Here is a 70,730-nt window from a genome sequence, read left to right as displayed (position 1 = left end):
GCAACAAAATAAGTCCAGTGTGTGATTAAGGAGCTTGAATGTTTGCTTAATGGAACAAAAGAGCATGTGGAGAAAAAAGGTCYTCTCTGGCTTTTCTGATCTGGTGATCTCTGTGCAGCAGGGCCTGATTGTTTCACTGGTGATAAATGCTCATTAGAGATGGGGCCTGAGCACCTGTGCACAGCAACTCCTGGCAAATACAAGAAGTGGAAGATGTGTCATTGGGGTGACAGGCTGCAGTGCAGGACAGGAAGCAGCTGCAGTACAGAAGGGGTGGTGTGGCAGGARGACTTCCCCTCCATCCTGTGACCTGCTGGGCACCCTGCATGAGCCCAAAGGCAGAGGGGAAGCTGTGGTTTTGTTTCAGTTTTCTTTTAGAAGTCCACCCCAGATTCCTTATCATATCTCTGGGAAGCTCTTGACTGCATCAGCTGGAGTATTATTTGTACCACAGCCAATGCTGTTTGCAAGAAAAAAGGATTCATGTGTTACCATGAATCAGCAGATGGACTTTTTTTTGTTGAGTACTCTCTTTCTCATGTGTTGTGGGAGGGCAAGAAATGAACAGCTGAACCTCTCAGGGCTGTCTCCTAGAAGCATCAAATGAACAGCCTCAAATGCTGTGAGGGAGGCTATTTGCAGGAACAGGCAAGGCCCTCCAGCAGGTGTGGGACACCAAGGAGCCAAGGGCTGCATTGGGGAACATGAGAGCAGCTCCAAACCCAGCCCCAGAGCTGGGGAATGTGCAGAATGTGGAAGTGCAGAGAGAGCTGGCCTTGTCCTCGGGTAAGAGGAGACTCTGACTGTAACATTAGAGTGYGTTTCAGAGCTTTGCTTAACACCAGATGAATATCTTAATAGTTTTCTCGTAGAGTCAGTCCTGGTTGGAAACACATGCTGAGGTGTCTGAAGAGGAATTGCTGGTGTTTAATGGCTCTGGAATACAGGAACTGAAAGCAAAACTCAAAATACAGTATGTGAGAAACTTGTTCAGAAATATTCATCTGTGGGAGGTGCACAGAAGAAGGCATGCTGGGATGGTTGTAAGGATATGGGAAGGAAGAGAGTTCAGTGGGTACAGCAGAGTTCTGCTGCAGCCTAGCAGGGGGAAAAGTCAAGGTGCAGGAATATCCTGAAAGRGCCCATTTTTCAGAGCACAGACAATTGTTTTTGTTGCACAAACATACTTTGTAGTTGCCCATATCTTTTTAAAGACTGTAAAATATCTGCTAATTTACTGGCTGAAGCACAGAAGCAGAGACCAGCAGCTCAAGCAGCTTATGCAGCATGTGATGCTGCCCTGGGAGCAGAACTCAGCTGTTGTGGGTTTGGCCTCACACCCACTGCTCTGCCCRAGCCCTTTCCAGATGGACAGGGTGAGCCCTGCTGGTCACTCCTGGTCATTAACTGATAGTTGCTCACAGGAAATTCAAAATAAAAGGACTGGCATTGGGTTTCAGGCAACAGTTTAGTTTCTGAATACAGCTACCCTTGCCAAAACAAAATTATGCGAAGAATCTATTTGGCATCTGTAAATTCTTTTTGGTGAYTATTTTAAGCTGCAATGACCCTTCCAATCTGTTTGGAGAGGGTACTCTCTATGTTTGCAAGTCTGTCCCAGTGCCCTGGGAATGCAGAGATGTGAAGCAGGATTTAGCACAGGGGTTCAGTTCATTCCTGATAAATCCACAGGACAGTGGCTCTACAGGTGGGTGCTCCTGGAGCAGGAGCTGCCTGGGAGCTTGCAGAGAAGAAGTTCAGGTCACTGAGGCTAATCCACTTGTGAGCTGCTACCTGACTCAATGTTTCTCTTCTCAGCATCCCCTGTAAAGTTGGGGGAGAAAAAAAGGGGGTTGTGCAGGGGTAGATATCCTTACAAGTGCAGCAAGAATCAAGAAGGAATTCACCCTGGCAAGATTTCTGAGTCAGCAAGCCCAGTCCAGTTATCAAAGAGGGAGGAAATACAATCAGTTAAACTGCTTCCTTTTCAAGTAGTTGCTTGTTTTGCCACATGAGTGCTCTGAACAAATGTCTCTGCTGAGGCATTGTGCAGCTGCAATCCCTGTTCATTCACATCCTCGGCAGTGAAGGGACCCTGGACAGGGTTACTACACTGAGTCACTGAGCTCAGTGGATGAAAAACAGTGCCCTGGATCCTGCCTGGCCATGCCATGGGACTCMCTGTGCTCCTGGGAGCAGTTGCAATGGCTGTGGGAATGATGAGATTTGCCAAGCACAGTCCCAATTGCCTCGCTGAAGCCTGTGTGCTCTGGCGTGGCACTTTACCCCTTGGGTAAACAGATCCCACCTTCCATACCCTGCATGTATCATCAGGAAATTGCTGATCATCAGGTTTCAGCCTAAGTGTGAYCCATGTCAGAGCCTCATGTAAATATCTAAACATCCCACTTCACTAAACACCAAGTGTCTGAAGCCAGACAAAGCTAGGCTTTGACCAAAATGTGCACTTCTTCATTTCCTCACGTTGGCATTTGCATACTTTCACACACATTTTCACCATTCAGTAATATCYGCTTCTCATCAAATACCATCTTTTCTTGTTCTATTGCTGTAAGGACTTATTTCTTCTGCCAGAAATGCTGTAAAGCCTGTGAAGTGTTAAAAGCTCGTGCTGTAACATASCTTAGGGACCCAAGTTTCTGTTGTAATTACATCATTGTTTCAAGTGCAGCTCCTGTGCCTGTATCCTTACRTCAGCAAAATGTGCCACTGCCACTAAAGTCAATATGATCTGGGATTTTAGTGTAAGGCTTCAGATTGGGTCCCACCCCTATCCAAACAGTTCAGCCATRGAACTGTCTGCTCTGTGATGAGCAGTCGTACAAAAGGGTGATGAGAAAGCATGAGAGWTTTCTAGATTAATCAGATGTTGACTGGAAGGGTCAGAATTAAGTCACAATTTACACACACATTTTGCAATTAATGTTGATGGGAAAGGAAGTGAAAACATAGACAGTAATGAAATGTGGCTTTGTTAGATTCTTCTGTTAAATATACCCAGATGTTGTGGGGGCTTCGGTTGATGTTCAGCATTTAAACTGCAAAAAAACACCCAGGAAGACTGAGGTTGTGTTCTAAAATATGTCACCCTTCATGAGCTGTTTGGACACAATCAAGTGGAAAAGGGCTCTAAGGCTCAGTGACACCAGAACTGTTTGATATAAGGGGGAGTGGGGGGTGRGATATGGCAGCAAACTGTCTTAGGTGTCACTATTTCTATCTCCATATTTCTAATGAAAAAATAAGCCATCTCTTCATTTCAGGTTAGAAACCAGCCCTTGTAATTTCTTGAAAAGTTGTGGAATAATCACCAGGAAGTCTGGCTGACTTCAAGGTAGGGCCTGTTAAGCAGAAAATTGAGATTATRTTATTTGGATAAGCAGGAAATCACAGTCAGTCAAGGCCCCATAAAGAGAAAAGTTTTGAGTTACTGAAAAAACCCTCAACCCACAAAGGCAGTCTGTTCTCCCACCTGCCACCCTGGTTATACTCTGCTCTGGCAGATGCTATCAATAGGTTTGTCATTTGGTGATGGATCAGGCCTCTGTTGAAACTTCTCTGTGAGTGTGCCACTTCTTTCAGCCCAGTTGTGACATGGAATGAGGAAAGCCCAAGATCCTGAGCCCGCATGTTAAGGAAGGTGTATTATTTACTGCTTGGTTCTGCTCTTCTGCAGTTGGCTTGTGTTAGAGCTGATACAAAGATCTGCTGACTATCATCACATGTCTGCCAAGGCTTCTAATCAAAACTYGAGGCAACAGATGGTATACCCAGAAACCTACAGAATTGTTGTGAAAATGAAAGGAAGACAGAAATTTCAAAGGAACTGTGTTCCTTTCTGAAGGATGCTGAGAACTAACATTGCAGGGCAGCATAAGGTGCTAAGAAAGGAAAAGTTGTCTAGTTATTAATTAGCTTTGCCTGTGTCCAATTAACTGGAAACCAGGTGAGCAGTAAGAGCTTAAGACTTGCAGTGACAAGCAACCATGTCATAGGCAGTTTATCAATGAGCCACAGAAGCAGTCCATCACTCTTGCAATCCTGGCACCATCTGTGTAAAACACCAAATTCCACAGCACTGGAATGTCCCCCAGGAAAGAACAAGCTGCTTGCTTCAAGCCTCTTCTCCCAGCTAAGGATACTCTTCCTACTTCCACCACTGGTCAAGGCTGAGTAGGGGGAGGCAAACATGAGGAGAAAAAAAACCAGACAGACTTTCATCCCATAAAACAAAAAGCCTCAATATTTACAGTGGGATGGGAGATGGAGACTCCAAGCAGGGGGAAGAGGGAATAATACTGGCAAAGCAGTCAAGCAAGTGATACTTCCCCATTTTTGCCTCACAAGATGAGGACGATTCAATGACATTTCTGGTAAGTCTGACCTATTTGACCTCTGGGTAGAAAGCGTTTGCGTCATCCTTTGTAACAGAACAAATATCTCAGGGGTGACACAGGAGTTTGTTTACACACACAGGTGCTGATTAGCAGCAGCTGAAGCTGGGCTRATTCCAGCATGGCATTCCACCATGAGGGAACACTCCTCCCCACACCTGCTAATGCTCTCCCCATGTCTGGGTAGGGCTGAATACACCTRCAGAGAATTACACAAATAAGGAACTGTAGAATGTGAGCTCTTGATTTTCAGTGCTGGCAGATTTTCCCTAAGCCACCCTGCTTATATGCTCAGAAACAGATTTAAATCCATTTCATTCATATTAACAATTCAAAATTCAATTCCCCCTCCCCCCACCAAAAAAAAAAAAAAAAAAAAAAAAAAAAGTCAAATTGTGGCTGCAGCCTCTGCTGTCCTCTGCCCTCCAACCTGGCTTTTCACAACCTCATCAGCTGCCAGCACAAGTGTCATGACCTGGATTCAAAGATGCTTTTTAAACCCTTCATTACATGGCCTACTTCCTGGCTATGGAAATGAGGCCAGGTGGATTCTATTTTAAAAGCCTGCTAAAGACCATGGCTAAAATAGCTGACAACATTAGCAGAYCATTGGGGCTTAAAGGGTTTCACAGAGCCTCTGTGTCTGAGACACGTGCTGGCTTTATCTCTGTGTTTTATGTTTAATTTACTAATAGGATTTTAGGAATCTCAGTGGTGTTGTGCCCCTCCCCTTCTCATTCTCAGACAGTTCCTCTATCCATGTTTGTGTGGAATTTCTGGCCTTTTTAACAGTCTGGTTTGCTGCTAACACCACACCTGGGCCTTCCTCCACTACCCTATACCAAAGAAGCTACGAGCAATTTCCAAGTACCCCTAAAACCGCAGCAAACTGAGGAGAGATGCTCAAGGAGAACAAGGACAGCAGGACTCCCATGAAACCCTCCCCCTACATCAGTTGCATTTGAAGCATAAGGTCTCCGTTTATTTAGTACCAGTATAGCTCCTTTCATTTTCTGCTTTCCTAAATTGTTTCTCAACCCTGATGTTCCCTTTCAGGACATACTTCTGCTTCCTAGTGCCTACCCACATTGGASCTGAAGCATTAGTGGGGTTTTACCTCCTAAATACCAATAATGCTTCCTATTAAAGGATTTGGTGGACTAGTCCAWGGGACTGCCTCATAGCATTTAATGTGGTGCAGAGCTAAATGCGTCAGCAGCCTCTGAAGTTGGTGAAGAAATAAAGGTGGTAGTTACAAGGTATTGTCCTTTTCTTTATGCATGCATTTTTACAGATGTGTTTATTAAGCTTAGAATAGAAATATTCTAAGTGATAGCAATAATAGAAATATTGATGTGCTTTTTTAAAAACAGGTTTATGGAGTGGAAAAATAAATCAAGTTTTCCACTGCCCAGATTTACGAATAAGCCCTTGCAGAATCACACCTTTCCCTGATTCTGCAGTGAGCCTGGCTGACCTTGTGCTCAGCCTGGATGAAATGGATCAAATTAAATGAGATTTCAAGATTTGTGCTTTTATGCTCTAATAGTTTTAGAGGTAGCAGATTGGTCTGAGTATATAATGTGCACTTTCATTCTGATGATGCATCTTTTAGAAATGTTGGAAGAGAATGTCTAACAAACCCAAATTCTATTAGTCAAATAGTGGGAGGGGCTTCTATCCTGAGGGGGAAAAGAGGTGCAGTAGCTAATTATAGAGAAAGACCATTATGGGTATGGTTGGCAGATCACTGGTTTTACTATGAAGAGTCCTAGTAAATCTGTCTGAATTCAGTTTTCTTATACCAGCCTGAGCTAAGATACAGTGTTTATGCTGGAGCTATAAAAAACTACATTTTCCAGTAGTAGTGGARACTGTCCACAAAGGAGCTAAAGAAAGTAGCTTACCTCCTTGCCAGCTTGGCTGCATCTGCAGCAGCACTTCCGTTGACTAGAAGGGACACGTTAGATATCGCACCAGCCAGGAAACAGTCCACGATGCCTTGGTTTCTCCGAGGACAATAGCCAAAGTCATCTCCAGTTACTATTAGCTTCACCTGGAGCATCCTTAGATGTCATCCCTGGCAAAAAAAAAGTAAAGGAGGTTAAATCGGAACACTCGGCAGTCTGCACATCCCGGGCAAACAGGAAAAGACAGGCTTACCGGGGGCGATCCCCGTCGTGACTCAGCCCCTGACTAACTCCTCCTGCTCCACCTCAGCCGCCGCTGTCTCGCAGCTCGCACAGTGGCCGGATTTGCGAGCGGCCGCCGGGCTCACACCATCTCTGCCCGCTGCTGCCTGAGAGCACCAACCCTGCCCTCCCCTGTGGGGACAAACCCTTGCGTGCATTTTGTGCTTCTGGGGATGAGGGGCGTGCGAAAGGTCAGGGATTTGGTGGGATGATTTAATCGATGGAAGGTGTGCCAGGGGATCAAATTCCTTTCCCGGGCACACCCTCGCCGCGGTGCCCAGTGAAATGGCGCCAGTGCGGATCACCTGAGGCCACCTCGCAGCCGTGACGTCCTTGGGGCCACCGACCCCCGGCCCCATCCGGAGAGGGTGCGGGCCGTGTCCCCGAGGACAACGGGACCGGAGCGGCCTCCGGCGGCCCGGCCCTGCCCTCTCACAGCAGCGGCGGCGAAGGGGGCCCGCCAGCCCTCCTCCCGCTCCCGGCGCGGTGTGTACCTCCGCTCCGGCCCGATCCCGATCCCAGGGCCGCCGCCAGCTGTGGGTGGCCGCGGCCGCCGCTGCCCCGGGAGGGACGCTGGCCCCGGTGGCGGAGCTGTGCCCGCGCTGCCCCGCCGTGCATCCCCCCTGCCCGCGCTGGGAGCGATCCCAGGGGGAGCACCCGCGGTGAGGGGAGCACCGGGCGGCCCCGCCGCAGCGCCGGCGCCTCCGAGCGCGCCGAGCACCGGGGAGGCCCCGCCGGCGGCCCCTGGCGGCTGCGACCAGCAGCGCCGCACGGCCCGGCACGGCCCGGGAACGGTTCCCCCCTTCCCCGGGTTAGTCCGGCACGGCCCGGGAACGGTTCCCCCCTTCCCCGGGTTAGTCCGGCACGGCCCGGGAACGGTTCCCGCACGGCCCGGCCTGGCTGCAGTCGGGCTGCCGCACACAGAATTCCCGGGGTGCTCTGACGCAAGGCCGAGGTTCATGTTCTGTGCTGGCTTCGCGCAAAACTGATCATCCCAAGAATGCCATGGATATACAATCCCATAATCGGTGACCATCACGATAGCCATTTGCTTGTTTTCCCCCACCTTGGTTTGTGGGCAGTTTGCACTCCGTCTGACTTTAAAGCCATAGGGCAGCAAACCCTGGCCAGGAGGTCCCACAACTCCTGGTGCTGGGATGGGGAAGGGCAGGCAGACCAGAAGAGAGTTTCACAAAGAGCAGCTTCTAACATGCTGTCATATAGTGCTGGATGTCAGCCAGCTCTCCATCAAGCTGCATGTAAAATCTTGTTTGTCCTGGCATGGAACTGCTTTTTCTTACTGTAGAAAAACTATTCTGGATATACCAGGATGAAAGTGAAAGTGCCAAATAGTTAGCTTAGAAATGGTGAGTGCAAGATACTGTCAGCCTATGTTTTTCACCTGTGAAAGAGGATGAAGTTTTATCAAAGCAGAACAACCCCCTTCTTGGTCTGTAATGTTATCCCAAAACATTCACCCACTTCTGATATTGCAGGAGAAACAACAAACTCATGTTTGGGGTAGGGAGAGTGGCAACTCATGAAGTGCCAAGGTAACATGTCCATGGATCTGGACAGCTGTCTTGGTGTTTGCTGCTAGACTGCTCCAGGAAGCAGGGATCACACTTGAACTAGGACTTTTGCATGGATGATGGTGATTTGCACCTCTGAACCTGTGCCAACATGGAGGTAAGAGAAGAAACAGCTGTCAAGCCAAGCACAGGCTTCTTGAAAGAGCAGCTGGAGTGAAATGTGTTGGAAAAGGCTATAAGAGTTGTTTCTGTGGGAATGGACTGACCATCATGCTGCTTAATTCATCTATAAAGAAACCAAAGCCTCTGGGTGTCTTCTTTTTCAGCAGAGCTCAATTCCTAAAAGAGAGCCCCAAAATCAAGAACATGATTTGGAGGCACAGCCAGAGACTGACTGTTCTCAGCCAAGGAAGAACTATCAATTTGGAGACAGAAAAGCACACTTCAGCAGAGGAAATTCCACCATTTTCACACCTGGAACTGAAGTTTGAAACATTACGTGGGGGCATGAACACCTGTGTAAGTAGTGGCTTTCCAGGTCTGTCTCCAAACAAGGAATTTGGAATCACTGAATTGRGGTAGGTGGCAGCCCTGTTCATCTTAAGGCTCTCATTAACTCCAGCCCACAYAGCAAACTGCTACAGAACCTTGTTTCCATTAGCCTGAGGGCACTTTGAGAGGCAGCTAAGTTTTGGATGGTTATTTGTAAGCTTCTTTTGATACTTTGTAGGAGAAAAATAAAAGCAGGATGGGTGGTAGCAATATTAATAATGGGAAAATCTGGTTCCTAGGCTGTGGTCTCCCTACAGGGCCTGAAATTGGAATGTGGGAAACTTCTGCTGCATTGAGAGTGGACATCAGCTGCCTGTCACTTTCTTACTCTTTCTTGCTCTTCCCTGTTCATGTAAATGAACACTGACTACTGGAAACGATGGTTAAAACTGGAGACAGCCTTCTGCCTCTTCAGTGACATTTTCTCTCAGTAAAAAATTATATTAAATGAAATTCAAAACAGATCATGACTAAAATGCTGTAGAGAACTTGCTAAATCTTCATTCAGGCAATTCCTGTGAGCTTTTCTGTCATTTGATAGTTGTATGGCTGTTACAGAAAAGTTTTTGATGCTCTGTAGAGGTTTCTAGTGCCCTTGGCATTTCAGGGGGGATATTTGTGCAACTGCTACTTGCTTYCCCTTCTGGGAGATGAACATCACAGCCTGCCCACATTCCCCAAGAGGCTTCACTTACAGATGAGTGCTGTTAATATAACAGCTGAAGTCAGCACAACTCTGAAGTAACATCATGAATCACAAAATAAGTACCTCCTGTCTCTGCCAATGCAAACTCTGGGGTTTTCTGCCTCTTTCTAGAACTGCCAGTGCTCTCTGCCTCTGCACAGGTGAGAGGCACTACATAAGAATCTTAGACAAAGCTTGGCTTCTCAGCCTTCTTAACCTCAGTATGCATTTAATGCTATTAACGGTAAYATCCTTCTTAAATATTTAATGCACTTCCTGAAGGCTTTTCTTTTCTGATTTCATACCTGTTTATCCAGCTTTCCTTCCTGTAACTGGAAACAAACATTCCCCAGCAAACAAATTTTGCCCCAGTGCCACATCTTCTTAGATCCCAGCAATGTTCCCTTTGCAGCCTGCATACACAGCTGGCTGCCAAAACAGCCCTTGCAGCTGACCCCCATAGAAGTCCAAAGGAGAAAAGCCCTTAAAAATTCAACCTGGAGCTGAAAGGCAAGGCAAACTTCCTCTGGATAGCCTTTCCACTGCAATGATGACAGAAACATTGGCCAGCAATTCTGGATGCCAGGATATGCACTAAGAAGGGGATGCATCTTCCAGCTTAACTAAAACAAAATATAGCCCTTCCTCATCTTAGCTGCAAAAGCAAGCACGAGCTCTCACCATCCTCAAGTGCTTCACTGCTGTTGAGCTTGAATTTCTTTTCCTGAATTTTGAGTTATTCAGTAGCAAATTTAGAGGTTTCCTGTTTTTCACAAAAGCGTTTCCCAACAATTACTACTTCCAACAAGGCACCTGTTTACATGTTGACATAAAAATGTGTTTTCTTTTTCTTGTTCCCTTGGCTGCAGCTATTTAGTTCATTTGGGATTACAATGGTAGCACAGTAGGACTTGGTTTGTCTTTTCTTTGCATRAAATTTTGTTGAAAGTGTGAATTGTAAAAGGCATTGAAATGAGACAAAGTAAAATCCATTTTTTAAATGAAAGGATGTAAACATTTTCTTCCCTGCCCCAGCTTCAAAGATTTACTAAATCTTTGAAGTTCAGTGGCTTCTGTAGAAATGCTTAAACTAAAGCTCTTCATCTGTAAAAGAGTTTCCTCCATCTTGCATCAGAAAGGGTTGAAATCTCCAAATTCTGGGGTACATCTGCTAAGAGTRAAAGGCCTCCCTGCTCACCATGTGACACAGCCAGGCAGTACCTGTCACCTTCCCTCACCCATGTCTGAAATACCTGAATTTACACCAACACAAAATAATGCCAGTACCTGGCAAGGTGCATGGTCCTAGCAAAGTGGCTGAAAGTGAAAGGCAACATTTGCCATTGTGACCTTATTATTAACTTGGCACCCAGCATTAAATTATGGAGGGCTGTTAAAATTACCAAACTCAAATCCCTCCCTATGCACATAGCAGGCCTCTGGTCCTCGGTGATGCTGTGGCTTGTGGATGATGAATTTTAATCCACTCTCCCTTTCTTCAGAGGGTTATTTTCTCTCTGCTGCATTTCCTTCAGTGTCTAATGTATGGTAACAAATAATATTTTAATATGAACTAAGCTACAGCATCTGTGACTTCTGACTGGGATTGAGATGATGTCAAGCCTKCACATTTCTTCCCCAGATGCCTCTTTGCCTGATGTTGAGGTCTATTAAGCATACAAAGACACCTGGTCAAAAATGAGTTGAGACAGGGAATATTTCTCCTAGATGATTGAATAATGGGTCCAAAATAGGTACTGTTTAACTTGTGYACATTAATAGCTTAACCTGGACTATCTGATTCCATTAACTGTTCGATTGCATCAGGAATTCAGTTTGACCTCTCTGAAAGTTATCATACTATCTGGAGCTCATTTCTTGGTATTTATGATAAAGKTTCCTAGAGGAAATTATCTCTAGGCAGAATAACACTTTTATTGAGGTCATAAAGGGGCAGATTATATAAAAGATGCATAGATGCTCAGTGGAATTTTCAGAATTACATTAGTATTTACCTAGTACTGAAACACATGTCTAGAGGTTTTTCAAAACCCATGAACAACTAAATTATTTTAAAAGCTGCCTGAACTGATGAAACATACATTGAATTTTTACATTCTTATTCTAAAATAGAAGCCAGTCATTAAAACCACAATTTCAGTCCATGCCTACAAATTCTAAATAACTTACTCAGCTTCAACTTACACTGTCTAAACAAAAGCAKAGTTAAGCCTGATTTTTACAAATGTTGATCAGAAGCCATTAAAATGAATTAAAAATACCAGAGGCAGGTCCTCATGTTAAGGAAAAAAAAAAGAATTAGTGCAAACATTGGGAATGCCTCAGCAATGTTACTACACATGTAGGTTAACCTGGCAGATCACTTACAATGATTGTTGTCATCTCCCAGCATCACTGAAATCACCCRGAAAATCCCACTTGATTGAGTGGAAAGGCACATTAATTCCTTTGGGGCTCTGAGGGGAGATCTCCTTTTCTTGAAGGACCAGCATCAGTCATGGGAGTGGCTGAGAGACGGTGACAGTGATGGACACAGATGGCCAGGACTCTGCAGAACTTTCCAGGAAATCTTCTCTCCCTCAAAGACTGGAAACAGAAGGCAGGAATTTAAAAACATCAACTATTCTCCCCCAGATGAAAATATCTTCAATTTAAATATGTATATATGTATATGTTMATTTTATTTTGTCAAATGTGCTTCTGCTTATTTACTTATTCTTACATTATGTTTACATCTACTGAATGAAAAAATCTGAGCAAATTATTTTGGTTATCTAGTCCTTAAACATCTCAGGCTGAGTGATAAGAATCTGGAATTCTATAAATTTTTGACAAGCCATTTTTTGTCACTTCAATTTCTCCCTGGGTGTCAGCATTTTATCATTATTACTCCCGTTCACTATTTGTATGAGGCTTAGAGGTCACAGTTGGATGAGCTCTGTTGTAAGGCATGCCAGTGGAGACAAATGTTTCATCTGAAGTGAGGTTTATAACCAGCTGTTCCTTAGTGTAGAGTGAAAGGAAACAGAAAAAAAACCCCACAATATCTTTACAGACCTGATTGTCTGTAGTTACTCTCTTGAGTTCAGTAGAGTTCACCCCTATTGTCCCAGAAAAGGGACCAGATGCAGAGAAAAGCCAATGGAAGAGCTCACATGGACTTGTTTCTATATTAGGTACCAGCTTCTTAAGAACTGTCCCTGTCTGTTTTGCCCAAGATTTGTGTTGGTCTGAGAAAGATCCCAGGTGTTGCTGCAGTGTTGTCCATAAATCAAAGGCTGTGTACACCAAAAGATGCATCTCTGGGGTGTATGTCATGCCCAGGAGCTGCCAGCTCTGCTGCCTTAGTTGTCAGTAATAGCTCCAGTCATGCAAAACAAGGAATACTTAAAGCATTTTAACAAAAGCCAACATAAAAACTATATCCTTTTTCTATAATCTGTTGCTTAGTGTCAGCATACACSCTCTGAAATTTTCTTGTGCCACAGATTTTTCATTCCTGAAAGCTAAAAGCACTTGGCATTGCTCAATCATTATTTCAGGGAGGGCCAGRTTATACCTACAGCTGCACCTGAGTGGAAATGGTAGGAATTTCCAAAATTCTTGAAAATCAATTATGCACAAGGACTGGGGGATAAAGTGATTGAAGTCTTTTTAGTTCCATTTTACATTCTCCCCTTTTACGCCACTGTTGAATTATTTTGTTTGTGAGCATAAACAAGATTCTTAATGAGATTCCTGTCCAAAAAGTTGATGCTCCCATGACCAATGTGAAGTCACATAATTTCTGAGGCAATTTTACCTGGAGCTTAGAGCAATCTACCAGAAATACCAGAAACAATAGAGGGTCCTGTTGCAATGAGGTGGCTGTTAATTGCCGTGGGTGTTTGGCATTGAGGGGCTCTTTGTTGGCAACCGTTCTAACCCAATTATGTTTCTAAAGTGGGACTGAAAAGCATTGTAGGAAGCACCATGTAAACGGCACTAAATGCACTGAGACTGAGCGACCTCCCAGAAAGATAGACAGGTGCCAGCTAAAGCCCCATATGATTGATTTTCCAYGGCTAAAATGGCAACCACAGACATCTGGTTTTGCCCCAGTTATAACAACAGAAGCAAATGTGAGCTGTTGTCTTAGTTAGAACAGCAAGGCTTCTTAGAATGACATAAAAATATGGCATTTGACTATCAATGGGGGATGTCTGGCTTTTCTGTAAACCTTTATACTTCCAGCACAAGGAAATGAGTTTTTATTCCTGAGAAAAGCACACAGTSTGTGTGTAGACACATGTGTTATGTGACTGAGTTTAGTACTTAGGCTTGTTTTAAKGCTGGCCTGGCATTTAAGTCAGAGATTTWWTTTTTTTTTTAAATGTAGGTATAGCAATAGAAAATGGGACAAAGGCAGCACAAAAAAAAACCTAATCATTTGATTGAGTGGGCAGGAAAAAGCCTTGCTGCTTCAGGACTGGTGGAAGAGAGTCAGCTGAGCATCTTATGATGTTTGCACTACCCAGCAACACTAATGTGCTTTCTAAATCATCCCATAATAGCAAGTGCAGTGTTTCAGTTCTTTGCTGTTGCAAGGACAAAATACCATTGTTACAAAGACTTAAGTCCCAAGACAGGAGCCCTTCTACCTTTTTTCTTGCCACCAAGAAGATCAAACTCTTTCGCTCTTTTAAATTACGTTTCATTCTTTACAATTTTACAATGTGGGACTCACACAAGACTGTGATGTGGTACATGGGTCAACCCAATGAGCAGTTTCAGAAGCAAAAGCTAATGAACTGTGTAGGAGTCATCCTTCGTCCACGGCTGCTTCTTACTGAGGTTTTTTTGTTGTTGTTGTTATTGTTTTGGGTTTTTTTTTTTTAGGAGGGGGAGATTTTTCTTCAGTTTGAAAAACTATGCAATAAAGGACAGTATATATGTTAATTTAGGCAGGTGTTTTTTCTACAGAATAGAGCTTAATAATCGTTTTGATAGAAGTACTTTGCAAGAGACTGAAGCACAGGTGGTGCTTCAAAGCAAAGATGTTATTGCAACATCTTAATGTTACAGCAAGTTACATCATTTGTTCTTCTTTGGTAGTGTTTATGCCCGATAATTAGAAGCTCTAATATAATCCAGAAATTACTGGAGTTGCGATGCATTATCATCCAAGTAATTTCACAAATATGAATTCACTTTGCTTTTCAACACGGTGTTACTTTTCTCTGCAAATCCCCCWAATGAGTAGATATTTTTCTTTATTCTGAGAGGCAGAACTGCAGGTAGGAGCAGACCCGAATGTGCCGCCTGCCAGCTCAGAGCTCTAAGCGGCCTGAATGGAACAGCAGGGGCCGATTGACCTGGCAGTGCCAACTGCGGCTCCCTGAGGCTGTGTCTAAACACTGCCCGTACCTGGGCTGTSACCTCAGAGCCTGTTTGACGCTGCTCTGCTGTCAGGACATTTGTCCTTCCCTGGCTCTAGTAATAACTGAACAGTCCTACCCACAGCACATTTTCCCCCCAGGGCCCTTTAACAACCCCTCACGGTGACTTGGCTATAATTTATCATACAGCCCAGACCACGTCAGACGAGAGGTCAGCRGTGACAGACCTGGCCTCTCCTCCTACGTTTTCAGCAAGAGCAAACTGCAGAGTCGTGTCGGGGCTGCCCAGGGGTGCCCGGCAGCCGGGGGTGACCCCGCTCCCCGCTCCGGGCCCGACGGCAGCTTGAGGGAGCGCGGGCCGGGCCCGGCTCCGTGAGGGAACACAGCCCGCAGTTCTCCTTCGCGTCCTCCCGGTGGGGCCGCCACGCCGCGGGCTCTGATTGGCCACTTTCCCCCKTGCCGGTTCGCCGCAGCCCAATGAGAGTGCGCGGCGTCGCGGAGAGCGGGCGGGGATTGGCTGAGCGCGGCGGTGGGCGGGGCGATCGGCGGCCCGCGCGGAGGAGCGGAAGCGGCGCGCTGAGGGCGGTGGTGGTGGCCGGGCTGAGGGGGCGGCGGAGCCGGCCGGGTGCGGCGCGATGCGGGGYGGCCGCCGCCTCTTCCCGCTGCTGCTCTTGGCGCTGCTGCCCGGACTGTGCCACGGCAGGGAGTCGGCGCCGGGCGCCGTGACCTGCGGCTCGGTGCTGAAGCTGCTCAACACTCGCCACAGCGTGCGGCTCCACTCGCACGAGGTCAAGTACGGCTCCGGTGAGCAGGGCCCAACCGGGGAGCTGGAAAATGSCGGGGGACGGGCCGTGAGGGGGGCGAGGAAGCGGTAGGGGACAGGTGGCGCCTGGCAGGGGGTTGTCAGGGAAACGGCGGGGATGGGCAGGCAGTGAGGGTGSTGGGGAAGGAGGATGAAGTTGACGCTTCCCGAGGTTCGTGTCCTTGGTGCAGAGGGAAGCAACAGRTCAGGGACGGGGTGTAGGGATGCTCTGGAGACATGGCAAGGACAGGAGGATGCTGAGGTCTGCGGGTCAGCTKTTGGGTGGGTCCTGGAGCCGGGACGTGTCAGGGGTGTTTTGCCCTCATCCCTGAGGTGAGCCCTGTTCAGTGTTAAAGGCCTCAGCAGTACCTTCCCAGTGTCTGTTCTGGCAACGATGTGTTGGTCTGTTTGGGGACACAAAGACCTTGACAGTGTTTTTAATAAAGGTGGGATGGTATGAACAGTACCTGTCATGGACCACATTTTCTTCTTGTGTGTTCACCATGAACTTTGACAGTTTGCATCTGCTAATACACGCTGTGTTTCACTACTTCCATCTGAAAGATCATTTGGTACCTGCATTCCCTTTGCAGTCAGTGAAGGCACTGGGACAATTAAGCACCTCGTAAACATGAAGGCATGAGGACATCAAAGCACATTTCTTTAGTTCTTTCATGTCTTTTGAACTGGGGAAGCGGGATAAGTCTTGTGTCATTTAATTCTATTCAAACAGGAAGTGGGCAGCAGTCAGTGACAGGAGTTGAAGCTTCAGATGATGCCAACAGCTACTGGCGGATCCGTGGCAAGAGTGACAGCATTTGCCAGCGTGGGACACCAGTGAAATGTGGGCAAGCYATACGACTCACCCACGTTAACACGGGGAAAAATCTACACACTCATCACTTCCCATCACCACTCTCCAATAACCAAGTGAGTTGATTTAAATCTCAAGCTTTTGTATAAACAGTGCATGCTATTGACAATARTCTCTCCAGTTACTCGTGTTTTTGGAGAATCAGGCTTGAGTACCTGATTCTCCAAACTGCCAGAAGCAATATGTCTGTGTATATCCAGATATAAGAATATGCTTTTCTGCATCTTGAAATGACGTATTTAAAATGTGCCAGTATTTGGTATTTTGGTATTTCACAGTAGTTTTAACAAATCTTGCTTGCTTTGTTTTTGTTTTTCTTTTTGTTCTGCACCATTGCTAGTGAAGAGAGTGTTCTGAAATGTTTGGTGTTTTCAAGGTCAGGGCACCTCCTTCAGCATTCAGGATTGCTGTAGAGTAAGGCAACTAATCGTGTGTTATAATACTAGCATTCCTATGYCCAAGTTCCTTGGTGGTCCAGTCTATTAGTCTCAATCACCTTCTTACTATCCCTATTTCACTTCACTGTTCTTATTTATCTGTCCTGCTTCCACAGGAAAACAGTCTCCTCTTGCAGTCATACATACTTATTTATAATTTTGTACGTATCTAGAAGAGTGTAATTTCTAACTGTAATTCAGCAGCAGTCTTGTCCTTGAACAAATGCTTCTTCAAGTTTGAAAATCTCTCTTATATAACGCAGTTGTTGGAAGATTTTTATTGTTACATCACATTATTTTTATTGTTACTGTCACATCAATCTTCCATCAGGCTATGTAGATCAGTTGTTAGATTCAAACTTGGAAGATCTGGCTCTGTGGAAAAGGCTTTTCTCTCTCCATGAAGTAAAGTGGCTGAAACACTAAGATTCATCTTTTTGTAGGGTGTCCAGATAACCTGATCATTAAACGAAGGGATGGAAAAACAACATTTCAGAAGAATTATTTAAGGGAAAGATTGACTCTAGAACTTTCCCCCAGGTTTCATTTTTCTGTGTAGACACTTCATATATTGTCATTATTGTAAGAATGTTCAGTTCTCATTGTGCAGTTTTGTTTTGTTTGGAGTTTTTTTAGCATTTTTTGCTCAGATTACGAGTTGGAGTTTGTTGGTACTTTGTGTTCAGATTGTAGTGGTAGAACCTTACTGCTTCTGGGCCTGGTAACTGTTTACAAAGCAAAGTAACAACAATTTTTCTTTCCCCATCCTTGTCTTCAAACTCTGCTGTGTCTTTGGTTGATATTTGTGTGTCCTGGAGGTGTTTGCTTACACTTTCACTTCAGGAAGCTTGTGTCTCTAACAGGAAGTAAGTGCCTTTGGTGATGATGGCGAAGGAGATGACCTGGATTTCTGGATTGTGCAATGCAGTGGGACTTACTGGGAGCGGGAGGATGCAGTGCGCTTCAAGCACGTGGGGACGGAGGTGTTCCTGTCCATCACAGGGGAGCAGTATGGCCACCCCATTAGAGGCCAGAGGGAAGTTCATGGCATGCCTGCTGCCAACCACCACAACTATTGGAAAGCCATGGAGGGAGTCTTCATCAAACCCAGTCTGGACCCTGCAAAACATGATGAGCTCTGAATTGACATAGGATCCAAAATGCTTCATTTGACTCCAATGTTCAGAGATGCTAATCCTTGATCTCTTCTAAATCCTGCCTTGCCCGAGTGACTGACTTTCTGTATTACTGAAGGGCATTAGTTCATTCTAGGAAAGCAGCACTGCTGTGGGGAATGGCTTCTGCCAAGTTCAGCCACTGACATTTATTTGGTGAAATCCTTTGTGAATTTCCAAGCTTTATTGGTGAAACGAGTTCATATATCTGTTAGTTTTTGTTGTCATTTGTTTGCTTGTTACTTTTTCTCGAATTTGAAGGAAATGAAAAAATGAAAGTAATACTTTCCTCTAGTCTCAAGTACAATAAAACCTTGTATTTTGTAGTCTTTTCCCACCTACAATTAAATATTTGGAAACTGATTTCTACTTCCTAGGGAAAGAATGTCATTGATGAAGAGATGGGTTGAATCTAGAAAGGGAGAGTTCTGAAATATAGTGTCTTTTGAGTGACTTGCGGTCAGCTATTCAGTCTTTGAGTCTGAAAAACCAACCATTTGAAAATTGCTTCCAATGTCTTCTGAGATTTTCATTCTGTATTGTGTTGGCAGAGTTGAAAATATTGTGTGTGTTGGAGTAAGGAGACAAAATTTTAATATTTTTCCCTTCATCCAAGAAATTCTGATGTTCTTCTGGTAGTGGTGGTAYGGCTAATTGTCCATTGGTAAGATTKCTCTGCTCTATGAACAGGTGCAGGAAACTGCTKCTTGCTTAATTAATATTATAATTTCATAAAGTTTCTTGTGGTGCAAAGGAACAGTTGAATTTGGCTTACTTCTGTGTCGCTCTGCAAGATCAGTATGACAATTCAGGTGAATAAATAGTGAGACATATACTATGTGGGTTTTTTAATGTGTGAATCCAGAAGAGCAAAAATCACCTGAGACCATGTTTGGTTATGGATTTCTGACAGAGTGGTATCCATGGGAGTGGTAGCAAGGAATCTTCATTGAACAATTTAAAAATTTCTGTGTTCCTCTGTGAAAAGAGAAATTATTTCTTCAGTGTGTTTTTTACACGGTGTTACCGGAAATACTGATAAAAATTCAAAATCCCATATATTTGCGATTTTGTTTCAAATTGAAAAGCTCACCAAACAGGTAAGAAAAGTGAGAACATTCAGGTGTTCCTGTTTCCATGTATAAATCGTTGACTGATTATTGTGCTCATTAGTCAATCAGTTGAAGAAGCAGGGAACTGATTTACTGCTGAGTGGAGCTGCAGTGTTGGTGTTATGTTGAGAGGGTGCAGCAGACAGTTGAGTTCAGCTTTACCAATCCCCTGGCTGCTCTGTGCACSGAATGCAGGAGTGCTGCCCAGGCTAGCTCCAGGTTTTATTTAAGGGTTTCCTRSAAGGGAAGATSCCTCATTCCCTATGGAACAAGGAAYCTCTGTAACAGCACTTCTGTGTGCCTCATTATTTTTTTTCAAAGAAAAGGTAAGAATGTTTTTCTATTAATTTTAGTTGCATGTGTGTATTTAAGGATTGCGGGGATTTTGGAGATTAAGTAGACTGGCTTTTGCTGTTTTGTATTAGAAATAAACTTTCATGTGATCAATATTTCAGGTTCTCTGATACTCCTGACTCATTGGTGTTGAGGTTGTAGCTATGAAGGATAACTATTTAAAAACAAACCAAACCTGCTGTTTCTGTGCCCAGCAAAAGTGTTTTCCAGTCTTATTTATTATGCTTGAGTGGGATCTCACTGGACCTTTGGCTTTCTCTTCTGGATTTGAGCCAAATTGATTTGGTGAGGCTGTGAAAAAAACTGACTTTTAGTCCTCATTGCTTACTTTCTAATATATTCTCARTTTTGAAAAATATTTGTACCTTTTATACCAAGCTGCCACATACAAATATATTCATGAATGCTTTATTTAAAGACATATTGAACAATATTCCTGTGAATTGAGTTTTTTCCACTTCTGATTCTGACCAAAGTGTAAAAGTCACTTGACCTTAATATTTCACTTGGGCGTGTGTCACAATAGTTGCAGGGGTTTTGTTTGGTTGTGGGGTTTTCCCCCAGTTTTTATCACTATGAATGTTATTCTGAAGGACTCTCAAATAAGGCCAGTTGAAATACACTTTGGACAGGTCTAATACGGTACTTAAAGAACTACTGTACTCCTAGCATGTCAGATTCTGGTTACAAAAGTCATGCTACTATAGGAGGTGCAAAAAATTACAGCTGTGAAAAATGGTGGCTTGTGCTTATATGCAAGTACCGAGATTTTGGAGTGTGAGTCAGGTGTTTTTATTTACTTTGGCTGCTCATAATTCAGCTCTTCAGTCCTGCCCTCATGGGTGAGAGACTTAGAGAATCTCAGTTTTTGTACTGCTGGATGGTGGTGTTTGTTTTCCATATGATTTTATCATTTGCCTAAAGATATTGGGCTCTAGRGTAAAACATGAAATACTGAAACATGTAGRTATAAAAGCTGGGAATGYTGTTTTGTTTCTTTGTTTTCCTTTATTTTAAGGTGATAAATTCTCCTGTCAAAATCCTCTATATGCTTCAAGGTTAAGTGAAAACTGTTTATTTTGACTTCTGATGCTAGCAGGAAATAATCSTTTCAAATAACTGGCAGGTACTTTCCCATTTCTTGCTTACTACTACAGGAATTCTCTGAAAAGGTCCACTAATATTGCTTTGTACTCTTCCTTTAATAAACCAAAAAGACTTGGGAAAAGGATTAGAGGGATCTGTATTTATAATTGTTCTCAGTGGGAATAGTTGCTAAAGACTTCTCTGTCAAATAGTGCATTTTACACATATGCATATATCTAGTTCAATGTGAAATGGCAAAGAGTTCCTTAGATATGTTAAATTTGGAGGTATGTGCCTACAGACATTTTTATTTCTGGAAACTCTTTAAAGCTCTGTACAGTTGCTCAGCGTATGAACAAACACTTGCTACAGATTTTGACTTCTCAGTCAGGATGAATGAGACCTGGTTTTCTTCCAGTGCTGCTCATTGATTCTTCATTCTGAAGGTCGAGGCTAAATATAAACTAATGTTTGTATTTAAATGGTATAACTAACCATAATTTAATTTGTTGTGTTTGGGAATACTAATTGGGTATATCTGTTCTTATTAGGTTAAATTAGCATATCTTTTTTAAGATGAAAAAATATAATCAAAACAAGCCTGTAACCGTGGCTCTTACTCAGCAGTATTTTTAAGCCTGTTAGTTTTGCTGAATCTTCTCTCTCTTCTGCCTCACTTCCCCAGCACTGAAGCAGTAGCTGGCACTGTAGATGCACCGTGTTTTACACCTGTCCTAGACAGAGGCTGAACTGTATCAGTACCTCCTTCCAGCAGCAGCATCCTGCTGGTGTYTCACTCCCTGCTCGGCATCCTTGCTGCTCTTTGTTAAATTCCCTGCTGGRAGCTGGCTGAGAGCCTATCAGAAATTTGTATATGTGGGGTGTCTGAAGCTGATGCCCYTCTTTCCTGGTTTTGAGTTTGCATCTGTGCCCTTTTGGTTTTGCAATTTTCTTTTCAAAGACATCTCTTGTAATCCACCCCTGGGCAATCAATCAAATATGTTTTATATTTAATTGCACTTTGCTTGATCTTCATGACGGTTATGTATTTRTTCACCTGAGCTTCATTTTCTGAGAGTACTTATTAGTAGTACAAGTATGTGTTGTACTGAAAATAGAAGTATGTGGGGTGAATGTAAGTGAACACAGCCGAACATAAGATGCATAGGTGCCCGATGTTGGTCTTTTTCTTCTGCTGATGCCTTCACAGCTCCTTCTCTGCCTGCCCAGCCGCCGCAGGCTGGAAGGGTCGGGCTGCCTGGCTTGGCCGGTGCCCGCAGAGAGCCCCTACACGACAGTTTCTCCTCTGTGCGCTTACATGCAAGTGGCTACTCTGTTCTGCCTAGGGAACAGCTCTTTGGATGGGCTGTATAAAAACTTGGGTGGGGTAGGTGCGAGCAGGGCCGTTCTGAGGAGAAAAGCAGAGGCACGCCCGCCCCTTTCTCGGTGCCGGAGCCGGGAGCGGCGGCCGCTAGTCAGCGCTGCTCCTCCGCCATCCGCGCTGCTCCTGCCGGCTGCCTGCACACCGGGTGCCTTTGGCAGCCCGGCAGGGTTTCAGCAGCGCAGCTTTGATCGCCGCAGATTTATACTCTTCGGGGGGAAACAAATAACATCCGCTTCCCCCGCGTTACACTGCTAAGGCGATCAGCTGCTGCAAGACCGCCCGTGCGGCCGTGCCTCCTTAGGTGCGCTCTGCCAAGTCATGTATTGCTCGGTTATTCGAAAGGGAAGTTTAAAACATTAGCGTAAGCTCTGAAGCGGTGCTTCAGGCGCTTCTGTTTACTACTTTTCTTTAGGATAGATGAAGTGCGGCCAAGGATGAAGTCTGTTTGCTTACAGTATACATTTAAGGCAATTACCTGTATTGTAAAATTAAATACCGGTTTCCGCTCGGTGGGGGAAGAGAAGGCACTAAAGGATCGTTAAACGGAGCTTTCCTCGTCCCGTCATGTACAACAAAACGCATTGCATTTCGCAAGATCTCAACAGTAAAAGCTAAAACGAAACGATCTGTTCCTAGCTAGAATRGGTCGCACGTCGGTGGTAGTTACATGAACCCCTCTTCTCCCTAATGTAGCTCACCTGCCTCTCCTCGGCTTTTGCTGGACCGCTTCCCCTGGAGTAGATCCTGTGCCATCCGCCGAGGATTCTCTTCGGCATGAGGATGAAAGCCGAGCTGCCATCTCTTACCGACACGGTATCGGTTTGCGAGCCGCTGGGAGGCTTCTCCCAGCCATCCTGCGGGGATGCAGCTCCCGCTGGCTGCGTGGGTCTCCCACGTCGCGCCTCACCACCCATCCGCAACGGGGGCAGCAAGCTGGCGGGTCCAGCTCCCCTTCCTGCCGGCGCAGTTATTGCCGAGGGCTTTGTTCATGTGCCAGAAGAACGTAGATTTTTTTTTTTTTCCTGCATGTCTGCCCAGCAGCACAATTTGGGTTTCTCAGCATCCGCCGCCTGCCGATATTCTTTCATGTCTAAGGGAAAGATTCTCTCGCACAGGAGATCCCGGGTACCAGTSTTTGCGTGCCAGCCGCTGCTGACGGCGATCCTTGGTTGATGACAGGAGCCCGTCATTCTTGTAGCGAAACTGTTCTCACGGCTCGCTCTGCCCCCACCCCTCTCCTCTCTGCCTGGCACGATCTGCGTCTCTTTATTCAGCCTCGCCCGCCGCAGCGGGGCGTGGAGGGAGYGGGGAGGTCCCACGGCGTGCGCCGGCCCCGCGCCAGCCTGTCCCCGACTCTGCCGGAGCCCCCGGCTGCGGGCAGAGCCCGGCCCCCGGCAGGAGCCCTGGGCGCGGCGCATCTTCCACGGGAGAGCCTCTCGCCGGCTGGGCGTGACGATGCTTGGCCGCAGGGCCGACGCCCAGGGACGGGGCTGAGCCGGGGATGGGCCGGCGGAGAGGGCGATTCCTCCGCTGCCTTCGCCCGACTTCCTCTGGCCAGGCGGCAAGTTTAAAGCCCAGTAGCTCAAAGCCCGAAAGGCTGCAAAACAGAATCGTTGTCCCTCCTTGTGCCGAGAAAACACAGCAGCGACTCAGTCAGTACCTGCCCGRGAGAGGGAGCCGAGAGGCTCACGGGCGCTCTGAGTCCCGCACCAAGGACGCCCGRAGGCCTCCGTGCTTATGGGTGTTCTAACCCTACGGCTTGTGAGAGAGCTTCCAGCCCTGTCCGGCTGCTGACACTGTGGAGGAAACACGCTTTAATACRTCCCCAGCAGTTCCCATTCTACTACAAACCCAACTAGCTCGGTAACTGGCTTCGGTGGGCACACAGAGGGTAATGTGGTAAAATAATCACATAGGCACTTGTTTAATCACCTGTCTACTCTGCTTCCATCCTTGCTTGTTCAAAAAGGAAACAGGACTCATTCCAGCAAAACCTAACACTGGGCTAGCATTGGGTGTGCTTGTGACTCCATCGCCAAAAAAAAAAAAAAAAAAAAAAAAAAAAAAAAGAGCTCTTGTAGCATTAAACCTGTGCGGGTAAAACAGACCTAGAGAAGTGCAGAATGCAAGGCTTCTCCTGAAATTGCACCCAAGGGAGCACCATCTGCTCTGTCTTGCAAATATTATACTTTTGAACGCATTACCTCTGTCTTCGCTAGGTGCGGATGTGMAGATGATTGCTGTCGAGCTGCAGGCAATTTTCTGTAAAACTGCACAGCAAAACACGTTTATGKTGGGCTGCGTTTCCTCAGCAATACAAACCCAATGTGGTGAGAGTGGCTCTCCGCTGAGCTTAGAGACTTCAGTCTCCAGGGCAAAATAGCTTAAAATGTTAAAATATTTGTCTTTCTCTGTGGGCGCTGTTTTCCCTCATGAGATGTGAGGCTGTTTTTTATTGTGAGCAATTAACTGGAATCTTTCTTAAGAAGTCCCAGCAGCCTCGGAACCCCAACCCACCCCCTCGACCCCCCAGGTCTCGGCTCCTGGGGAAAAGGTGCTTCGTGACGCCCCTTAGGAAACCTGCCATTCCCAGGGATAGGAGGGATGCTGCTCGGCAAGGAGCAGGGAGGAGCGATGCGACCGGCCGGAATAGATTTGCTCTTTAAGGGGTGCGTTCTCAGTTGGGAGGGCAAAACTTCCCTCCTCCTTACTCCAAGAGGTAGGGAGGGATACTCGTAATTTTTGAAGCGGTAGCTGGAGTTGAAGCGACACCGTCCTCCGGGAGAGCAGGGGTGGGTAGCAGAGAAAAGCCTGAGAACCCTCCCGAAACTGGAAATTTGACATAGACGCTTTTTCAGCTTCTTCCCCAGCGCCACCCGAAAGCCCAGCCGCGAAGCGAGTGAGCCCCGCAGCTCATGTTCTGACGGGACGGGAAGGTACGGAAGGGAGGTCCCGAATGTGGGGAGCATCAGAACCAAGTGAATACGCGTGTCAGTGACGGAGAACGAGGATCTGCAAACCCGGTGGTCCCCAGCAGGGCAGGGGCGGGGGCTGCGTGGRGCAGGGCGCAGGCGTGGAGCGGAGCGTACAATGGGAGCTGGCCAGGGGAGGGATGTTCAGCATCCTCAGCTCGAACCTGCCGCCGGGGCAGCTCCTGCTCTGCCCACAGCACGCTCCTGGTTGAGACCCCGCGGCAGAGCTCCGGCAGCCGAGGCTGAGCCGGCTCCGTGCCAGGGCATTGGCTCCCCTGGGAGAGGGGATGCTACGCGGGGCGGTGCTGGGAAGCCTGGTGCCGAATGGGATGGTACATTGAAAGAGGCTTTGAAAGGAAAATAATAATAATAATAATAATTAATAATGCCGAATGTCGCTTTTCTTTCTAACCTGCTTTCTGTGCTCTTCTGCATAGGAAAGTTGCTCGGTCTAGATGGCTCGTGAGAAAACCACCTTTGACACTAGATCATATTTTCTTATATCTGGTGCCTTAGGAAACTGAAGGAAAAATTACTGTTCTTCACTCTGAGACACTATGGTACATACTGAAAGAATGCCTTAATACTTAATCTAAACTAAAATTCCGTCCTTATGAAGTGTTAGCTAAAGTCCAGGGATCTTTCGGAATTAGTAGGTAAAGCTATATTTAAGGTACAGGATTGGAACTGATGACCAGCACTCAGTTTGTAGCTGCAGTGATCCCAAAAACATGTCGGCACACCTTTGTCCCTTCTGGAAGGGAAAATTATAGGTTTTCTTTGCCATGTCTGTGAGCGGTGCTCTGGTTTCCGGGACAGGTGTCCAAGAAACCAGCAGGAAGACTGGGTGACATGCCCGGGGCTGCCCAGGTGAATCCCTGCCCTCCCCAATGTCCTTCTCCCGCAGCTCCGCAGAGCGGAGGAAGATCACCCGCTGCCTCTCTGCTGTGGGCCTGTTCGGAGCAGGTTAAAATGGCGATGGCCACCCTGTTCCTCGAAGGCAGGGGCTTCTGCATGTCCCTGTGTGGGAGTCCAGGGGCTGCGGGGTGACGGGGCACGGGTGGGAACCTGGGCACGGCCGCTGCCGCCCGGCTGAGAGGGACGCTGGGTRTCCTGCTGGGATCCCTGTCCTGCGGGAGCCAGCGCCTCTTTGGCCGGGTGTGCTGTGGCCCCTGCTTGAAACTGTGGGGTGACAAGGGTTCCCCACGCCTCGCAGCCCTTCTCCGCCGGTGCTTTCCGCCGCCGGGACTGGCCGGCTGCGGGTGGGAGACTCTCGCTTCTTTGGGGGAAATGCGGCGAAACCGAGTGCGGCGGCGGGGTCACCCCCGAGCCCCSCGGGATGCCCGGGAGGGGCTTTCCCGACGGCACGGTCGGAGTAGCAGCGGGCTCCCTCCAGGCTGGTCTCCAGGGCATTTATGTGCATCAGTGGGTTTAAATTGAATAGAGAAGACCCAGGGWGGGATGTGCTTGCATTTCGGGCAGGGATATTTTGGGCAAAGGTAATCGGAAATGTGAAATAGCCTGAGCAATGCTTACTCCTGCTGTGTGTGTGTCCCCCCATCCCCTCCAAGAGCCATGAGACAGAGACTTTTCGGAACCCCCAAACCATCCGTTYGCGGGAGCTGTTTCACCCGGCAGCAGCTGTCGGGCTCAGCCGGCTGCGATGCACTGGTCTTTGCGGAGCACCGAAAATGAGCCCCCGGCAGTGAAAACCTTTCTTCCCGCCGGCGGCAGCGCCGCTGGGGCTGCCTGTGCCTCTCGCCGCGCCGTCGGGGCAGCGGGCGCGGAGCAGAGCCCGGAGCCTCCCCCGGCCCGGTGAGCCGCTCCGCCGCCGGAGCGGGGGCAGCCGGGATTTTACCCCACCCGCTGTAGTGCTAAGAGCCATTCATTCAAARACCCGTACTCACTGGCTCCCGTAATACAGGGTGCAAGTCGAAAACAGTTCGGCTTCACTTTTCCCGACTTAAATATTATCCCRATTTTCCCGCCCCTAATTAAATTYTCTCCTGGGTTTGTTTCTTTTGGAKGGGGGGTTGTTGGTTGGGAGTTTTTTGGGAGGGTTTGGTGTGTGTGGGAGATTTTTTGGATTGGTGGTTGTTGGTTTGTTAGGTTTTCTTCCTTTAAGCATTTACATTTCAGTAGGGTTGTCTGCGCATGAACACATGAATAGAGAAAAGAGAAGGAAAAATTATCTGATCAGAGAATTCCSACTGAAATTCAACCAGGGAACATGAAAACTACCCTTTCACTTGCTCCAAACACKGCTATAAATGTCCTAAGCAAATCACTTGGTGTTAGAGGATAGGCAGCAAGAAATCCTTAGCTTTGCTCATTYTTGGTGTCTGCAACAGCTTGCACATGAAGGTGACCTCCATACTTCTCTAGAGATCTCCTTTTCCTTCAGAACGGGAARCTTTTAATTTTCTCCTTCTCTCGGAGCACAGCCTTCCTTTTGTTTGAATTTTTCAAAATAATTTAGAGATGTGTTAAAGGTGTATCCACTGTAAAAAAACCAAAAACCAAGTAGCAGAATTTTGTGCTGTAGGGCTGTGTAAACCCAGATGGCCATCACCCCAAACTTGATGTGAAATAGAATGGCGATTCACAGTGGTGGAACAAACCAGTTTGTTTCCAGCACTGTGATGGTGGCTTTTGTACTCAGTGTAAATCCCTATCGATTTTAATTGGGCAAACTGCTCACAAAGATGTAGCGGCTCCTGGCAAAGGTGTTACTTCTTAGCATATCAGTGTTTGAGGAAGGCAGGGCTCTGCTGTTGTAGTAGTTGCAGGGTGACTCTTTAAAATATTTGACTTATTACATTTRTGCAAAATGATACATTCGAGTTTGCACCGTGCCAGCAGCTTATCCCTGACATCTGATTACTTTGTGTGTCTCAAGATGTTTAAAAGACAAGGGCCCACCTCCCTCTCCGGTGAGTGAGTAAGCAGAAGTTTTACAGAGTCAGCGTTTGATGCTGAGCCCAGGYACAGTACCTAGTTTTATACAGTGCCACAATAACTATTTTGGTTTGCACCAAGGAACTTCCATTCTCAATTAGCCACCCACCCACTGTTCTGCTAGTTCCTTATGGCAGAGTTCCCTGCCCATGGAGCTTCTGGTGACAACACACTAAAGAGCACTGTTTTAAAGCTCTGATACTTTGAGACTTTTCTCCCCATCTGTTCACTTCTGAGCAGAGGGATGGGTCCTTTGCAAGAATGCAAGGCTGCTAGATGCAGGCTTTGCCTGGGGAAGCTACCCATTCCCAGGAAGGGTTTAGCTGGAGTCTCAGAAGTTGGGTACAGATTTAGCCAGGCTTCAGCTGAAAAGCTGAATAGATAATGCCATTGTCAAGCCTCCAGTGGAGCAGTTTGGCCACCTGCTACTCCCTTTGGATGGAAACAGAATGTTTACCGGAGGGCTTTTCAGGAAAAGAATGTGCTTGCAGGTACCCCATGTGAACAAGGTTCTCTGGAAGAGTTAAGTGTACACCTTTTTTCCTGATCAATTGCAGCTAGGGCTTACGGTTTTTTTTTATATGCTCATCCTCTTCCTGAGCACTTACTTTGTTGTAATCACCAGAATATGTCCTGTAGTCTGTGCTGAGATGAATTCTGAGGACTCGATGTGGAGCAGTGGCAGGATATAGCCCGAAAACCCAGCAGCTTGCTCTTCCTGCAGGGAAGTGGCTGTCTATGGCAGCCCTTCCAGAGGCAATGTACACTCTTATTGCAGTAGAGTGAGCACAGTGCTGATCAGCAGGTCTAGGGAAAAAAATCTGTTGTGCTTTGGTTTYCAGTAAATATGCTGAGCTACCTAGTGGTATTAGGTCTAATCATAGCCTCAAAGCTGTGGCTGGATTTATGTTGATCACTTTAAAACAAATCTCACAGATATATTTAGTAGAAGAATGTGTAAAACCCCAACCCCCAAATGGTATTATGTAACCAATACAGTATTTAAGTGCCCCCTGTGTAAACTAAGTGAAAAGCCTGCTGTTTGCTTTCTTTGCCTCTGTTGTGTATTGGTCAACCGAAGCCGGGTGCTCTGTTTGCTGTTCTGATTACTATTTTAAAAGGAAAGATCCATAGGATCATGTTATCCAGAAATTGAAAAAGACTTAAACCCCCCTCACTGGGCTTARGAGAGGGATCTGGGGCTGAGTGAGAGCCCTCTCGTGGGCTGCCCAGAGGTGTCTATTGCCAGGGGAGCTCGTGCTATTTGAAAGCACACACATCAAGGATACAGCCCCGCACAATGTACTTTGTCTCTTTATTTTGGCATGTGTGRTGCAGCCGTTCTCAGCAGCCTCTGCAATCTCAGCCATAGGGTTCAGCTGAGCTCAGCAAAGATGAAGATATGTTAGTGTAGGGTCAAGGAGATGGTGGGARCTAGTGGGTCAACTGGGAATGTTGCTGCTGCTATATCTAGAACTGTTATCTGGTGGAGAGGTGGATTTCCTCTTGCTTTGAACCAAGAGGAGTTTGTAGGCTTTCCCCCTAATTTACTGTTATTGATCTGCCATCAGCTCCTTGCCCAGTTAAATCCTTTATTCTAGGTGCTGGATCTTAGGAGCACAGTGGTTTCCCATTATTGTTATAATCTTTTGCCAAAGAGAGATTCCCCTTTCTCAGTAATGCACCAAAGTGGAAGTAATCGCTCTTTTTTCTTCTTGCATTTGTCCTTTCCTGTTTCATTCACCGATTGAAAAATGGCTAAAGAGCAGCCCCCATTTCACCTCCCCTTTTCCCTGATTGACTCAGCAGCTCCTGGGACAGAGAGAGGAAAGGGGCCTCGAGGTCACAACCTTCACAATCTTCAAAGCCCCTGCCGCTTCCAGCAGCTGTCACAGCTCTCACTGACCATATCCCCAGAAGGTCAGCAAAAAAATAAACACTGGGGCCCGACAGGTCCCCTTCTCATGCAAACTGGCCATTTCCCTCCCCAGCTCCCATTCCATGCATAGATTACACATTGGAGACCCCCTTGGATTTGCACAGAGCTATGCAAGAGCAAAATGCCACAGAAAATAAAAGCAGAAGGGCTTCCTGGGCAGGCAGGGTGGGAAAAAGAAAAGCAGCTTCCTGAGCTCTCCATGCCCACCCACAGGCTGCTGCAGCCATTTTGTGTGCGCAAAGCCTGAAGGTGAAGCTGGGGAGGGGGCTGACTTTTCCCTGGGAGAAAGACTGCAGGAAAGGATTCAGCTTTTTTATCTGCTTGTGCATGTGAAGGATAGAAGAGAGAACCCAAAAGAAATAGGAAATGAAGCATAGACTGTAAAAGCCTTTTCATCAGGATTAGATTGCATCCCMCTCCGACAGCCAGCCTGCTTTCTGCACTCACCTTCCTCTGCAAAAAGTCATGATGAAGCAGAAATAGTGCCAGGGAGAAGCACAGGTTCAAAAGGCCAGAGCGGAAAGGTCCTTTGCTAAAGGAAATACCCCTCCCTAGCCCTCTTTTATAGAAGTATCCATTTCACCATGGCCACTAATAATCAAAGGGCTATTTCCTGGCCTTCCCAGCACAGCTCCCAGATGCAAAGCCCTGTTCTCATCTCCATTATTGCAAACTCTTCCCCTCCCGCCTCACACACACTTCCCTACCCGTGCTCCCCCATGGCTGAACACAGCACTAGGGCACGACTCGAGTTTTTCAGGCTCCACAGTGAAGGAAGACGCTCGTTTCCTATTCGGCCTCTCCCCACAAGACCAAACGGGTGAGCAGCACACCGGATCTCCGGGCAAAAACTCGTTGAGGGGATTTTTATCTGCGAGGGGGCTGCCAGGGAGGCAGGAGGGGCTCCTGACCTGCAAGAAATCCCCCCAGGAAGAAAAAGCAGGGACAGGGGACTTGGGGGCCACTTTATTTATTTGGTGTTGGCCGGGTACAGCAGAGGGGTTGCCCCAGGCTCTGCGGTCGCGGGGAGCGGCGGCGGGCCCGGGGCAAATGGTGCGCGGAGCCGCTCACCTTGCCCTGCCCCTGCGCGCACGCTCTCCGCCGCTGCGTGTTTAAACAAAGAAAGTTGCACAACCAAAGTMCGTCCGTCAGTGTCGTGTGTATCCCCCCCCGCCCCGTTAAGGTGGCTCTCGGGGGGCGGCGGGACGTCCTGTCCCCGCACGCTGTCACCGGCTCGTCCCCGGCTCTCGCCGCTCCCCGGCGCACTGACGCCCTTTCATTATTGCACTGCTCGCTGCGACCGTGACAGTAGTGCAACAGGGAAAGAGGGGCAGCCCGGCCGGTGGTCCCAGCGCTGGCATAGCAGCTGCGGCAGTCCCCGGCCTGCAGCCCGGCTGCCGGGCTGGGGGCACGGAGGGAGAGCCCGAGTGGGGTGGGGAGATCCTGGCTTTGTCCCCGAGCTGGCCGCCTCCCATTGGAATGATGCTGGGGGGCAGCTCAGGGGGGGGGGGAGTTAAACCGAGGGCAGCGGCAGCCCTACAACGGGGAGGCAGCGGGCACGGCCCCGTGGTGTGGCTCCGGGCCCTGCCCCGCACGCCGCCGGGCCGGCGAGGAGAGCCCRGCCGCCCCGGGGAGACGCGCGGCAGCGGCGCCCGGGGACCGGCACAGAAAGCCCCGCGGCAGCGGCTGCTCCGCCGCGCCCTGATCCGGCCCTCAGTCCCCTCCCACCACCCCTTTCCCTGGGCCCCTGAGGTCCCGAAAGGGACCGCGGGGACCACCTGAAATGGAAGGCAAGGCCACCCACTCGGCCATCCCGGCTGCTGTCAGCCCCCAGCTGATCCTCACAAAGCGGAGAGGAGATTTAACACCCCCATCCCTGCTCCGTTCCCACGTACCTCAGAGAGCAGCTTTCGGGAAAGGGCCGGAGGCTGCTCCCGGCCCCGCTGCGCCGCCCGACCCTGGAACAGCCTCGGGTGCGGGGCACAGCCGCGGAGCCCGGCGGGCCGCACTCGCCGGGCAGAGGCATGAGCTTTGTTTCGCGGAGGTTATTGGGATTAGAGCCTCGGCCTCTTTGTGCTGTGCTCTGCTTCGCATCACAGTGATTTTCGGGCTGGGATCAGGCACAGAAACAGCAAGTATAGCTATGTATCTCCTCCCATCCCTTGGTGGGTGTTTACATCAGTATGTAATATAGACACCCTTCAAACGTTTCAGAACTCATACTGTTTTAAAAAGGAGCCATGATGGGTTTCTCTGGTTTCAATCACTGCTTGTGTTTTAAACACGAGGCCGTTTTGAATCCTSTGTGATAGCATCAGAAATATGCCCATTACTCACAACCTGAGTCACCAGAATAGCACGATTATTTGTCACAAATAACATCTCTGTACAATTACTCGCCTATCTAACAACGCTCAGCATTTCACAACTTTTCCCTTAACTCGGTGGGCACATAGGATTATTTTTTCCTGCTGTGGCTTTCTTCTCTCCATGAAGAATAWCCCTCAAAAGAAAAGACCCTATAAGCAATATTGCACTACTACCCTGATCACAAAAGCAGAGGCAATATTGATAGGGTCTCATCCTTAAGGTTAGGAAGCTGGATAATGTGTCTTGCRGCAGGTGACTGGAGGGAGCTTCATTCCATGCCTGCAAATGGGGAAGGGGTAAAAAGTTAGAAAGCAGTGTACTGCCCCTATGGATCACAGCACCATGTGCTCCTGGGAGAGGGGGGATGCAGGAATGGAGTAAATCTCTGACCCGCAGAATCCGTGCACGGGCACTACCCCTTTCTCCCAGGACGTATTTAACTCCAGTATGTATTTTATCCAGGTTTCTATACCTCAAWCCCCAGTTCTCACCTTGTTCTGTGTAAATTTCTTCCCTTTATTAATAGCCTCAGTCAATTAGCTGCCTAGCTGTCAGAGGCTGGGAAGTGCTATTTATTTGATTAACTGATAGTTGTATTTTGAACCTCTTAGTAACAGGCATCAAGCCCTCAGAGAACTTCCTTTCTAGGGCTGTCCTACTTGGAGAGCCCAGTGTTTTAAATATCCCTCCCTTCATTGGAAATCATGGGATTAAATACACACCAAAAATTAGAAAGCAAAACAGGATCTCCAGGGCTGGCTCTCCAGCACTGATTTCACATTGATGCACACAGGTTAAACAGTGTTTGGARACGCACGCGTGTTTTGCCCTAGTTTGTTTTGTTTGGCTTTTTCTTCTCTTCTCCCTCCCCAGCACCTTTTCTGTCCAAGGCTGCAAGGCACAATCTTCAGCTGGGGCTGGCTCAGTGTTGAACACACTAACAGCCACAGAAATTATTCCCAGGGAAGGGCAGACACCTCCAGCTTCAGAGCTGCTTTGCCAACTAGACTCTTCCTCTCCACTCTGGCTCCCAATTAACCTGCCCCAGCGCATTTGTCACGTAGGAACACTTGAGAGTCCAGAGGAAGGGGAAGGAAATTTCATTCCCAGGCCATCCCAAACCAGCTCATGATTTTGACACATTAAGCTTCTCTTTCCTCAGCCTGCTTTCCAGTGGATTAAATAGGAGTGTAATGAAGGGACAATCCYCTAATTCATGGATTCCTGGCTAATTTATCCATGCCACATTGATCTGGTCTTTGCCATTAGAGGTCCCTGGCTTTTGGCATGCTGGTGTGAGGCAGCCCTGCATCCTCTTTGATGCTGCTTGACTTGCCAAAGAAAAAGGAACTGGACAAGCTCCATTCAATGTTTGGTATTTTCTAATGCTCAAATAAAATCACCAATCTGCCCCAACCCCTCCTTCTCCCATCCTTCGTGATGCTTGTGGAATAAAACAGGGATCTTTTTTCCACATTATTTATTTATATTAAGTCTTTGCTCACGTTAATTAAAAGGCCACATTCACAGAGATTGCTGAAAGCAGTTCAGAATTGAGTTTTATCAAACTACTTGTATTCTCGTTACCTTGGCAAAACCTCAGGTTTAATCCTGCCACTGCTTCTCAACAATCCCTGCAACCTAGACATCCAGTTGGACTGAGAACATAAAAAAAGATGCAACTAGGCTCAGCCTTACCTTTCCATCTATTCCCGTCCAGTCTATTTTGTTTATTGTTTACCATGCCTTTTCCACTCTTCAGCCTCGATGTTATCTCAAACAAGACTTAGACATAATACACACATTTTACCTTCTCCAGTGGCCAAAAGACAAACCCACTGGCAAGTTTWCAGTGGAAACACACAATCTGCACATGAAGTGATGTTGCTGATGCATGGATAGTGTGGGGGGGAAAGCATGATTTGACGACTTCCTCACAACTTAAATACTTCAGTAGTTGCACAAACTACAACTGGGAGCAGAGGGTAAGGGATGTAATTAGAAACGTCAGCCACAAGTTAAGTTCCAAGCAAAGGCAATTAAGTTACTTTACGTTTCTGGATCTGTGCTGAGAGCCTAGATGCGTCTCAAAAATGTCCTTATCTCTAAGTGGTGTATTGGCACAGGCCTCCCCACAGGTTGCTTTTTTCTTTTTTTTTTTTTAGCAAAACAGGAAAAATAAAGATTGAATCAGCCTTCAATAGTATTCCAATAGTATTCCACCGAGTTTGCAAACGATATGCAAAGCCTRGTTTGCACTATGTCCTATAGCAAGGAGACTCTTTGGAATGTATATGGGGGTTATTTTAAAATAAACGTTTAAACACGAGATTATGAAATGCATGCTATTTATACACTGTGAGGCTCAGCATCTCTAGATATGTTTAGAAACCTCTCTTGCCTTTAATCACAGTTATAGAAACTAAATGGAAATGTCACCCAGACTACTATGGAAATAACACTTTATATGTTGCTCAATAATGGAAGCTCTTTTTTTGGCAGTGCATGTGGGGGAATCTCACTGTATTGGAGCCTTTGCTATGTGTTTAAGTCSCCTTTTTCTGATGTTAGGAGACAAATAGACTGAAGTGTCCTTATGATGAAGCCTTGGGATAAATAAAGTAGTGAGCTGAGCCTCTGGAACCAAGAGGCCTCTGCTCTTTGTGAGATCAGACCTTGCCTTCCCTGGTCTAGCTTAGGGAGCCATTTCCCCTTCCCTTTGTTGCTGTTTTGTTTGTTTGTTTCTCTTGTGGTTAAAGATGCCACTCAGGGCAAGCGGGATTTTTAAATTTTCATCTCAGATGCAAACTCACAAAACATAGAAGGGCACAGTCCAGCCTTGTTTCCCTGGTCACAGCCAGTTCTCTAGCCTGAGGAAAGGAGACCATTTAAAAGCCATCTTGCAATTAAATACATTATATAGTCTACAATATATTTTCTGCAGTGGAATTGACACTATTACCAAAGGTCAGAGCAAACACTTTGGAAACAGCTGTAGGCTGAAAGTTGATTTAGAGTTTTCCATCCAATTTAATAATTTTATCATTGTTTTAAAACTGGGAAGTGTTGCCTTTTTAATTCTNTTTCAAGAGAGAGAAAATTCTTAGCATTCCAGTCCTGGCTCCTTAAGTCTATCTAGCAAGTTTGTACAAATCTGTCCAGAGAAAAAGGGGATTCTTGCTTCCATGCAAGAGTCAACTTGTCCAGGTGTGAGACTCCAGAGAGTAAAGGTTGATAATCCTCTCTGAAAACATCACCTTCCYAAGTGTGTTTCACCCACCAAGCTCAGGGATTCTGTCACCCACAGTCACTTACCAATATGTTCCCCTTCTCCTGAAATCAGGAGGGATTACACTCCAGAATGTCCTGCCATTTGATTCTTGCTTATAATATTTAGTTTGTGGGTTTCAATAACCCTTTTCTCAGCAGCAATATTTCCTCGGCTGGCAGAACCCAGATCTGCGTCAGTGAGCTCCATTAAAAGGAATGACAGAGCTCCTTAAACAGCCCAGACTTTGTAACCCCACAATACGGCTTTTCTGCATGGTGTTTACCAGCGCTCTGCTGTCTGATGGAAAAAAAAAAAAAAAAAAAAAAAAAGACGACTTATGGTACTAAATGCAGGAGGAAAATAGGGCTAAATACTATCCCCCTGGAAGTGCCGATCCCACTGTTGGCCCTCATGTACAGGGCAAGTGAAAGGCCTTGTAGTTGCCTTGGCTGGGGAAGGGCACATGCAGCGCTGATCCTGAGGTCCCCCAAATAACTCTTTCCCCCTCGGCAAGGGCCAGACTCCCCTGATCACACACCCAGAGCGCCCATGGCTGCAGGGGCAGGGTGTGGTTTCTCCTCGGGGCCCCCAGCCCGAGTCTCCAGAGCCGGGGCCGGTGGCACGGCACGAGGGGAAGCGGCACCTCCTGCCCCCGCCCGGCCGCCTCCCTTCCCCAAACCACCCAAGAGCGGCCAGAGCAGGAGCGACCTTAACACAGATCTAGCACTCAATGCAATGACTCAAAAAGTCCCCCTGAAAAAAAAAAAAAAAAAAAAAAAAAAAAAAAAAAAAAAAAAAAAAAAAAAAAACCAAAAAAAAAAAAAAAAAAAAAAAAAAAAAATCCCTCTGAAAACTTAAACCATCTGATTTCACTTTCCGCTCCAATTGGTTGTGTAGCGAGGGCGCAGGTCTGGCCTCCTCCACCACACTAATACCCTATGTGTGCTGCCTCCACAGAGGAGGGGTTCTTTTAACAAGTTTATGCAACAACAGGATGGAGGCTCTGCCGGAGCCCTTCCCCCCGCAGCCCGACCTGATTCCCCGCATTCCTCCCGCGCCCTCCCCCTCCGACCCAACTGGAGACAAACTCTGGCATCTCCACACACATGCAAATGGTTTCCCTTGCACAAATACAGACTCCTGAAGGGGCCTTTGCTTCCGAATCCCCCCTCTCTTTTTTTTTTCTTTCCTCCAGTGCTTTTTTTTTTTTTTTTTTCGCTGTTACATTCCTCAGCCAGGCAGGGTTAAAAAAAAAAAAAAAAGTGGGGAAGGGAGGGTTTGGAATGTGTAACCTCCATCCCAGGCCCAAATCTGCAGGGAACCCCGTCCTCTCCCCTCACACCCCTGGGGCCTGCCTTGCAGAGATCTGGCACTCAGCAAAGGGCGTTTATGGGCTCCACTGACCCAGGCAGAGCCAGGAGCCCTCAGAAGGTTGTCCCTCTCCCTCTGCAAACGGGATTTGGTCCTTGTCATCAYACAGGCCTTTCCCTGTATCACACGCCTCAAATTCCCCCCACGCCCAGGGGAGGTTTAGAAGTGTAGTGACCATATTATTTTTAAAGACATAACTTCATACAGGAAAACAACTATGCATCTATTMCCCCTGTGATTTCTCCACCTCCAAACAAGGCAGGCTCACATGTCTGAGAGGCCATCTTACAGCCCAGCATCAGCCCCACCAAGGCTTTCACTAGCACTAATTTCCACTCGCTGATGGGCTCCACGAGCACACACAGAGAACAAAGCATTGCCCTGCTCCAGGGTGGCTTCCAGCTTCTCGCTGGTCCACCCTCCTTCACTGGTCCACCCTCCTTCGCATCCTCCCTGGCCAGGGGCAGCAAAGGGCCCTYCATGCTCCCACTCTGGTCACTCTTGTGCTCCTACTGATGGCGAGGGGGGAAGATAAGCCCCTAGCAAAGCCCTTAGAAATTTCACCTTCTCCTACCTCTTTATTAATCAAGAATTAGAAGGAAGAAGACAGGAAAGCGCCAAAGCTAAATGGGTCTCCCTGTTCCTCAACACACACAAAAATGGCAACCGTGCTACAATGCAGAGATGGATGAAAAGAAAAGCTCTAGAGAAAGGGAGCCATTCCGGCTCGGGTCACCTCCACTGAGGCTTGGGAGTGCACCACATGGGCCACCAGCACCGTGCCTCTGGTTCACGCACAGAGGCTTAGTCTTCTCCTCTGGGTGTGAAAGGGACACAGCCTTCAGCTTCCCCCCAGAAACAGAGGGGCTGTGAAGGTGCCTTTTGTCTGCTCCCTCGTTCTTTGGAGAACTGGAGTGCATTACTGAGGATTCGGCTTCTCCTCAACCCTCTAAAATGGGACATGCTCCCCCCCTCAGGATGTGGTCCTCCATTTTCTGCCTCCCCATGGCTCGCTCACCAGCAGATCCCAGCCTGGCTTGGGATGTGCTGTGCAATCTGAAAGCACTCGTTTACCTAGATTTGATTTCCAATATGACGGCTCTCCCCACCCCCACCCTTTGCTCCCAAGGTAACAGCTCAAGGCTTCAGGAAAAAAGAGAGAGAGAGAGAGAGAGAGAGAGAGAGAGAGGAAGGTCCCATCCCCCAGCCCTCCAAACCCCTTTCTTAGCAGCTGCAAGCGAAAATACCACATCTGCCTCCAACTACACCGCGAGTGACAGTCACCAACATATTATTATTTAAAGATCAATTCTGAATGCAGTGTTCCTGTTCCTAGGCCTACATCATCCCCGTGTCTCTCAGCCTCGCTCCACATTGCTATTGGGAAGCGCAGGGACAGATTGTCTTTCAAATCCTATTGATTATTATTTAGGTATCTTGTACTATTTTTTTTTTAAATGAAAATGAAGGTATCAATATTCCTTTAATCTTAACAGTAATTTCTCTAAAAGTGAAATACGATGGAACTTGAAAAATTCATCAATAGGAAGCAAAAATTAAATTGTCTGTGAATACATGTGTGTATATTAAAGTCACTTAATTCTACACACAACAGTAACATCCTTAGGTTCACAAACCCCTAATTTTTGGAGCAGAAGYAAGAAAATATTCAAAGCTGGTCAGTATATTTTTAAAGGTGGTGATTGCTCTGAAGGAGGACAAGAGGGCTTTAAAATGTGAATAGGCCAGCTTTTTATTTTACAACTTGGACACACAAACCCAAGCTAGTGGCAGAAAGGGCAATCCATTTTGTACACTGAAGCAGTCAAAATGAGGAACAAAATCCAAGGAATTTCCATATAGACCACTCAACACAAACACAAAATAAACAAACAAACACAGGGCTACACAGGGGTAGGGATTTTTTAAAGCAATTTCTACACGATCTTGGCATTTTAATGCTCATTTGAGTCTTTGTGGTGGAGGGAGGAAATCAGAGTAGGGGGCTGGTTCCCTACTAAAATGCATTAAATAACTACAGAATGCCATAATGTCAGGGGCTGGGTGTGCAACAGTAACTGATCATAAAGGATGTATTAGGACTGGAACCAAATGCTTTGACAATATTATTGCACTGCTTTATTTGTGCAGACAGTAGTGCAACATTGTCAGAGCCAGCGATACCAGCAGCCACTGTCACGTTCTGCACAGCTGTCCCTGCATCCTTTTGTAAGGGACTGTTACATTACAGTGTTAACCACAATAACGTTTTTATGTTTAGCYCCAATAAAACTCTGCATGACAAAGTTTATTTGCAATCGTAATTAGACAAGGTAAAATAATAATAAAAAAAAAACCAACAGCAACAAAAAGTTAGTTTAAAAATGACAGAAAGAGAGGAAAAAAGGGAGAAGGATAGAAAAAGACCACTGTTGGTATGGCTTGTTAAACCATTCAAATCTTCTGCTATATGCCCAGTATATCTAGGCACGGTACGTTATAAAGGTTTTATACAATAAAATATTTTTTTTACAGTACTGGAGAATAAAACAATTCAGCATCCCCAATCATATATGTTTCCATAAACCAAAAATTGATCAGTCAATGAATCTGAACTTGACAATTTAAATAAATCACAGAAAGTGCCAACCCTTTCCTTTGCCTTCAGAAGTTTTCTTAATTGTGCTGTGATTTTATCACGGTTGACCAGTACAGATGAAAAAGGCTGGGGGGTGTGGTGTATATATAGAATGGTATAAATACACAGTGCTTTGATTTGCTATGGAAAATGTTACAGAAATGATGAGACTTGTGTACAAAAATACCTAGTACTTGTGCTTTAATCTCAYGCATATCAGCGTGTGACCACTCAAAAATCACAGCACAAACACCCCAGATTTTAGAAATAAATCAACAGCATTAAATCCCTGTAAACATTGATAGGGACCACCTTAAACATATATAGGGGAAAGTTTCTCTAAGGGGAAAAACTATAATGAAATCACCAAAAATTTCAGTGTAGATATTGAATGGAAGACTGTAGAAATTAGYAATGAATTACTCACAAACTATTGGTAAACAAAGCAGGTAATGGGATGCCTTGAAAGCTCCCAGGAATGTTTGGAGCTTATGTCTGAAATAGGATGTGTTTAAATTATTCCAGCCCATTTCTATAGACAGACACATTAAAATGTATAACCCAGACTCTCTCTCCTTATTTAAAACCACTCCCACATGTATAAAACCTTATTTCACACACGTGCATAAATACACTGGAGGAGGCATCTATTTTAGGGTTGTTTGCCCACTCTGAAGAGGGTGGGCTGCTAAAGGGGGTCATGTTTCTGCCAGCCAATGCCCTTTTAATATTGCACTGCTCATCATAATTGCCAGTAGTACAACAGAAAAAGGGCTCTGGACAACAGCATACTTCAGAGACTTTCCAAAATAAATGATAAATCAGTTAGAAACTTCTCCAAGTGATGGCTTCTGTGCATGTTTTACTCTAAAACAGATTTGTTACATTCAAAAAAAAAGGAGTTTCTTCAACAACCATATTGAATCAATGTCRTTCTGTAAAATTAGATTTTAATATTTCACAACTGCTTCTTCAATTAACTTCAGTAAGAATTTAGATAAGCTTGCTTTAGGCACTTTTTTCCCCCTTATCAATAGTAAATGTACTGCATTAGAGCATGTGAAAACAAATACCAGAACTGGGATTGTCCTGCTTGCATTTCAGCACCCCAGTATTTTACAAAACTAGGTGTAATGAACTAAATATTAAAGACACAATAGAGGATAAGTTAATATCCTTTCTCTTGCTTTCATCTGAACCAGCTGTTAAAATAATTGGTATTTATTACATACATGCTTCTAGCACCTTAAATTATTCACTTCTAATTGCTAAGGAAGTGTTGCTATTTTACAGAGGCATCTAAACAAGCTTTCAAAACAACTACCATCCAGCAGTGAGAGACCTTCAAAAATCACCTACTTGCATCATGAAAACATTACTATTGTAATTTTTCCTTTTTCCAAAAGAATATATGGGTRGTAAGGAGAAAACATCAGTTAATCATTACAAATCAGACATTCCAAATAATTTTAGCAATAAGTAACATTTAAAAGTCAACTTATTAGTCTTTAGGCTCAAAGTGTTTAYCATTTGTTTCTCTAGACAATTTCAAACTTATAGCTGGAAAATGTAACTWCTTGTTAAATAAGAATCACTTGAAAAATTATAAAATTATTTTATTTCAAACAATGCAAAGAAATTCTATGCAAAGAAATCCAAACTTGAAAACAACTTTCCATGAACTGTATAGACAAGTAAGAATCATACCAAATGCTAAAATGAATTAAACTGATTCAGTTCTGGGGGAGTTTGGGCTGAGTGAGTAAATGCACTACATGAATTCTAGTTGTCAMTTTATCATAGTAGTATTAACAAAAAGCCAATTGATTTGGAAATGTCCCAACCCAATTAGACTCTTAAATTGTATCGTTCTTGTTTTCTGACTTCATTTTAATTTTTCCTCCTTTTTTTTTTTTTTTTAAACAATAATTTATTCCTAATCCAGAAACCTAGGCTGTTTTGGAGCTGGGTTTTTTTTGGTTTATTTTTAAAAGGAAAAAAGAGAGAGAAAGAAGGAAAGAAAAAGAAAAGAAAAAGAAAACTAAAAGAATATGCATTAAACCTTAGGAARTTTTTTTAATTCCGGAGCCCCAGGTCTGTGTTCGAGGGTACGAGCTTTCCTTACAGAACTCAAAGACCACACACTGGAGGGAAACGGAGCGGAATTGGGGCAAAGTGCAAGAATGCCAAAGAAACACTTCGGGCTGCGCACCCTGGTTTATTGCAAAAACTCTGGACTATTTAAGCAAAGCATTACTTTTACGAGATTTAAATATTAAGCCAATATAAATACTGGCTGGAGATAGCATGTGACTTATTGCCTCGCTCTTTGGGGGTTTTAGGAAGAAAAAAAAAAAAAAAAAAAAANAAAAAAAAAAAAAAAAAAAAGGACATTCTAAAACAGGATCTTATAGCAAAGCAATTCAAGTGGTATCTAAAGAGATAGGAGCTCTGCTACGTTTAAAAATGGGAATAGTGTTTTGCAGGAGGAGCGCTGTGGCACAATGAGAGCGGGCAGCAGCCGCGAACCCTCCCGTGAAACAGCCCTCGGCGCGGRCTGGGGGTGGGGAGGGAGCGCTCGGCTCCGACGACAAGAATTTCATTCGTGGGATCCCACTCAGTTTCTCAGGAGTGTTTGCATAGGTGAAGTGTTTGAGAGGAGGAAGGGGGGAAAAAAAGCTCACCACTATCTAGAGATTTCCAGCCCAGCCCGCCGGCACTCGTCTCTCTCCCGGCGCTGCTCGGCGCACGGGCGATGCGCTCCGTGCCGTCCCCGCTCCGCTCCCGGCGGGCACACACGGGCACCCATTCCCCACTCCTGCSGCTCCCAAGTTTTATCCCCGGCCCCGCTGCCGCCCTCGGCGGCTRCGGCCGCCCGCTGCTTTCAACACCTCGTATCGATCGCACGCCAGAACGCAAACCGACCAGCCAAACTTCACTCGGAGAATCGCCACACTTACAACGCGGGAGCAAAACGCTCCCGCACTGCCCGCTCTACGGGAAAGCCTCTTCGGGAAGCGCACGGCCCCGCCGGGGAGTCCCCGCACGGGAGGCGGGCGAGGGGCGCCGCCGTCCAGCGACTCCCCCTCCCCCGCCTCGCCCCGCGCTCCCCGCCGGGTCCCCCTGCTCCGCAGCCTCGCTGCCCGGGGCGGGGGGCGCCGCTCGGCCCCTGTCCCGCCGCCGCTCGCCCCGCGGGCCATTGTCAGCGCCGCGCCCCCCRGCACCCCGCGCCCCCCCGGGCCGCGCTCCCGCCATTTCCGCCCGAGCGGGCGGATGCGGCCGCGGTTGGCGGCAGGGCCCCGGGCCCCGCGCGGTACCTGGCGGCGGGAGGGACGAGGGACGGGTCCCCGCGCCGCGGGGGGGAAAGTTGCCAAAAGAGGCGCAAAAGAGGCGGCGAGAGCGGCGCGGCTCCGCAACCCCCCGCCCGCCTCCCGCCGCCGCCGCCCCGGGCGCGCCTCTGCGCGGGTCCCTGATCGATCCGAACGTGGGCAAATCCTCCGGTACCAACCTCATGGCCTCCCCGCTCCAGCCTCCATCTTTGACTAGTTGACATTCAGCTCCTGCCTGACCAACTCCTCATTAGCATACCTCCCCCGCCATTGGCTCGGCCCTGCGCTAGTCTTTGCCACCGCCTCCGCCATTGGCTCCCGGGGAGGATGTTTAAAAATATTACCCCGCCGCCCATTGGCGCCCGGCTGCCTACGTMACGGCACGCTCTTTATTTTAACAATGAATGCACAAACACATTCTTCCATTCACAAATTTTTTTTTTTTCCAGTAGTTTGCCCGCCTTTTCTCCAACTACATTTTCATTGATTTTTTGTTTCAACTGAGGGGGTCTCGGTTGTAAACAGATAAATCAAAGGCGAACAGAAGGGGGACCTGAGCAAATATTATTTTCTCTCTCTTTCTCTCTTTTGTTCGGCAGTGCTGGTGTTGGGGGAACAAAACTGATCCCCAGCCGTCCCCGATCGGAGAGGTGTGGTCGGGGGGGGGCTGCTCTGCCCAAGAGGTTGCAACTATTTTGCGTCTATTTCGGTTTCAAAGCTGGACCTCTTTCCCGCAATTAGAAAAGCAACCTCTGCCCGGGCAAAACAAACCGCTAAATTAGTCAAATTTAGAATAGTAATTATTGCTGTGGGTGTGGAGCGGTTGCGGGGCGGGGGGGCTCGGTGGGTGCGTGCCCACGGGGAGGCTGCTCCTCTCTCCTCTCCTCTCCCGGAGCTGCGGGCAGCGCCCTGCACGGCCACGCTCCTCTCCCGCTCCTCCCGCAGCCGCGGACTGAGCCAGGCAGGGGATTTAATTGTGACCRACTGAAACACACCAGGTCACTTCAGTACACTTTCATGACAAGACCTTTTCCTTTTGTACGCGCGGTTGAGCTGAAATCAGGCGATATCAAAGTTTAAGGGCTAGGGAGGGAAGGTTTCTAACATTTCTTTTGCCCTGCAAATTGTAAAAGACAGGAATCGTTGAAACATTAATTAAAAAAGACTGAGAGAGTCATTGAGAGAGTCCCTCTCACAGGGAAAGGTCTTGGTGAGTCCCTTTTTGGAAAGGTTTCTGCCATATTGTTAACTCACAAACTCACCACTGTGCAGTTGCTTCCCCTTCCAAAGACATAGTTCCTCACTTCTTCAACAATTGATTTCAACAGATGTTTGTAMAATAGAAATGTTTCCATACACCAGTGAGAAAAATTTATCAGCAAACAAACTGGGTAAGATCTGAGAAAGCAATAAACTTTCATGCACTTTAGTGGGCATAAGATTTTTGTTTCTTCCACTGTATTTACTGGCATTTTATTAAGTTACCTCTCCTTTTAAAATAAAGTGTATTTCTGTCTAAATTTTTGTGTTATTTTAATTTTTAAATATCCTTTCATTTGTTCACTACCCTCATACCAAATCCAACCCTAAAATATAACTTGTGTCTGTGTGAACTAAAATTTTACATTATACAAAAAGAAGGATATTAGCTATTTTTAAAAATAAACTAAACTTCCTTTTGTATCTATTCTTGGGCTTGGGAGTTGGTCCTGACTTGGATATTTTCTCCATATATGTATGCATATATGTGTGTAGCCCCCCACRCACAAACATTGAACCCGAGTTGTAAATGCTGGGTCTGGGTACTAATGGGTGGGGACTTGGAGCAGTGGATCTCTGGCAGTGTTTTTGGAGATGGGAGAGAAGGGCAGTGGGCTGTGAAATCACACATTCCTGTCCAATGGAGCTGAAATAATGGTATTGTTCTCTGGAAAAGAGGTTGCTTTTCTCTTCTCCATTCTTCCCCTGATCTGCAGGGACCTGATTGTGCAGTTAATCAGCAAAAAAGCGTTTGATGTAAGGCAGGGCGTGAATTCAAAAGGGCCAGGGGGGATTCAAGAGGGATTCTTCTGTCTGTTAGAAAATGTTTTTCTGATTTCAAAATGGTAGACATTTGAAAAGCTGTATTGGTCTCTCTTCACAGATCCGAGTTTGTAGTAGGTACCAGCACTAATTATATCGCTTCCTTTGTGGGTTTGACACTTTACTGCTTGGGAAAAAAAAAAAAAAAGAAAAAAAAAAAAAAGCAAAGAAAAAAAAACTAGATATCTTACAGCAAAAAGAAAGATGTCCTTCCTGGAGCAAAGGTGAGCCCCTCTATATCTGCAGTTAATTCCTTCAGCTCGCTATCAGTCGCCAGAGAGTCTCCTTATGCCTTGCCACACGTTTAGCATTGCACGATTCAGAGTAAAATAAAGCCCATGGGGAGCAGGTAAGAACTAAGTTGGTTTTGTAGCTCTTTTTGGTGACCTGTGTCCTGAGCATGACATCCACCTCCCCGAGTCTTTAAACACTGAGCCTTTCCTGTCCCACACACTTCTCTGTAAATCTTTCCTTGCCAGCCTTGTCTTGAATGCCAAGAATATTTGAAGCCTGTTTCTTATTTCAGTGTGGTCATTTCCCAAACCTTTTAACAAAATGCTTTCTGCCGATTTCTGCTGTTGTATCCACACAACATTCTGCTATCTTTCCAACGTACAGCGTCTATACATATGTAAGTATGTAAATTCGTTGCTATCCCTTTATTTAATATATTATTATAGCTACACAGGAAATGACACATCCTAGAGAAAGGCAACTGCCTTGGATGTTTACGTGTAAAAACGTGTAACTTTACAGCAAACTCCGAACGGGTTTGTCAGTTTAACTTTGAACAAACTGCAAATAAAGTTAATGAAAGGTCCCCAGTGCCCACCCTCGGTCTCCAGCCCCAAGTCTGTCACTGTGCAGCCCTTTCCACGGGTTCCTTCCTCCTCTGTGAAAGGAGGATTGCTCTGTTGTAATGCTGGATTGATTGATTTAATTTCTGTGTTTCAGGGCTGGGGGACACTGGGGAATTCTTTGGATTTTTTTATTTTTTTTTTTTTGGTGGCGTTTCGCTGCAAATGTGCAGTTGTGCTTTCCTCTTCCTTTGGGAAGGAAGGCTGCTGTTAGTTTGCTTTCAAGAAGGACTCCTTGCAACCGTCCAATGCTGGAGAAGAATGGCGTTTTTATCATTTTTAAACATCAAGGAGGGGAGGGAGAAAAGCTGATTTTTTTTTCTCCAGATCTTGGGGTGTTTTTGCAGTGTAACTCAATCTGATGTCACTGGGGGTGGAGTCTCGTTGCGTTTGCTTAAACTGGAGCTGCCTCAGTTCAAGGCCTTGTGGCTGAAAGTTCTTAAATCTGTGGCAGACAGGSACGTCTATTCCTTAATGAGACTCCTGCTGCAATAACGCATTTTTTATTTTAATCAGCTTCTTAATGCTATTAATTACGATTTCTTTCATAATACTCTCCCCATCTGCAAGGTTAATGCAGTCCCACACGAGCAGCACAGTAACACTCTCCACCGTTACCGTCTGTGTGAAAACACATGTACAAACTCATATAAACCCTGCTTAATTAGGTCTTGAACATGCATATGCTTTGTGGGCGTGGGTGACATGCAGAAACAAAGAGAAGAGAGGGTGGCAAGAAAAATTTCACAGAAGTTTCCAAAGATATTTACAGAGGCAGTTATAAATTAACTTTAAACTTCACCCTTGTAGAGGACTGCTACWTATAGGAAGGATAGATTTGGGGTTTGTGTTTTGTCTTTTATTCCYAGCTCCCTAGCTGCATGCATTTGCTTCTGTGGATGAAACTTCAAGGTTGGCTTCAAAACTAATTGATAAAACTCCATGGGAGACAGGAACAAATAGATACATAAACTGTTCACGGGGCAGCATTGRCTATTCATGTTTAAACTTAAACAGACTGGACTTTTGGTTTGCTTCAACTTCAAAAAATCAGTACCACTCCTTCAGAGGGACTGGAAATCAAAGTTTCCCTCTGAGCTCAGTTAAAATTGTAGTTCTCTTCTCATTTAGACAGTTACCTTCACTATTTTCTTTTAACACACTAACATGAAAAATTAAGTGGACCCTTTATTTAAACACTGATTTGAATGATCCTAAAACTTGCCCCTAAAATATGAGAGATTTCTCCATTCCCATATTTTTAACCAAGTAGTTTACAAAAAAAAAAAAGTTTTCTTTGAATGGACTTTCACTCAGACACATGAGAATTAAACAGTTTGAAATTATTATATGTTTGCATATCTCTCTCCAGATATGTGTCTACATATCACTGAAATTCAAATTGTTTCTTTATTTTTCCCCAGATTCTTATAGTTTTTTAACAAATGCAGCTTGTTAGAGGATTTTTAAGTGAAAAAAGAATCCAAAGAAAAACAAAAATACTATTCACAACAAAAATGCATCCCCCAAAACATTTCAGTAATTTAAAAGCTGTCAGAAACGATTTCTAAAAGTTTAAAATTCACCCAAACTCACCCCCGCCAACCACATTTTTATTTAGACGGAACAATCGTTTTAATGTGATAAAAATGCAGTATTTTCTTCAGGATATTTTGCTATCTGCAGGATTGAAAACAAGAAAGGCAGAGAAATCTCGTTCCTTTCACTAAAAATAAATAATCTTCATCATTTCCTAGCTAGCAGATGGCCAAAAATACCTTACATGTTTCCATAAACATATCCAATCGATAGCTTCAAAAGTGATTGAATGTAACCGAAATGCAGCCAGCCCAAAGAGCTCAGCTCTCTCCTGATCAAACCTCTACAAAGCAGGCTCTTGTGCTCGACTTGACAGTGTCCGAGAGGGAGGGGAGCGGCAATGAGAAAACCAGTCACTATATGCGAGTTATGAATGAGGGATTGGATGGGAGGGAAAAAAAAAAAAAAAATAGAGACGCAGCTAATGCAAAAATCAGTTTAATTCCGTCGGTTTTACATTGATGTGCCTTTGCCCTCGGATCCCAGCGCGGCCGCGGACCCGTAGCTAAACCCATCTCTAGCCCAAAGCCCGACACACATCCCCGCTACAGGAAAGAGGGGCATTGTGCTCCTCGGCTCACATTTTCTTCTCCCCCCTCTTTACTCGTCCCCCATCTCTCCCCCCTCCCTCTTTTGTAAATCAGAATGAGGAGGTTTTATAGTGAGTCTAATTCTCACTCCCTCCATTTCCTTCCTTTCTGCATTTTTTATCCCCCTTCCACCCCGCCCCTCCTCTGCCTGCAGCCCTGGTATTGATTAACCACTTCGCTGCTACCCCTGGGCGCTGCCTCTCCTCTCCGTTCCGAGCCGGGCCGGGCTGTGCTCTGTGCCGGGGGAGCTGAGCCGGGGCTGTGTTCTGTGCCGGGGGAGCTGAGCCGGGGCTGTGCTCTGTGCCGGGGGAGCTGAGCCCGGGCTGTGCCGGGGGAGCTGAGCCCGGGCTGTGCCGGGGGAGCTGAGCTCGGGCTGTGCCGGGGGAGCTGAGCCGGGGCTCTGTTCTGTGCCGGGGGAGCCGAGCCCGGGCTGTGCTCTGTGCCGGGGGAGCCGAGCCCGGGCTATGTCGGGGGAGCTGAGCCGGGGCTGTGCCGGGGGAGCCGTGCCGGGGCTGTGTTCTGTGCCGGGGCTGTGCCGGGGGAGCCGAGCCCGGGCTGTGTCGGGGGAGCTGAGCCCGGGCTGTGCCGGGGGAGCCGTGCCGGGGCTGTGTTCTGTGCCGGGGCTGTGCCGGGGGAACCGAGCCCGGGCTGTGTTCCGTGCCGGGGCTGCCCCGGGAGCGCTGCCTCAGCGCCCGCAGCCGGCCCCGCGCTCCCGCCGCTCCTGACCAGCCCTTTGAAGTCAGTGCCACTTAATGGTATTTAATGAGGCTGCTGCAGCGCCGGCAGTGCCCGGCCGGCTCCGGGCGAGGGGAAAAGTGGTCAAATCATCCGCCGGAGAGCCAAAAGTGGGGGGGTTCGGCACAGGGGTGCGGCCCCCGGGACTACGGAGCCGTGGAAGGAGGAGTGTGAGGGAGCGAGGGGGGAAAACCCCGAGCAACGAAATGGTTAATGGCCTCTGGATGCATTGATTAGTATTGATGGCTTTGGTAGTTTTAATGGATTTGTTGTTTGTGGGAGGTGGGGAGCTTTTGCCTTGCTTTGAATTCTAACCCCCTGGCTGGGAGCTTGCTCCTAATTGCATGCACAGCATTCCTTCGGAGTGGGTGGTATCACCTTTTACTGCTGCTCCCTTCCACAGGGAAGGCCTGTAAAAAATCCCTTTCATGTGCCCGAAAATCAATACCCAGGGCTCTGGATGGCTGCTGTAAAAACAAAACAAAATCCTGTCCCTCTTTCACACAAAAAATAATTATATATATATATATACACATATACCTATATTAGGAGAGAGACGGGGCGGGGGGAAAGAGCCCCAGAAGARCAACCCCTCCCTGCAGACAAATGCAGGGGGTATTTGGCTCCTTCTGCCGACCCAGGGCAGAGGCACTTTCAGGCTGGTGTGGAAAGAACCCCTGTTTTTACAGCTGTTGGGGACACTTTYGGTGGGGGCTGCAGTTGGGAGCTGAAGGTTTCAATGTGGCTCTGGTCAATAAAAATGGATGTGGCTTGAAAACGCCTGCTCCAGTGGCAGGGAGGATGGAGGGTCAGGAGCAGTGCTTAAAAGGTTAAAAAGGACTGGGTGAGTGGGAAGTTGTAGGGTTATGGGTGGAGTTACCCACACTTTTTAAAAAAGCACAACAGAGTAAATAAATTCATCTTTCAGTTAATGTCAGGATGAAGGTAAGAGTGCAAGGGTGTTGTGCCTTGCTGTGACCAGCACCGGGCTTTTAGAAATAAAAAGTTGAGGCATTTTATTAGAAAACTATTAAACTGAATTTATTTTTCATTCTGTCCCCAAACTGCAAACATTGCAAAAATGATACCAGTCTAAGTTACAAGTGAACTTCGTGTTCACTTCTCTCTCTGCTGGATCTTAATTTCTTTAGCACTGAGGGGAGAGGGAACGATTGTTAAGCATTTAAAAATCCATGCAAAATAAATCAATGTGTTTCTGCCATCTACATTTCAATTCAATAACATCGTTTTCATAGAGCTATTTCATTAGGATGGAATAACTCACCTGTAAGTAATTACAGCTGACTTGCTTTCTAGCACAGACCAATACAAGTCCAGAAAGGGGATAAAGGTTAGCTCAAAGAAATACTGCAGAGGTTTGGCATGGGTATAAAAGCAAAGAGCTATGTTCTCTCCTTAGAAAGCAAGTAATTTTGAGTCAACATTTAAAAGGAAAATCCTATTTGTTCCTTGAAGCATCATTTTAATCTAAAATTTAAAAACAAAACACAGCTTGCAAGTGTTCCATCAGTAAAAATTCTGCATCAAACAGAAAAAAAGCTCCAAACCAACAAACAACCCAAAATTCCTACAATAATTGTTTGAGAAATCCACCTTTCTCAGATTTCACACAGGCTCAAGTAGTCAAATAGTTTGTTTGGTATTTGTTGTTGTAATTCTTCTTCTTGTTGAAATTGTGTGTTGGCACTGAGTAACATTTGTTTGAAATTAGTTTATCAGTGCAACACTAACTTAAGAATGAATTTAGTGGTTCAAAGGTGCACTACTTTGAATGAGATAATTYAAGTGGAGCTGTACATGGGAAAAAAAACATGAAGAGTATTTAAAATTATTTTTATATCTAATACTTACTATCAGATTTAAAGAGCATGTTGTCTTATATAGCTTAGTGTAAAAAATCCTAGTTCAAAGTTCCTATTTAAATCCTAGTTCAAATGCTTACTAATTTTATTTAATGATTTTTATTACAGCAAACTGCCCAAACATTTTCTATTAATTCATATTCATGTGTGACACTTACTTTTATCTTGTCCAGAATATGCAATAGGAAGTTTTCCAGGACAATTTCTTTTTAGGAAACCCCCTGTTTCTTAGTTACAAACAAAATTTAAATAGAAATAATCTTTTTCATTATCAGATAATTTTAGGAGCTTCATCTTTTCAACATTCTAAAAGCTTTTGTAGATACATTTGAAAACAAAATATTTACAAAATAAAATACCTTCTAAAATCCCTGGGATGTGTTCACCTCTGAAGTTCTGATGGTTTGTATTTTAAACTCTTTCTGGAACAAAATTTAAAGGGTTATTTTGTTTTACCAAACAATTAAAATGTGCTTTCAGACAGGCAGGGAGAGGAGGGAGYTGGGCTGTGACGGATTTGAAGCGTTGTTTTAGGAAAGCACTACAGCTACAAAACCCACACTCTCAGTGTTTCGGGAGTTCACTCTTTGTTTTAGTGTCAAGAAGAATATTCAAATTATTTTATAGTGTTTATTTTTTTAAATTAAGACAGTCCACAAAACCTAATCTGAAGCAGAGCATAGGATTCAGTTCCTTCTTTTTTCCCAGATCTGTTTCTTAGTTGGTTTTTTTTTCCCCAAATAATTAAAAAACCCCTCAACAACAACAACCAAAATAAAATAAAATGAACGACTTGCAGTTCAGAGAGCATGAAAAAAAGGGTGGTTATTTTCTTCATTCACTGAATTCACCTTAACAAACTATTTTGGAATTTCATTTGTTTGAAAACTGCAGCAWATTTATCTCCCAGGCAGTTTAGGGCACTAATCTGTTTGACATTGAAGAAAAGTAACTGAAGAAAAACCCACCTCTTTCCCACCCCCAAGCAGAATTGCCAATTAATATGATTCTGTTAGTCCTGACCAAACGGGAGGAATCACTGAGGTATTATGGGAGATGCATCTAAGGGTCACATCTCACTTCAGAGTTAAGAATTTAATATAAAGAAAAATAATTATAAAGGTTTTCTCTTCCYTTTGGTATCTGCAAAATAGGTGCTAAACATGAAGATACTTCTGTGTTTGTTGAGGTGTCAGAGCAGTCTCTGGGCAGAGTTAGCAGAGCTCTTTGTTTTCTCTGCTAAATCTTGAAATCAGCCTCCCCTTTTTTAGCTCTAAAACCCCACCAGTAAACACTTGTGCAGATGGAGTTGGCAGATTTGAAAGGAGCCGAGATATAGAAATGGAATTAGGAAATTAGAGTTTGCTTATCAAACAGTTTCGTTGAAAGGGCTCACAAAGCTTCAGGTTAAACTTGGGTGTTTTAGAGGGGTGAACATGTGGCTGTGATCTTAGTTTGACCATGTTATAAACTGTCCTTTCAAAAAGAAGTAGAAAACTGCAGATAGAAATGTTCACAGCTTTGCTTGGTTTGCTACTGAATTGCAGTCTAGAACTGATTTGAAAACTCATTTCCATCGCTTTTAGCTGTTAACCAATATAACTTTGTTTTAAGCTTGCAGACTTAGTGAATGCTTCCAAAATTAAATTTAATCTTTGTATTCCTCATTAGCACCAGTGAAGCTTAATTTTAAACTATGTTTATAAAAAACTTTGTTTCAAGATTAATTTCCCCTTCCCTTACAACTTGTGTGGTTTGCTCTTCTCACAAATCCAAAACAATAATTATTGGCATTTTCCTAAATTATTTTCTCTCGAGTTGTGTGCCAATTATTCAAATACATCAAGGATTAATGGTTCAATTATATTTAAAATATCACTTATAAGTTCACACCCAGTTTCCAGGCACCTCTGGTTAACCAAGAAGAGCACGTACCTTTCGTTATAATTTAGTGTTCCTCATCACTTGTAATGAAAGATACTGAATTAGTTCAACATGACTTTATTGGCACAAGAGGAAAAATGAAAATAAATGAATTAACAAGCCCTGGGAAATGATCTTTACAATTACAGAATTTCTTTGCTTCATATCTCACACACATTGTGCATTTAACCACAGGAAAGTGGAGRGTGCTTAAGGTGTAAAAGACCCTTTAGAAATATTTCAGTCAACACTGCTAGCTCTTGAGCATGTTTAKGTTTGCCTTTCATGTCAATGGGGGRAAAATAGCAATGAAATTTTGGTGTTTATACACCTAGGAGCTGGGAAGTCCTGGTTAAATATACCAATAAGGAGCTGGGAACATTTATGTGAGAATGAGAGCTTCTTCCTGCTAATTGAAATCTGTACCTGGAAAATGGTAACCCACAAGAAGAACTAATTTTTCAATCAGAGCTCAAACTGGTCAAGAGCCTGTGACCAAACCCAGGACTAATTCAGATATGGTTTTCTATAAACACTCTCTTACAGAATAGGAGCTTTTTCTGTTGTGGAGATGGAATTCAGATTGTAGAAGTCATCTGTTAAGATCAAACAGATAACAGTGTCTTTTCAAAACATTTTAAAATATTCCTTATCCACGCTGTTATCTTTGTGACTAAATGATTTTAGCAAATGCTGCAGGGAGTGTGACATTARCTAACAGAGTGCAAAGGGTCCCTGTTTGTCTCAATCCTCTGAGTRTTCCTTGTAGTGGGCTAAGTCCACATTTAAAACATTCAAATGCTTTTCCCCAAATGACATCAAAGACTGTTTAAATCAATATTTGGATGATCAGGGAGCAAATGTTTGAATTTGGGAAGGAAGGGGCAAATGCAGCCTGTGCGTGGTTGCTGTAGCACATCACACAYGATTTGAGGTGGGCAAAGGTTGTCACAGGGCAGAGCTGCTGCAGGAAAGGAGGAAAGGAAAGGACAGCAGCTCCTCAAACGGTCAGAGGAGGTTTGAAGGATTTCATGACTGGGCAATTCCAYCAGGCAGATTGAAAATGGGAGGAATTTGCACTACCTTCAAGGAAGCTTTGATTTTTGTGCAGACAATATTAACAGGGAATTAGAGGTTCCCAGGGCAGCATCAGTTCTGCAATTCTTCCAAATACTTGATTCAGTATCATCAGTGAAGAGGTTCCTTTGTGGCAGAAASCAGACAGCACCTTTTTGTGACCTAAGCTTGGAAGGAAACTACTTTGGTGCGGTGAACACCACCAAAACCCTTTTAAAGGTCTGGAATTTARGAGAAAATTTTCTCTGTTAAGACCTGACAGCAGAAACTTCAGTGATCATAATGTCTCTGTTCAGGCAGTTTTTCTCTTTGCCATGTAAACTTTAAAGAGAGTAAAGGTGTAGATCAGCTGTGATTTAAAACAAAACAAAATAAAACAAAACCAAAACAATAAAACCACCACACAGTAAGAACACCTCAATAACATTTTGAACAAACTATTAAGGTTTGTTCCAAGCACACACATAAACTTTGTTCTAACAGGGGAAGGCTCAAATACAGTATCACATTTGTTTACTACATTTACCTGTCTCTTGGCAGAGCTACCTTGGCTTCAGCACAACCTTCAGAATTTGCTGGCTAAAATTGCTATTCATTAGCTGCTGGAAAAAAAAGTAAACCAGCTTTTCTCTGCTGCTCATGTAGAGAATGTGTCCTCTCTATCTCACTATTCCTCATCCAAATTAAACATTTCATTAAAAGGTATCAAAAGAAATCCCTAAAAAATTTAGGGTCATTATGTGACAGGATATTTGTTTTTATTAAGGGTATGTTAAACTATCCTGATCCAAATAACAATTAAGATAACATCTCYTTAAGCTACATTAATTCAGACTCTAAAGTCCAACATGTATATGGCAAAGTGTGCAAATTAATAGYTAAAGGATGTTGTGCACTTAAACCACACTTTGAAACAACAGACCGTTCCAAAGAGATTGTACACTCTCATCTCATTTTATTGAAATTAATCAAAATTAAACAAATTCTCAAGATGTCAGAAGTGATTGTAAAAAAACAATGTGCATTGCAAACCCCACCACCTAAACAGCCATTATGTTTAAAGGAAATCTGTGATCTGCAACTAATTAGGAGCAAAATGGTTGTAAAATATTTAATTTGTGAGTAACATTTTAAATTCAGTAACAGCTATAACAAAATGGGTAAGTAAATGACATTAATCACTCCTGATACTAAATTATCCCTCTTTTGCTTCTAGGACTGGAATCACACTGGCCAATGTTTTCTATTAGTTAAACACATCCATAACCCAATGAAAGCCTAGAAGGCAATTTAGCTAAGGGGGATTCCAGCATCCCTGTTATTCCTTTATTTTGGAGACTTTTTAGGAATCATGTAACTGTTTCAAAGAGTCACATCTTGAGTTTTCAGCAGAGGTAGTGAGTATGATTTTCCTGACAAGAGCTATTTCAGACAGGTAGAGCAATATTTCCTGCAGTGAATACTAAACACCAAGAAATTACTTCAACAACTAAAGAAAAACACTGCTCTCCAGCCTGCAATTCTTCCTTTTTGGTTTTGTTTCAAAGAAAAATAATTTTTGGAGGTTGYACTAAATAATGCAACAATATGTAAGAGGTTATTTTCCACAGTGAAGCTGTTGTTTCCCTCCAAATGTGGTATCTTGTTTGGTTTTATTAAATTACTGACAAGTGCAGCAAGTGGGTGCAAGTGCTCAGCTCCTCCATCCCAAACACTCCTGTGTGGTGTCTCCTGTGTGATGTAACTGCCAGAGACATAAGGTCTCACTCTCACCTGTTTTCCAGTTTTTTACATTCCCTCTGGCTGTCCATGCCCATTTCTCATTTCATGAAAAGCAAAATTGTATTTTAATATATTTTTTTAAAAGAAAATAGACTCATTTTTAAAGCCYATTTTAATACATGAACATCCCAGATTAGATTCAGCTTCCCAAGATGAATTATTTCCTGCTTTTCTTTCTTGTAAATATCTTCCACCACCAACCACCTTCTGCAGATAAAACTTTACCAATTAGTCATTTACAGACATAAACTCACAAGGCAAAAAACAGCCTTTGCAGCTCTAGGCCTCTTTGATGATGATGATGTTTACAAATGCTTTCACTGCTGGGCTAGTAATGTGCACTTTGCCATTAGCTCTCTGAAACTGTTCCGCACACAAAATGTGCCTTTCAGCAAGGCAGATGGTAAGAAAGATTGTTCCTTTCATTATATGCAGGACACTTATAAAATAAATAGTGGCTGGGGTGAATGTACCGATTTCTTCAGACTGAAAAAAGCTGTCTTGTTGTTCAAAATGATTTCACTGGCAGAACAGGTCACTCGCATAAATATCTGTCCTGGGGAGATTTCCACCGTTCTTGCATTGCCACTGTGCCCCCCAGCAGCTGACGGGGTGAGGGCTTCTGGTGCCAAGTGCTTTACACACTTATTGTGAGGCAGCCCTTGTGTATGAGAAGTGACTGAAATCCTTCTTTTCTCCACCGTGGTTTTTTTTCAGTTCCTATGAAAATTTGCAGTTCCCTCCTTTGGATGTCAAGTGCATCAGGACATGCTAGTTCCCAACAACACTGTCATACACAGCAGAACAAAAGTTCTGCGTTTGATGGGGATACAGGAGCTGAAAAGGGACAAGAGAGACATGAATAATCTGCACTGCCTGAACAGAAGCAGGAGTGGGTTCCTGAACTGTGTCTTGCAGGAAGGGTAAGTGAGAGAAATGGCAGAGCCCAAGCAGCCTGCACTCATTTAGGAGAGGAATAGCTGTTTCCATAAAGGAGAGAGTGGGTAAAGTTTATCCTGTACAAGCACCCCAGGGGTTAGAGCCCTTTTATTGCTGCAGGCAGCCTTGGCTGAACAGCTGAGTGTCCATTTGGAGTCAGGCAGAAGAGAGCACGRAGTACATCAGCTCAGCTCCTCTGTGCCAGGGTGTTCTCTCTGTGCTCTGSTTTCCCTTCAGTCGCTGGCTGGGACTGACCATTCCCACTCCTGTGACAGCTTTAAAGRAGCTGATCCCAACACCACCAGTTTTTGCTTTGCAGGCGACCAGAACAGCACATTGAGAGCAGGCAGCATGTTTAGGTACTAAACTCAGATCCTGTCTGAGTAGCAGACACTGACAGAAATGTGGTTAGAAAGATCAATCAGCTGCTCTCTCCATTCCCTTCCTCACCATGCTCTGCTGTGGYATTTCACAGGAACACCTAAGCACCAGCTGAGTATTGAGTTTGCTTGGATATYTATTAAAATAATTTAATAGCTAACTTTGCTATTTCAAGAAAGAGAAAGTAGCTAGAATGAATGAAATTGAATCTTTGACCCTGTGATGCAAAACTTGTTAGTCTCTGTTAGACTTCTAATCGCTAAACTAAAATGCAAGTCAAAGATACAGGAATCAATTGTAARAAAAGAACTAAAACTTGGGGAGGTAAGAGAAGAGAACAAATGATCAGAAAAGAGGGATGAAAGCATTTTTCAGACCAACCTAAAAATTTTCACAAAATGACATAGAAAATAAAGACTTCAGATATCTCCAGATAGAGAAGGAGCAGTTTCTAAAATTGTTCTGCTAAGAAAGGGAAAGAACTTGGGTACTTCTTGGGGAGAAGCTCCATTTGCCTTTTCCTGCACTGGGCAGCCATCACTGGCACCTTGGCCCTGGCTCAGCTGGGTAGAAAGGTTCTGAGGGGAATGTTTCCATATTTGTCCTGCTCCTCCATCCATCTCCCTGGGGGGAGTATCCCTGTTGAGAGATGACAATTTGGTCATGCACCATTGTGTACATTTAAATGCAAGAACAGAAAATGCTCAGAGTGACTCTGGGTTCCTGYGAGTCTGCCACTGGGACATTTGCTTCCTTCWCTGAGGGTAAAACCACGGACACATCTTACCCTGTTCTGTACTTACATGTTGCTGGGAAAAGCAAACATCTTGGTCTGTACTTGTTATATTTGTACCGTCTGGTTAGCTGTGTGAGGGGCATARAGTTCTCTGCTCTGGAGAGAAAATRGGAGAGGGAGCTGAAGTTTTGATCATGAATCTTGTAAACTGTGTCTTGGTCAACAGAAAAATGAATGAGAGGATCCTCAGTACAGGGATCTGCTTAAATACACGTTCTTAGCACTTGACACTGAGATTGCCAATGATCACAGCACCCTGATGCTTTCATAATCTGGCGTGTCCACAGTCCAGGCTTCTTGGATTTCAGTTATATCCTTTTGTCTCATGTTTGCAGCTAATGCAGGACAGGAGTCCCGTGGCTGMATTCCCAGAGAAGCGTGTCTCTAGAATTTGTCTGAGACACCATCTCCTGTAGGGAAAGTGACTGTGGGACTCTGGGTTCAGCCCGAAGCTGGACAAAAACATGGTCCAGCCCATTGACAGGTTTTCACCTGCCTTTCCTTCCCTGACATTGTTTCCCAAAATTCTGTAGGAATTAAAYAATAAAATGTTTCATTTTGATGAAGAGTTTGATACTGTTTCCATTGATGCACATCTGTGTGGTAGGACTCTGCATCAGCTGCTGAATTTTCTGAGTACTACTGATAGGAATGACAGGTATTTGCTAYTCCTTGGGGGGATCCTTGGAAACTGCATGATTTCTGTGATATCTTATCATCAGAGGAGCATAGGCATGGCCACACTTCACCAAAACAGTAATCTACCTAAGGTTGTCCCAAGACAAGATACTGATCTGATTTCATGTACTCATAGAAGCTAAGGATGGGAAAATCTCTCTCAGTCCCTGCAGTCTAATTTCAGCTGTTACTGGGACATCCTCTACACTGAGAGATGGAGTTCACCTCTCAGAAATCTCTCAGCAACAGGTGAGCAWTATGAATGGAAGGTGAGGACTGAAGAAGCCGAGTTTGATTTCCCAACTCTGCACAGGCTGTCAGTAAGGTCAGAGCTGGGATCTGACCACATTAAGCAGTACTGTCCAATGCAGAGTAGTTTTTATTTTACTGCCTGGGTACCAGCTCAATGCTTTCCTGTACAGGTTTGTTTTATACACTGTGTTTAGAAACGGCTCATTTGTCGTGCTTTAAGAAGACACGGAGTATCACTGTTTCCAACTCTTTGAACGTGGAAGGCTGATTAATTTCTAATTTGGACACTTAATTAAGATTAAGAGCTTGGAACRGTTTCCATCTGAAAGCAGTGAGACTTTAGCTGCTGATTTTGAATGCAGGTAGAATTACACTGTCAGGCTGTGTCAGTGCAGTACAAAAAGTGCACCAGAGTGCTAAAGAAACAGACTTTCRGCTAAAGTCCTGAACAGAAGTCTGGAGAGCTTCCAGCTCCTASCCAGCCAACAGTATCTCCTGTTGAAATCATTGATGTGGATCRTTGTGAGGATTGAAACTGCACTTCTGGATGAAAAAGTTTTCGTTGAGGAGGCTGCCTGTGTGTCTCAATGGAGAATATCTGTTCAAAGCCACAGGACACCATCCTCAGTGCTTGCTTTGGAATGATTCTTTTTTTTTGTGGCAAGACAAGAGACCAAGGCATTGGTACCCTATTCCTGGTGGCCAGGGAAGGGCACCCCAGGAAGAAAAAAAATGGATAGAGAGACTTAGATCATGCCTTGCCAGCACAAAGATGGCCCTCACTGGCTGCAGAATCTCCCCACATTTTAGAGCAGTGCTTTGCTGTTCCTTATGTGCTCAAGCAGAGCAGACACACCCACCTCCAATCCTCCTGCAGAGATTGAGGTCTACTCTTGCTCTCTGCCACAGTTACCCCSCTTCAGGCCAGGAGTTATTTCAGTTGAGGACAGACAACCGTCTGCATGCCCATCACATGCTCAGCTCACAGAATTCAGGGAGGGAGCAGCAGAGGAGCACCCAGGGCTGTGCTGCTGCCCCAAGCAGGGCTGTGCTTGGGGAGGGGACAATCTGAAGTGGCCCCTTGGCCCTGCCCCTGCAGAGAGCTGCACTGACAGGCAGGAGCTTCCTGTGCCAGAGACCCTCCATTCACACAAGCCAGCCCAGCAGCAAGTAGGTGAAGATCAAAAAAACTGATTGGTCAAGGATTCCTCATATTCCCTTTTCACTTTCCAGTAAGTTGTGCCTTATCTTGCCTACACTTTAGGATCGCCTGGTGTTTGTGAGCTATTCATTAAAGCAGGCAAAGCCCCTTAGCACTTAGCCAGCTGCACTGAGCCTCCCATTATAGGAACTCCTTCCCAGAAAGCCCCACTGCACTGSGGGTTAGGATTTAAGTTTGGCAGGCCCAGGCCACTTCACTTTATTCTGACTGTTCTTTGCTGCAGGTTCCTCTCTGCTTGCTGGTGAGTGAGTACCTTTAGCCTGTGTTATTTCTCCGTGTTTCCTTTTTCTCTTTGTTAAAGGCAACGTTTATCACTTCAGGAGCTGCTGTTATCCAAGGTTCTCAAAACACGTGGACTCTACAACAATAGACACAGACACAATGTTGCTCAGRRTAGCAGCTTGCAATTGYAAATTTGGAGGCATTTTGTGAAAGTGATTGTTGTATCTCCTTTACAAGTGCTGTTTCTGTAGCAGAGAAGTGACGCTGCCTGCCCTCACATCTCATCTGGGACAGAACACGGATCATGGAGCGCTGATCTCAAYTGCTCTTGCTCTGTTTGTTTCCTTGGCCTTGTTGTGCTTATGCTGCAGAGCACACAAACAGGGTCCTTGGAGTGGGGTAGGATTGCAAACACCCCCACACCCACAGGTGGAACTTGAGTACATTTTCTTTTCAGAGTGGCCACTGGCACAAAGTTCAGGTATCCTTGCAAGGAAAGCCCTGCATTTAATTTGTGACAAGCAGTTCTGTTGTGTTCTCTGCTTTCCTCAAGYGCTCATTCTCTCAACTCTGAACATCACCCTAGACCTTGCTGCTGTAATTACTCTGCTTCTTCCTTGTGTTGCTCTAAATTTAGTTTTCGGATGGTGAAGTGTATTGGATAAATGAGGAATTGTACATGTCCAGGGTTTTGTTTTAAAATATCAGATGGAATAATGGTACCCAGCTGAAAACTAACAGGACTTTATTGCAATTATGTGATCATTTTCCTTTGAAGGAAAGGTTTTTTCCAAGCCCATCAGCACTGGTGAGCAGAAAGAGAAAATGATCAAATGACAACGTTTGCTTAGTAAAACAGCTGCTCTTGCTATAGCCATGAGTCAAAATCTGTTTTACTGTAAAATTTCATTGGCGTCAACTGGAATTTTGCCTGAGTAAGGTGCTTGAGATTTTTCTTCAAGTAACTTTACAGTTACTCGACATGGAGAATGGGTAATCACGTGACATTCCTGACACAATATTATGTTTCCATTCTTGCTGCATGAACATACTTATCTGAAGATTAAGTAGATTTTGCACTTACAAAAGTGCATGCTCATGCTGAAGGCAGACAAAGACCTCAGAGCTGTTGTGCCATTGGAACTTCAGTTATTTATCCAACTGTCCACCATGGCAGGAGTTTTTCTGTTAAATATGTAATTCCCCCTTTTTTTTTTTCCTTAAACAAGAGAACCAGAGGGTGAAAGGGTTGAAGATTAAAATGTAAACAGCAAAATTTATTATAATTACAAGAGTGTTTCAAATTATTTCCTTAAACTGCAACATAATTTACCTCTAGTCAAGGTCTCTATTGGTGGTGAAAGAGGAAACTGCTTGACCTTGGGGTGACCTCTGGCCCCCGGGGGTCAGCGCCCGAGGAATGTGCAGATGTCACGGTTCATAAGCAAGGACAGAAACTCTCAGGTTTCCCAGGCAGAGAGGCGCCAGTTCGGGGATGGGGCCAACATGTGCACCTCCCTTTGAACCAGCCACTCGTACCTGCAGCCACATTGCCAGCCTGGAGATGGGAAAGGTCCAGGGCTGCCCAGGATGGGGGGTTGTGACAGCAATGGGCAGAGGCAGCAGAATAGAATGGAGGGAAAYGTGAAATTTCCCTAAAGAGGATCAGCATCTGCACCACTTTGTAGCTGCACTCGAGGAATGCTGCAGGAAAATGTGACCTGCAGYGCTGATCCATGAGCAGTGCCTGGCAGGAAACATTTCCAGGAGCTTTGGCTGCAACCAATGGATGCAGCTTGTCGCTTGCAAGTGTCCTAAACTCTTAAAAATGCAAAGAAAGAGAAATAGAAGGATTTACTGCCCATACTATATTAACAAAAATTKCATGGGCTGAATTGGTGCAGTGCAAACTGCTGCTGGGACTTTGCAAAGCCAGCAGAGATCCTCTCAGTAACCCTGTCTGAAGTTAGAGTGCTGCTGGCTCTATGCTTCCATTTGTGCTGCTAACCCGTGTTTTCTGAGCAACAATACAAAAAAAAAAATCACAGCTAAAAAAACACCAAAACAAAARACCCAAAACAAAACCACAACACCTTTCTAAAATTGTTCTTAATAATACAAATGAACAAAGCAAATAGGCTTAAGCTTAAACAAATTGCATGGTAARTAYTAAGCTCAGGGAGAGAAAATTAAAACAGCAATAATATCCAAAGAAGAAATGGGATGAGGGGAAATACAGGCTTAATTTTAATATTTGAATCATACCTTATATATCAAAATAAAATTTATATTCAAGGAAATTGTGAACCCAAGAGTTCCTTTCAAGTATTTGCAGCCTACAAACCACAAGTTGTGCAAGGCATGATCAAAGTACCTCACAATTAGTTGGGGTTTAAATCACTATAATTGTCAGCCTAGGTTGTAATCAGTGAAACATTGTTTTGAAGCAGCAGCAAACTGGCCCTGGTTGTAATCTGGGGAAAATTCGAGAAAAACCTTGGGATGTGGATGGTTAACAGTAGCGCAGTGGTGGGGACAGAGCTGTGTTAAACATGTGGGACATCAGAGGGGCTGTCCCAGGATTGTGAGAGCTCACAAAGCCCTCTGCTGCTGCTGCTCTGCTCAGCTCCCCAGGGAGGAGCGGGCAGCACATCAGAGAATCTTTGTAAAAACACAATTGGTGAGGTGCTGTAAAAATCCCATGCTCCAGGTGATCCTGGAAGGTGCTCGGTACGTTCCTTGTGGGGAGGGGAGGAAGAGGCAGCCAGTGGAATGAGCGGTGCAGAATTCTTGGATGGAGGAGGCTGCAGGAGTGCCAAGAATGACTGCAATGCGAGTGTGAGCCTGCTCCAGCATTGCTCTTTTAATAAAGCTGGCAGCATGTTATCTGGAAGCTGTGATGGGTTTCCTAATAGATTCCTTGGAAGTTTCAGGTTGGAGAACTCTTCCAGAGGCTTTGCCAACACAACAGAATAGAGGATGAGCTCAAATGCTTTTATAATTAGGAAGAGAGTCTTTCTTGCAATTAAAAAGATTTTCCAGGAGTACAGGAAATAAAGCCTGTCTTTGAAGGAATCGTGCTTTCTAGACCTTAAAAGGGTAAAGGTAGCTTTAATCTGGACTCTGCTAGGAGAAACTGGAGGAAATTTCCCCACTGGAAGCCTTGAAAAGAGAATTTGCTCAGCAGTACAAATGAATAAAACAACAAGGCTTTGTGCTTGAGGATCTCAAAGCGTTTTCTGCTCTGCACCAGGAAATGTAATACCTCCTGGGAGCTGTGCTAAATTGGAAACAGGGACCTTCTCAAAGTTCACTCAACTCCGCTCCGGCTGAGCACAGCCATGCTTCCACCAGCGTTGGTGGAAAAGACAAGTGATGTTTTGACAACTTGAGTCTTCAGTCGTGACTTTTCTACAGGGATGCARGAGATTAGCAGGCAGCATAGATTTAGTGAAGAAGCAGTTAAGAGAAGAGAATTAAATTTGCCACCTTGCATGCAGCCAAGGCAGAGACTTTCCTTGGTGTCAGAACGACAGAAAAATCACCAGCTTCTTAACAGTGGCTCTTATGGCTTCCAGAAAAATGGAGGTAATGTTGGGGTGGCAGTGAGGGAATGAACTGGTTGAGGAGGCTCTGCTGGCTGCTTCCCCTGCTCTGTTTCAGGAGAAAATGCAGAACTGARCACAGTTCAGCCCCCAATTTAGTTTGTATGAATCATCTCCTCTGCTTCTCTTGTAGTCATCAAAGAGGTATTAGGGAAGAGATGACTAAAAAGGAGTAACGGGCAGGCAATGGGACTGCRAAAGTGAGGGGGATAATTAGTGGAAGAGATGAGGTTTGTAGGAAGCAGCCAATACCTCAGGTCTTCATCTGGGGAAGGGAAACCATTGCCCAAGAACCCATTTGGATTCAGGATGTGCTRGACTGAGAGAGCCTGGGACAGCTGGGAAGGAAGGGATTGTAAYAAAGCAGAGGAGCTTGTGGAGGAAGGTGTGCTGTATTTCCCTCATTGAGTGTAAATGGATTGTAGTGTCTTTTTGGACTACTTTCACAAAATAACTTATTGAATTATTTATTTGAAGAAGTCACAATTAGAGTAAGTGAAGGACAATAACTCAGGCGTCATCAGCCCCTGCCAGACTGTGGGCATGGCCACACGGTTGTGGTCCCACTGAATTCCCCAGAGCTGCTGGCAGAGGCTTTGCTGCTCACCTGGCACAGCACCAGGGAAAAGGCACAGAAGGGTGACACCTGATCTGGTGTAAAACATCTCAACCTGAGCRCTGCCCTAGCAAACTGTTATCTATTAAGAATTCAGAGATTGGATTTATATCCAAGCAGTGATTTTTRTCAGGTTGTGGCTTTTCTGAATCAATGATTAAAATCTCCCAACCAGTTTCCCTTCTTTATTACTGACTTATCTAAGGACTGAGTAGACCTTTTGGCTTTGCTTTAAGTGTCCGGAAGTGTAGCACATCATCTCAGTTCTCTGCCACAGAGAGGGTACCAGCTAAGGTGGGATATCACGACTCATTACCACACAACTTTTGTTTATTTTAATGTGGAGAAAGAGCCAGTTATGCTTTTGCACTATTTTTTACTATTCCCATTAACCAATGCAATTGTGAATAAGTCCCAATAAGGCATCAGCAATGCACAAGTTTGTCTCCAGTCTCTGATCATGCACCTTTTGTGACACAGGGTGTGTCTGATGCACCCCTGCAAATTTGTCCTCACATCACTCAGTCCAGAGYAGTCAATAAATGATAGTCCATAAAACTGATGGGTGGGAGTAACAGAGTAATAAAGAAGAGGCAAACCAAGACTCTGGGTTTTCTATTTTTTGTTTCCCTTTTTCATGAGTGGGTGAGCATCAGATGGAAAGAAGGACAGTCTTTGGGAAGTGGTGATGGAAAGATTCTCTTAATGACTGGCTTGACTCAACAAAAAAATCAATGTGGATCCATGGAAAGGAGAGGACACAGAGGGACAGAAGTGATAGTAAAAGCAGCAGCAAAAGCCAGATGTGGAAATTGTTCCCTGAGCAGACAGGACCCRGAGTTGTTTCTTTAGCTTTCCTTTGGCTCTTGTAAGATTTTCTTGCTGTCGGGAGGAACTGGGTGAAAAGGGTGGGGAGAGGGGGGAGTTTGTGCCATTCTTCCACTTGAGTGTAGAGAACAGAGAGCAGAAGGTGCGGTGAGAAGCCTTTTAAAGTGGTCGTAGATGTGTGAGGTCTGATTCTGTTTTCAAAAACGTATCTGTTAGATGTAAGTGCATGGGAGGTCATTAGAGCTCTGCTGCCTTTCGGGGGGTGAGGAGGGAGCCGGGCTGGGAATGGGCAGGCRGGAGCATCGCTGCCGGGAGCGGGAGCCACCGTGCGATCAGCAGCTCCGGCAGCACGAGAAACGGGAAAAAGCTGCATTTCCCTCTGTCAGCTGAAGGCTGGGCACAGCCAGGTGCTTGTGTTTAAAATCACACCAGCTTGTGATTGTGCCAGGAGTTACTGTGGCAGAGTTTTAAACAGAGCAATGCCTATCTGTAGTGATCACCTAGTATCTTGTTGTTTACTGAATCTAAAAATAAAATGTATTCCCAGAGCAGAGAATCCAGCTTGTAGGAAAAGGCAGGTATTTCCATAGTGCTTTCCATGTGGTTGGTACCTCTGGTTTATCCAATAGCCCTTGCTGCTTCTTTAACCTTTCTGAAGTCCCAGCTTACCTTCCATGAATGGGGACTGGGGGCTTGTAATGTAGTTTTYTTATTCAATATGGAAAAGAAATATTAGTTTTTGTGTGTAAAGTTATTTCTGAGAGAGAGACAGTAACAGACTGTGTGATCATTTTCTGAGGATGGGGGAATAGCTGTCCTCTCAGAAAAAAAAGGAGTGCTCTGATATCCATCCTGCACAGACAGTGTGTTTCCAATGGTGGTTCTACTCACCAATATTACAATTCTTGTTGCATCTGAACCAATCCATGCTGTCTCTGTGATGGGCCACAAGTGAAGACATAAAGGGACAGATATGAGAGGAGAGATGTGATAGGGTCTCAATTTCAGGTTGGCCATGGGCTGCATGTGACATTCTTGTAAGTAAACTGACAGTGTCCAGGTTTATAATAGCTAAACTCCTCAGTTTCCTTTATGTAAACATTTCACTCTAATGGAACATTATACCCAGGACCATGCCTCAGCAGACATGCATGTRTATGAATTGCATAAAGATAGACCAATAGATAAATAGATATCTGGATTTAATAAACACTCACATTCTAACACTAATAGGCTGGTGAAATCTTACAGAGAGGGAGAGAGAGGCTGAAGGGAAAATACAAAATACTGCTGAGAGTTTACAGACTGGCACAACTGGAAGCACTCAGCATCAAAAGAATGAGGGGAGGGAAAGGCCAAGATGGATTAGGCATATTCTATGCTTATTAATGTTCTCCCATCCTGTAGGAAGCCATGGTGAACAAGCCAGTGGGGTGGGTGACTGCTGTTTCTTCAGAGGTGAAATCATCCTCATCCAAATCAAAGAGTTTCACTTATGAACCMTGGAAAATTCAGATACATTTTTCCAAAGTCAGAAGACCTCTAGGAGTTTGTGCTCCTTGAAAGTCAGGTAAGTGCCTTTGAAAATTTTACTTTGACTTCTCTTGGAGGCAAAAATGTTTTTCCATTAGGGGCAGATTTTGTCAGATTGGTCGATTTTCTGTATGTACTTCTTGACATTTTCCCTGTTGTCTTTCACCAAAAAAGAAAAAGGAAAAAAATTACAAACAAATCCTCCACTCTCTATTCCTTCCCAAACAAATCTCCCTTCCAATTCTTGGTCTGAGAACCGAAATCCTTTAACAACAGCAGCTCTCTACTGAACTTGTTGAAACTGTGCCACTTGACAGGATATGGTCCTGATGGCCAGCATGGAAACAGGAGGATTCTGCATCYGAGAGCCTGTGTGGGAAGGCTCAAATAATCCCCTTCAGTCATTTCCCATGGCTTCAGAATTCAAGGTAACTAGGTGAGAAGAAGGAAGAACTTTATGACAGTAAATGAGCAACAGATCAAGCAAAAAAAAAGATTTACTTAAAATGGGGAAAAAAWTTCTGAGTTCCAGCTTGCCCACTCRGGTCTGTCTTTTAAATGAGTGTTGTCTATTACCCAAGTAAGGTCAATGCAGCTATTGCCCCAGCCCAGGCACCCTTTTCCCCTCGTTTTTACAGTGCCTGGGTTTATTTTACTCCCCTTGGTTTGGCTCCATGCCATTTTGTTGGCTAGTGTTCACCTTGGCTGGATATCCCAGGGAAGGGCTGCCCGCTGTTTTCTCCATGGTGTGCCCAGTGAAGCCCACTCTTCCCAAATGGCTCGAGCCACTTTCTCCTGCCACTGCATTTTCGGGACTCCAGAAACAGCCCTGTTTTTTAGCTGGCTTTAACTCCTGTTCTGAGCTAGACCAAAGCATCTATTTGTCTCCTTTGCAGAGCGGAAGCAGTAAAATGAGGGGGCTGCCCAGYGCAGGGCAGAGCAGAGCCCCCACAYGAGCACGGGCAGSGCKCACTCTCCCACCGGGGATCTGGCAATCTCACATTCATGAACTGCCTGTCATCCTGTCAGGCCCATTTACAAATCGCATAACAGGTTTAATTTTGAAATCTCTCTCTTCTCCCCACTCCCCTCCTTGTTTTTTTTTTTTGCTGAAATGGATTTGCAATGGAAGTATTTGAAAAGGAATAATTATCTGTATGAGCAACAGCAGCGCAACGTCTGCAGCCTGCAGCAGAGTGGTGGGCTACGATCAGAGGAAATGAGCCCTAAGTCTGAAATCTGCTTTTGTACATGTGTACATACTTACAAAGAGCTAGGTATTTGAAAATACCTGTAAAATGTTTGATGGATGGGGATATGGCGTGATTTTTAAATTCTGTGGGTACAGATCACACATGCRAAGTCTGACTTCTGGTTTTGCTTTTGTTGTGTTAAACGCCACATTATTTTAAAATAAGTCCCCAACAATACCGCYGTGTGCATTTTCTATCTGAAGTGATATTCATCAAGAAATTGGTTCCCAAAACCTTAGAAATGCTTTCCAAAGCATTCCAGCCCAATTTATATTTTTAAAAGGGCAGYCAGCTCGCTCTCTGAAAGTGCGGGAGAGCCCGTTTTATGCAGTAGTGGACATGAAGCTGAAGCTTTTTCTATAGTCTCTGTCCATTTCTCTCAGTGAATTGAATCCAGTCAAAGGTCAAACTGGCCAGAGGCACTTTTATTGTCATGGTAACCATGACTTAATCAAACAATCCTGAGATTCCAGGTTTGTGGGAACAGGCAAAGATCTGAAGAGACTGGAATGAATCAATCAAAGGGGGCAGGGAAGAAAATCCTAAGATATATGACTTATCCTTCCAAATCTATTACTCTGTCCTTAAACACACAAGAATTATGCATTGGACAAAGCCTCTTTTCAGACCAAATACCTCTGATTTTTGTTTTCTTGTCCTTTGCATCAAATTTCCTAACATACCTCTGTCCTACAGCAATCAAACCCCAGCCCAGATTTAACCAACAAGAGGAAAAGAGGGGAAACAACAATTAGGAAAGATGAAGACTATTTTGTGAAAAGCTACTTAAAAAAAAAAAAAAAAAAAAAAAAAAAAAAAAAAAAAAAAAAAAAAAAAAAAAAAAAAAAAAAAAAATAAGAGGAAAACCAAGGCAAAATGAGATCAACCACCTTTAATTTGAAAACCGATTTAGGCTTGTAAGTAGTGATCTAATGCAGATCTGCAGGCAGTTAATGCATTTTTAAGGCTTTTCTGCTTTSTGGGCAGCTGCTGTGTCTTCTTGGGATGCCAAGAAGGGGGGGATTGCTCATTTCTCAAGCACCAGAGCATCAGAGTTGAGGCAGCCTCTGCTCTTTGCTGAGAGCCTGGCAACTCCACGGCTGTGTTGAGGCATCTGGAGAGTGCTGGAAGTTGGTTAATGTGGGACTTGGCCAGGGCTAAGGCTGTTCTAAATCTGTTTGTGCATCTTTATTTTTGTTTCAGAAGTAATTTGCATTTGTCTAAATTCCTGTATGTGCTTATAAGCCCTGGCTGCATTTCCTGGTGGAAGATCAGACGTGAAGCCTCTGCTGCACCACCTTACTGATGGAGGAACGTCTTGTGGGTTTTTGGGAGCTGACTGCAGTCTATGTCCACATGCCTTTAAGCCCCTCCTAATAATTCTTGGTTTGCTTTCTAACAAAATCATTCTCTTGCTTTGGCTTCCTCTGCACTGAGAAGTCATAAATAAGAAAATCATGGRGGTATGAGAGGAGTAAGGGACACTTTGCTGAAGTATTGGTGGGAGTATGTTCAGCTTGTTACACCTGGTTAAATAGAAATATCCCACATGTTCTTATCCATGAGAAGAATTAGAGAGGAATTAGCCAGGAATCTGAAATTGAAACTCTGCTGAAAGTCTGCTGTGTCTGTGTTATATAAGGAATGAAGGTAGTCACTTACAAACCCCAAACCTAAGTATGGTGATGGCAATCAGAGAGTGAAATAAACTCATTGATTCYTGTTCTTAATGTAAGTGTGTCCTTACCAGAAAATATCAATGAGCTCAGCAAACAGACTCTACCAGGTGAATTGTCCAGAAAACAAACTCCTTTTTGCTGCCACATGAGTGGGGTGTCACCTGCAGAGATGGTTGTTGGCAGGTAAGATATGAAGTAAAAAATTGCATAATAGAGCTMAGCAGATGGACAGAATTCCATGGATGCTGCYRGGATACTGGCAGCACAGAAGATAARCCACTGAAGCCTGAGCATTGGAYAGGGAAAAGGGAAATGAGTATTTGAGGAGGTCTGGAAAGAAGAACACTGACCTGTGTGGGGAGGATGTGATTTTCACATGTAAGAAGAAAAAGGTCCCCTTTTAGCTTGGCTATGAGAGGGCCACTGCAATCTCTGGTAGTGCTGGTGGAAAAGAGACATTTCAAACCACATGTGAGGAATGGAAAAGCAATTCAGTGTAGAAAAATAGCGAAGTTTAGAAAACAACAGGAAGGAAGAGGCAGAAGGCAGAAGGCTGATCATGTCAAGAAAGCCTTTTCTGAAGTCTGTACATATTGGAACAAACAAAGGAAATRGAAATAATAGTGGAGATGAAATGAGAGAAAAGTACAGGGAGACCAAAAATAGGAATTAGGGGATTGGACAAGCAACTACATGAGCAAAGAAAGTGGTACATCTGATGTGGGCTTTATTAATAGCAGAACAAGAAAATATTTTAGAGGAAGAAAGGCTGTGAAGGATCTGCTCTGAGAATGAACAGGGTCTGTGGTTACAGATACTAGGACCAACAAAACTGAGGAGAGTTCTGATGGTTTTTGATTGTGGAGGTTTTTTTCTTCATTTCTTGTCTAGTGTCTCAAATAGTCTTTGAGACCAGGGCAAAGAGCAGTAGAGATAGAGATGAATTTCTGCTTCCTGCAGCAGTGCTGAGCACCCTCTCTWTCAGGACTATGAGGAGCAACAGGCACTCAACACCACTGGGAAAGAAGCCTCAAATCTTCTTTGCTTTTAATCTGCTGATCTCAGGACAAGACTGAGGAAATTGCTGAGATGAGGGACCACGGGCAGGTTATGTATGAAGGCAGCACTGCACATGACCTGTGCTGAAATGAAATGCAAGTCTGGTAGGTAAAAGCCCCTGTAAAACTCCTTCCCCTTTGCAAAAATACCCTCCAAGTTAGCTTTAACACTTAAGTACCATGGTTCCTGAATGCTACCTTTAAAGGTTAAAGCATTTAAACCATAGGAACAGCCAGGGGCAAAAAGAGGCCCATTTCAATTTGATATGTTGAGGTCCTGCAGAAAGCCAGAC

General features: G+C 45.0%; 2 protein-coding genes and 2 long non-coding RNA genes across 7 annotated transcripts in view; 2 read left to right on the top strand and 2 right to left on the bottom strand.

The window, feature by feature from the left end:
* The window catches only part of YDJC (YdjC chitooligosaccharide deacetylase homolog), a 23,084-nt gene extending 7,910 nt beyond the window's left edge, over window positions 1-15,174 (bottom strand). Inside the window, exons 1-3 of one of the 3 annotated variants that reach the window (XM_057380752.1) lie at window positions 15,003-15,174; window positions 11,765-11,983; window positions 6,323-6,495 (exon numbers count right to left, since the gene is read on the bottom strand). In XM_057380752.1, coding sequence (XP_057236735.1) covers window positions 6,323-6,480 — 158 coding nt within the window. In that variant the 5' untranslated portion in view covers window positions 6,481-6,495; window positions 11,765-11,983; window positions 15,003-15,174. Of the gene's footprint in view, window positions 1-6,322; window positions 6,496-6,578; window positions 6,919-7,101; window positions 7,295-11,764; window positions 11,984-15,002 lie in introns of those variants that run through there. The other 2 variants (XM_057380751.1, XM_057380750.1) reach the window with 2 other exon arrangements.
* Window positions 15,175-15,329: 155 nt separating this feature from the next.
* SDF2L1 (stromal cell derived factor 2 like 1) lies at window positions 15,330-19,624 on the top strand. The gene is made up of 3 exons (XM_057380753.1): window positions 15,330-15,579; window positions 16,311-16,507; window positions 17,752-19,624. The coding sequence occupies exons 1-3, from the start codon at window positions 15,411-15,413 to the stop codon at window positions 18,028-18,030; spliced, it is 645 nt and encodes a 214-aa protein (XP_057236736.1). The 5' UTR covers window positions 15,330-15,410; the 3' UTR covers window positions 18,031-19,624.
* Window positions 19,625-30,896: 11,272 nt separating this feature from the next.
* On the bottom strand, window positions 30,897-43,061 carry LOC130582189 (uncharacterized). Its single transcript, XR_008966293.1, has 3 exons — window positions 43,027-43,061; window positions 35,554-35,806; window positions 30,897-32,517 (listed from the first exon to the last, which is right to left on the bottom strand). It is a non-coding gene; the product is annotated as an uncharacterized LOC130582189 (long non-coding RNA).
* A 5,515-nt stretch (window positions 43,062-48,576) lies between these two features.
* Window positions 48,577-69,535, top strand: LOC130582191 (uncharacterized). Of its 2 annotated transcripts, none has more exons than XR_008966295.1 (4): window positions 48,577-48,713; window positions 66,322-66,484; window positions 66,765-66,875; window positions 68,904-69,535. It is a non-coding gene; the product is annotated as an uncharacterized LOC130582191 (long non-coding RNA). The 2 variants fall into 2 exon arrangements; XR_008966294.1 differs by lacking the exon at window positions 48,577-48,713 and adding an exon at window positions 56,043-56,298.
* The last annotated feature ends 1,195 nt before the right edge of the window (window positions 69,536-70,730 follow it).

The sequence above is a fragment of the Malurus melanocephalus genome, unplaced genomic scaffold (genome assembly GCF_030028575.1).
Source record: "Malurus melanocephalus ecotype Western Australia unplaced genomic scaffold, MMel_1.1 scaffold_470, whole genome shotgun sequence".
In the NCBI taxonomy this organism is placed as follows: domain Eukaryota; kingdom Metazoa; phylum Chordata; class Aves; order Passeriformes; family Maluridae; genus Malurus; species Malurus melanocephalus.
This window is presented reverse-complemented; position numbering and strand designations above follow the sequence as displayed.